Raw genomic sequence first — 71529 nt, 5'->3', positions numbered from 1 at the left:
TGTCATTAGTGCACGATATGTCACATCTGTTCCTGACATCTTCTCAAAATTCAGGTGGTATGAAGGCAAGGTCGTATTTTGGCTCTTGTGGGCTTATATTTCATTTTCTTCAGCTTCAACTTGAACTTACGGAGAAGCAATTGATGGTCTATTCTGCAGTCATCCCCTCGCCTGGTGTTAGCTGTGGATATGCCACTGCTCCATCATCTCTTCCCACAGATGTAGTCCCTTTGATGTCTCTACATTCCATGTGGAGAAGCCTTTTGTGTTGTTGGAAAAAAGGCGTCTGCTATGAACAAGTTATTTGTCTTGAAAAGTTCTATTATGTCGTCTCCAACTTCATGTCTATCACCAAGACCATATTCTCCAACGACTGTCCCTTCCTCTTGCATTCCAATCACCAGTAATTATCGATGCAAGATTGCATGTTTGGTCAATGCTCGCCTGAAGTCGCTGGTAGAATCCTTCCATTTCTTCCTCACTAGCTGCTGCGGTTGGACACAGCAGATAGAGTTAGCCGAGACGTAGCATCGTACCATTTGTTTATGTTACGTTGTATGACCTTCTGCTCTTTGGGGTTGAGGTTTCACTGTGTTGTGCTCTGTTGTCATTCCTGGGCCTGGGGGTACGATTGTGGGGACGACTGCACAACTCTCTTAACTATAGGGGATTTAACAGCTGGTTGTTTTTAATTATTGATGTCCAGGTCTTTCTTCCCAGGCACCAGGTGAGCATTTCTTCTGTGGGGCAGTTTGATGTGGTTACCCATGAGGTCACCGGGAGCAGAAACTGGCTCTGGGCTGATTTCCTTCCATCGGTGTGCCTGGACACTAAGCAGACTGACCACCTTCCCTCCAGCCCTCGAGCTGTCCTGTCACAGCCCCGTGGTCCCTCTTCCTGCAGCTCGCCCCGCACATAGGGTGATTGCTTTGTCCCTCGTTCTGTAAGAAGCTACCAAGCTGGAGATAGTAAGTGCTCAAAATCTGGGGTACCCAAGGCCAGCCTCCTCCTAGTCAGAGGCCCCTAAAGAAATCCTAGACTTGGCAGGCATTATCACAACCTTATGATTATCATGCTGCTGTATAATTTCCTCTTTTTCCAATTTGGCTTTTTTTAATTTTAAGAGTTTTACTGACATATAATTCACCTATCTCACCATTCAATAGTGTCAGCAGATTAAAAGGGGTTGTGCAGTCATCGACACGGTCGATGTTCCTCCTTTTTTGGACTCCTTACTACCAGCTCCCCATTTCTCCCCCAACCTCCCCTCCCACACTCCCAAGAAACTATTAATCCACATCCTGTCTCTATAGACTTCCCTGTGCTGGACTTCATATAAAGAAAAACATACAAAAGGGGCAAAAAACAACACAACAACAACAAACTAAAGCAGAGGAAAATCTCAGTTGAGAAGATAACAGAAAATAATAAAAACTATAATTTTTATTTTATTGGGGGCTCTTATCACAATGCACATCCATTGTGTCAGACATCTGTACATATGTTGTCATCATCTTTTTCAAAACAGTTTCTTTCTACTTGAACCCTTGGTATCAGCTTTTTTCTCTCCCTCCCTCACCGTCCCTCCCCCATGTCCCCTTGACAATTTATCTTTTTTTTTTTCATGTCTTACACCAACCGCTGTGTCCTTTCACCCACTTTTCTGCTGTCTGTCTCCCTGGGAGGGGGGCCATGTGTCGATTATTGTGATCGGTTCCCCCTTACTCCCCTTACCCCCGCCTTCCCTCCTAGTATCACTGCTCCCCTTATTGGTCCTGAGGGATTTAAAAAACCAGAACACATTTAACTGCCACTTCCGATTTGTAAACAGTTGGGGTCTGGAGAACCCACTGGGAGTTGCTGACTCAGCGTGGACTCGGTGTGCGAGTTTGCTTCTGGTTTGGTCTTCGTGGCCGGCGGCCTTGCATGGGGCTGTCACCCCAGTTCCAGCCTCAGAAACCCACAGGGACAGCTCTCCCCTGCGCTGTGGGGTCACCAAGAACCAGCATCAACTCGAGGGCAGTGAAGTTAGTGGGCTTTGTTTTTATAATTTGATCTGAGAGCAGGCGGCGCTTGGACTATTTGCAAAGAGAAAGCTCGGGTCGGAATAGCTTTGGGGGCGCCAGTCGGTTTGCATCGTCTTGCTTTAAGCCTACCTTTTCTTTCTTCAATTCTTGGGAGAAAAGTTGTGCAAAGTCACTGTGGACACAGACCGCCTCATTGTTCCCCCAAGGAGCTGCTTGTGGGTTTGAACCTCCGATGTTGAAAGAAGAAAACCACCACTGGTCTTGCGCAGCTCGTCTCCTACGGTGGTGGTTCCTGTCTGAAGTTCCCAGATGCATGTCAGTTACTGTCCACCCGATCCCTGCTGAGCGCTGTCAGATCAAATCCAACTAGGAGCTACCCACAGGACAGAGTAGGCCCGACCCACCGGGTTTTCTCAGCTGTCATCCTGAGGGGCGCGGATCACCGCGTCCTTCTGCACGGAATGGCCTGGTCATTCCTCGCGGCCAATGCAGGGTTCACTTGTTTGTTCTCTGTTCTAATTCGTGACGTTGGCCCTGCTTTTCAAATTCTTTTAAAAATCATTTTATAGGGGGTTCATACAACTCATCACAATCCATACATCCATCCATCGTCAAGCACATTTGAAAATGTATTGCCATCATTCTCAAAATATTTGCTTTCTACTTGAGCCCGTGGTATCAGTTCCTCATTTTTCCCCTCCCTCCCTGCTCCCCTTCCCTCTTGAACCCTTGATAATTTATAAATTATTTTGTCATGTCTTATACTGTCTGACATCTCCCTTCACCCACTTTTCTGTTGTTCATCCCCCAGGGAGGAGGTTATATGTAGATCCTTATAGTCGGTTCCCCTTGTCCACCCCACCCTCCCTCAACCCTCCCGGTATCGCCACTCTCACCACTGGTCCTGAAGGGATCTGTCCTGGATTCCCTGTGTTTCCAGTTCCTATCTGTACCAGTATACATCCTCTGGTCTAGCCAGATTTGTAAGGTAGAATTGGGATCATGATAGTGGGGGAGGGGGAAGAATTTAGGAGCTAGAGAAAAGTTGTATGTTTCATCGTTGCTACACTGCACCCTGACTGGCTCATCTCCTTCCCAGACCCTCTGTAAGGGGATGCCCACTTGCCTACAGATGGGCTTTGTGTCCCCACTCCACACTGCCCCTCATTCACTATGATTTGATTTTTTTTTCCTTTTATGCCTGATACCTGATCCCTTCAACACCTCATGATCACACAGGCTGGTGTGCTTCTTCCATGTGGGCTTTGTTGCTTCTGAGCTAGATGGCAGCTTGTTTACCTCAAGCCTTTAAGACACCAGATGCTGTATCTTTTGATAGCCCGGCACCATCAGCTTTCTTCACCACATTTGCTTATGCACCCATTTGTCTTCAACAATTGTATCGGGGCTTTTCAAATTCTTAATGAGGGAACTGACCTCATCGGCTTCAGTTATGGACTCCCCCCACAGTTGAAGTGGAACCTGACCTGTAATTATAGGGAACCTCAGAAAATGGGGGGGCGGGTAGAGTACCCCCAATTCCACTCACCTTCAAATTCCTTCCAAATTTTAATACAGCAAGTAACACTGCTGTGGTCTGAGGTTTGCGTATAGCTTACGTAGGGATGTGACTGTGTCCTCGGCTTGGGGACATCCATGTATTTAGAGGCACACAGGGTGGGGTCACATTGCTGCTCTTGTGGTAGAATTGGAGCATGGTTTTGCCATTTTTAATGGCCACACACGTTCAGAAGGAGCTTTGGTGGTGCATTGGGTTAGGTGTGGTTGGTTGCAGTGCTAACTCCAAGATCAGAGGTTCAAACCCACAAGCGGCTCTTTGAGAGAAGAATGCGGCTGTCTGGGTCCATAAAGGTTCACAATCTCATAAACCTTATATGGAATCTCTATGAGTCAATCGACTCAATAGCAGTGGGTTGGGTTGGGTCAGGTTGGTTGAGTTGGGTTTGGGACACAGGTGTTTATAGTTCCATTTTTACATGAAAAAAATTTTCTCTTGTATCTTTTATTTGGGAGTCCCTGTGGGGTGCAAAGGAGCCCTGTAGCCTCAGGGGTATGCAATCTAGTGGACAAACTCAGTGGCTCCAATGCTCCCCAACCACCTAATGGCACTGATCACAATACTGAGAGCTGAGGGAGCCCCTGGGAGCCCGGGCCAGTGGTTCTGGCCCTGGTCTTAAGTTTGCCTTTCTCTATCAAGGCTTCATTGGGGGCCCTCACCCACCCACACACACACACACCCTCCCCCGGGAGAGCAATAGAAAATGGACAGCAATAGTTTTAAAGCATGTCTACTGCTGTCACGTGGTTTAGTGGGTCGTTGTGGGCTACTAACCACAAAATCAGCAGTTCAAAACCATTAGCTGCTCTGCAGGAGACAGGCTTTTTTTTTATAAGTTACAGACTCGTGTTGAAACCATTGAATTGGGTTTTTCGGTGAATAGTGTATCAGTAAAATTGTTAAAAATAATTTTTTAAATAAAATATAAACTAACACATGCAACAACAACAAAAAATTCCAGTCTTGGAAATCCACAAGGGCAGTTCTGCCCTGTCCTACAGGGTCACTGAGAGTCGGAATTGGCTCAATGACCATTTGACTGCTGTGATGTAAATTATAGGAAGCAGAGGTCCACACAGTATTCCAACCACAGGAGTCTTATACAGGAGAGAGAGAGGGAGGAAGAGCCCTGTAGGGGCCTCGGGTTAAAAGGACCTAAAGACGAGGTGGAGAACCAAGGGTTGGATGCCCGAGGTCTTGCTCCTGCACTGCTGGTTCCTGTCAGTCCTGTGATGAGTGGGGGCAGAGGCTTCGGCTGGACCAATAGGAGCTGGGGCAGGTCCTAGACCTGCGCGTGCAAGTATCACTCTCTTCCCCTCTGATAATCTCTCCTGGCGACTGATGGCAGCCAGGCACCAGGCCAGTGTGAAGCAGCAAACACCAAGCAGAGGATGAGGCCTGATGCTGTGACTAGATGGAGTCTCAAGGGATGGGACCTTGCCCGGAGGGCTGACTTCAGCTGGCGTGGCTGGGCATGCTCTGGGCTGCCAGCTGGGCCATGGCCAGGGCTCACTCAGGCTCACATCTCCAACTAAGACATTGGAATTCATGAAGTGCTGCCACGCCTGGGGCCTGAATTTATCCCTTTCCACACCCGCAGTCTCATGACAGGGATGCTTAGAGCTCTTTCACATGCACACACATCCCCCAGGGATCTGGTCCAAAGGCCGAGCCTGGCTCAGAAGATCTGGGAGGAAGACTTGAGAACATTAACAGGAGTGGATGAAATTAACTCTTCACCGCTTCTTCATGAGTGAGGATGGTAGGATCCACCAGACATCCCTCACTCAGCAAACCTTCATGCAGTCCAAGAACTAGGGTCATGATAGCCACCGTTGGCAGAAAGACATCAGGGGTGGCTGCTGTCAGGCCTTTGACTACTATCACCGTTCACGCCAATCCCGATCACAACTGTTCCATTGGGTTTCCAAGGCTGTGGACTTTAGGAAGCTGGTCCCCCCTGCTTTATTCCAAAGCACCTCTGGGTGGGTTTTGAATTGCCAACCTTTCAACCTTAGGCCAAGGATGTAACTATTTACACCTCCTAGGGACTCTGAGGTGGGAGCTGTTTGGGAGTACAACGATAAAAATAATAAAAGTTACTACAAGGACCAGGATCTGGCTAAATCTTTCCATTCGGCAAGGTTGGCTTTATTAATCCCCATTAATTTCACAATGGAGTTAAGACTCAGAGAGATGACATGATTTTCCCTGAGGCGGTAGAGCTGTCTGGAATTGGAAACTATGCTGTCAGACTTCAAAGCACAATCGATCTCATGATGCTGTAAAGAGGCGGGTCAGAAAGTGTTGGTACTGGAGCTCCCGTCCACACCTGCTTGCATTTGTTCTAAGTAAAATGGGTGTGATCCCGGCTCTGTGGTCAGTGAGTGGTTGTGGACAAAGTCTCTCCGAGATATGCTTCCTTGTAGCCTGTTAGGTTTCGTTAAGAGAGGGCCAATCAATCCCAATGACCCCTCTGTAGATTGTTGTTAGTTTTGTTTGCGTGTCTTTTCATGTTTTTTGTATATGAAATCAGAATATGCACATCTATATAGACAGTAACTGGACGAATGAGCCCTTGGGGTACGACAGGGGAGGTTGGGAGGTACTGGGGAGCCAATAACGATGAGAAAAAGAAAATGTTCTAAAACTGATAGTGATGATGGTTTAATTCTTCTTGCTATGATTGATCTACTGAGTTGCTTGACATGCGAATTATATGTCAATGAAACTGTTGGGGGAGGACAGAAGGACCAAGCAAGAGTGTCTTGGGAGGCCATCTGTTGGTCCAGTTAAATTCCTGGCAGGGAGTTCAGTTCAGAAGGGTGGGGGGACTGGTTTGGAAGGGAATTCCAAATGCACCATCTGGATTAGGTGTCTCAAGGACAAAGAATGGTCCCAGAAGCTTATTAGGAAAAAGTTTAAAGAAAATTGAAACTTGGTGGGGAAAAAACCAAAGGCCTAACAAGTTGTACTGAAGCCCCTCCCCCAAACCCCCCACTCCCCCCCAGTCACAACAATGGCCCTGCTCATTCTTTGAGGGTAGCATGAGCTGTCCCAGGAGAATTAGAAGGGGAAACCTTACCCCATCCACCCTTCAGCCATGATGTTGCCCCTTAAGATTTCTTTTTGTTCCTAAAACTCAAACATTAATAAGGAACGGATTCTGAATCCCCTAAGGATGCTGAGACTGCCGTTTGGACCCGGTGGAAACCAGCTAGCACAGAATTATTTGGAGGAAGAATTAGAGACATGGAAACACTCCAGACTTCAATGGAGGCATCCATGGAGAAGCCATCACTTCACGTTGTTGTGTTTCTGCTTGGCAAATGTTGCTCTGGAGTTTGGTAGCAGAACCTTTTGACTTAGCCTCCTGCTTCCTTGCTCCATCGTACATCAAGCTCTCTGGGGGAGGCTCTGTCTTCTTATGTTAGTGTTACTGTCACACCAAGGAGCTTTGGTGGCGTAGCAGTGACGCATTGAATTGCCAGCTGCTATGTGAGAGGAAAACGGGGTTGCCTACTCCCTGCAGAGTCATGGAAACCCACTGAGACAGTGACATCCTGTCCCCTGAGGTCACTGTGAGTCGGCACTGACCCAATGGCAGTGAGTGAGCTTGAGCTGTAGCGCCAGGACCATAAGCAGGCATTTCTTTATGGAAGAGCAGGTATTTAATTTTCTCGCCGTGTGGGAGGTCTTTGGTTTCAAAGCACTGCCCCTAGAACGGTGGTTCTCCACCTTCCTCATGTTGCGGTGACCCCTCAACCATGAAATCATTTGCATTGATACTTCATCACTGTCATTTTGCTCCTGTTATGAATCGGGCGAGCCCTGTGAAAGGGTCGTCGGACCCCCAAAGGGGTCACGACCCACAGGTTGAGAACCGTTGCTCCAGAGGAATGCTTCTTCTCAACATTGACTTTGGGGAAGATCCTTCTCTTTGCAGCTTCTTTCCCTGGTGGTTTGGCCATCTTCACGGCATGTGGCCATTTTCTTGCTCCACTCTCCTTGCTGACCCGCCTGCTCTGCCCTCTGCCTATGGTCACAGTAGCTGCCTTAAGCACACCCTACCCTGAGCCTGCCTCATAAGCATGAGACAGCAAACCCTATCCCCAAATGGAATTACATCCAAGCATGAAGTTGAATGCATCAGGGAAGGGGGCCCACTATGGACATGTTTTAAGCTCCTTGGGAAATTCCGAGGTACCCTGGTGGAGAAGGGGGTCACCTGCAGGGCTGTCCACAGCAAGGGCAGCAGCGTGAGCCCGCCAGCCAGTCCGAGGGAGAAAGAGGAGGCTCTCTACTCCTGTAAAAAGTTACGGTCTCAGAAACCCACAGGGGCAGTTTTATCCGCCTGACAGAGTCATAGAAGTCAGGATCCACCGGGTGACTCGGAGTTTTGAGTTTGGTTTTAAAGTGATTCCAACATATTGACAAGCCAGAATCACAGCCTTAGCCACTGGGCCATGAAACCATTGAGAAGTTACCTTCAGCAGCATCAATATATCCCAACCACCATAGGTCACGTGATAAAACTCAGTATTAGCCCACTATTCAAAAGGAGCCCTGATGCGGCAGTGGTTACACACTGGGTTGCGGTCCTCAAGGTCTGCAGTTCAGAACTGCCACAGTGCTCCATGGGGGAAAGATGGGGCTTTCTATTCTTGCAAACAGTTAAAGTCTCAGAAACTCATAGGGCAGTTCTACCCTGTAAGTAGCACATTGACTCGATGGCAGTGGGATTGGGTTTGGGGATTCAAATAGGCGAAGAGGCCTGGTGGTGAAGTAGTTACACGTTGGGCCGGCTTCCTCAGCGGCAGTGAGTTTGGGGTTTAGGGTTTATTCATCAAGGTGTTGGGGGGAAAAGACCTGGACTGAGTAAGAAAAGGGATATATTTCTCTCTACAAAGAGAAATAGAGAGGGCGGGGGAAAAAAGATAAATATGCATATATTTCTCTCATCAGAGAAAGTAGATAAAACAATGGGAAACCTTTTAATTCGCTTCCTAATTAATGAAAAGTTCCTGCTTCTAAATAACATATGTCACTGCTCAGCCCCGCCGTGTTCCCGCGTCAGCGAAAGGCCCACATGAGGGGCACTGTCCAGGAGGGTCACTACAAGTCGGAATGGACTTGAATGCAGTGAGTTTGCTGTGGGGTGTGGTGTTTGGTTACAGTGAGCACTGCTGCCAAGGTTCTGATACAAATCGGCGGTCAGCAGCACCCGCTCTGATGCCTCCCTTGACCAGCTCAAGAAGTTGAGCGTGCACTATGGTCCTGCTTTAACCTGGGGTGGGGGGGTTGATGGCTGAATAGTTGGATGCCAAAGCCTGTCTGGTTTGGGCGCCAACCCCAACCTTGGCAGATGCCAACAGTAAGGGGAAAAAGAGGCAATTGGGAGAAGGGGTGAGCGTGAGGAGACTTTTAATTCCTCCCTAGTTCTTGGCTGCCAACTGCTGTCAGGCAGGGGGTGGCAGGAGGGAGCCTTTGTCAACCATGAACAAGCAAGCAGGCAAACTAAATTCAATGTCAATAAGCCCATTCCCACTCACAGAGACCCCATAGGACAGAGGAAAACTACCCCACAGGGTTCTCCAGGCTGTAAATCCTTATCGGGACAGACCACCATGTTTTTCTCCAGGAGGAAGGCTGCTGGGTTAGAACTATGACCTTTCAGTTAGTCGCTAAGCACTTCGATCACCGTGCCCCCAGTGATTCTGTTGACCGCAAACCCAAACCAGACTCACTGCCTTCAAGTCCTCTCCAATTCAGAGTGACCCATTATAAGATTTCTGAGACTGTACATCTTCATCGGAGTGGCTGGTGGGTTTGAACCGTCAGCTTGGTAGTTTGCAGGTCAACACTTACCCAACAGTACCACCAGAGCTCTGAGGCCATTCATGCATTCCTTCATTATGAATTTTTTATTGTGAGTTTAGTGGGGGGAGGGGACCTACATTTCAGACCATCAACTCTGCATACAGCAGTTCAAACCACTCAGCACCAGCCACTTCCAGGGTGCTTTTAAGCAGGCAGAGTGACAAAACGGTGCAGCCAGAAGATAGTGAGCCCCTGGGTGGGACAGCGCTGAGGGCCCTGGGCTAAGAGTCACCTCCCCGGGCTCCTGAGAGAAGCCTCACTTAGCTGCCTCCCAGCTCTGGCAGCTTCCTGGTCATATTACATGGGCTCTTTAGTCAGCGCTCCCAGGTGAGTAGCCCCAAGCCCAGACAGCTAGCTAGAGAGGGCCTCATCCCATCGCACTCAACACCTGGTGACTGAGGTCTTTGCTAGGAGCCCAGGAGCTCAGAGAGCCCCATTCACAATGGCCATGCCAGGCCAGCCCACCTGCTCTCCCCAGCCTACTTAGGAGTTTGAGCTCCGCTTCTGAAGCTTGAGGCCAATATCATGAGGTCCTCAGCCAGGAGGGAACAATCCAATGGGGTAGCCCTCCGGGGAAGACAGTCTCCAGCCCTATTCCCTGCTCCACCCCCACCCCGCCCCACTCTTCATGTCCTGCCTCAGCCTCACCTAGATACTGGGCAGAATCTCCTCCTCCCCCTCTCCCTATTCCTCATGTGGAATGGATTTTTTTCCTTTTACAGTAGCACCCAGACCTCGATGCTGATCTGTTCTATAAGGAGTGTGGGGATGCAATGCGGTTGAGTTCCGAATCCATTTGTCACATAAGAAATCACTGAAATTGGATTCATCCATTCTCAACCACCACGTTTTTACCCTAACCTTGCCTTTTAATACAAAACATTACACAGGAATTTCAAAGCACATAAGTTCAGAGTTAAATAACATAATTTAAATATGATACACAACATTAAAAAGTTTTTAACAACTACAGTATGGCCCATACCTTGAGATTGATGAGGATCTGGATCTGTGGGCACAGGTATGGAGAGGAGGGGTGGAGAGAGAGCCGTTGTTTGGAAGGGGAATCTCCTTCCATAAAATCAACTGGTAGCTGCTTTTCAATTTTTTTTCCTTCTTTGTTTTTTCACTAGGACCTGGCTGGTTTTCTTTCTTTTTTTTTTTTTAATCTGTCTAACGTAGTCTGCTGTTGGTGTTTCCTTAACTGTTTTCTACAAGGGTTTCCTAAATTATCATCAACAATATTGATAACACAATCAGTTCCTTACTGTATTAGTCTGGGTACTTTAGAGAAACAGATCTACAGAAACATGTATAAGAGAGAGTTTTATGTAAAGGTTAAGTGCGCATCAAGAAAACATCCCAATCCAGTGCTGCCCAGGCCCATAAGTCCAACATTAACCCATTACCTCATACGTCCAACACCAATCCGCAAAGTCCTCCTCCATCTCACAAAACAGACACAATGATGCCGATTGCAGGAGGAAAGCCGAGTCAGTGAATGTGTAAGCATCTCAGCGCTGGCAGGGGTCTCCACACGGCTGCTCCAGCACCCAGGGCTGCATCAGGGTAGGTCCATGTGGCTTCTCATTGGGGATGTCTTGCAGGAAGTCAGCCTTGCCAGCTGAAGCAGGGAACTGCTAAAGCAGCTGCACCCTAGTGCGACTATCACAAAGCAAGAGACCCGAGAACTAGAAAGGCAAGGCTCAAAAAGCCATTTATCCCTCTGCCCTTCAATTAACCCCACTTGTGTTTATCAGCCAGGTTGGCACAATAAACTAACTCAATCCACCCCCTTGCCAACCTGGCACCTGTACATAATTAGCTTCACAATTTCAATTAACACCTACACCTTAGTCCTATAATCCTGTGACTATGTTCCCCCACCTATGAAAGTTTGTAAACCAACCACTTCATGACTTTATCTCCCCAATTTTGGGTATGCAATTTATATACTGCCCACTTACATCAACCCAGTTCTCTGAGAAGACAATCATATTTTTGGACATGAAGAGTCTTCATTCCAGTTGGAACTTTGTGAAGTCTGCATCCATAAGCAAAGTCAAATACGGACAGGCCATCCATGAAGTCAGCAACAATATGCACCAGTTCACAGGCTCAAAAATCTCCACCTGCTCGGGTTCTGGTCAACTCAATGTGGGCTGCCTCACTAAGCCTCCACAGGGTGCCCATTGGTCGCCTTGCCTTTAGACCATGGGCTCTCACCAGTACTCCACAAGCCTAGCCCTCTCGTGCTAGGTCGTGAACCTTAGACCAGTCAACCCGCTCTCGTCTTCTCCTCATTTTCCTGTAAACCAAGTCTACAGGTGTCAGTGGCCAAACTCAACCCGTCTCTTTATTGCTGCATCTCTCCCACTTCCACTCCACAAGCAGATCCAGGTGGTCACCTAGCAAGCATTTCAGCCTGCTCTCAGGCTCCCTTTAACAGTCAGTCCCAGAGTTTTCTTCATGGTTCCAGATTTTATCCAGCTTCTGACAAAGATTACTGCTTCCTGAGTACTACAAAGCACTGGGTGGGGTATATATTTCAAACTTTTCTTTGCAGGCATGTCCTAAACCCATCTAAAGATCAAATTTTAATGTCTGAAGCAAGTGGGCTTACAAACTTTCTATTTTCCTACTTCCCATATTTTCCCAGAAAACAACAGAGTAAACGGTGTGGCTTTATCTGACCTCTGGCTAGACAAAGAAATAGAGCAACCATGAGGGGGAGGTCAGACATCTACTTTCTACCTTATGATTTGTTTCTCCAGTAGCCCACTCCCAAGCTACCATAATGTGTTAGTCTGGGTACTTTAGAGAAACAAATCCACAGAAACTCATGTAGAAGAGTTTTGTGTAAAGGTTAAGTGCACATCTAGAAAACATCCCAACCCAGTGCTGCCCAAGCCCACAAGTCCAACATTAACCCATATGCCCTACACCAATCTGTAAAGTTTCCTCCATCTCACAAAACAGACACAATGATGCCAACTGCAGGAGGAAAGCCGAGTCAGTGAATGTGTCAGCATCTCAGCGCTGGCAGGGGTCTCCACACGGCTGCTCCAGCACCCAGGGCTGCATCGGGGTAGGTCCATGTGGCTTCTCCTTGGGGATGTCTTGCAGGAAGTCAGCCTTGCCAGCTGAAGCAGGGGACTGCTAAAGCAGCTGCACCCTAGTGCGACCCTCACAAAGCAAGAGACCCGAGAACTAGAACGATGAGGCTCACTGAGCCATTTGTCCCTCTGCCCTTCAATTAGCCCCACTTGTGTTTATCAGCCAGGTTGGCACAATAAACTATCTCACTTATCATGATGACTCTTTAAAAAAAAGCCCTCTTTCTTAGGACCCATGTTTATTAACTAACAACAGTACAAAAGGCCACAAAAACTAAGAAAATTACAGCAAACGCTTGGAACACAGTCACAAAAGGTTTAAACAACGCACACTAAGAATACCAACTAACGCCAAGTGACCGACACTCGAACTGCTTCTGGTTACAAAAATCAAGTGTGTCGGGCTGGATTCTGATGTGGTGTTTGAGCTCCGATGCAAGATTCTCTCGACATTTTGAGTAGAAATCTGCTTATGCCGAGCACCGATGCGGTCGGGTATGGAGTTCCACAGTAGTCCTAAGGAAGCAAAAGCAGCGACTGGGGGAATTCGAGTCACCCGGATCCTTTCTGCCAAGCATTCCCCTGCCCCTTCCCGCGGACAAAGTCGTGCAGGGCATCAACAGGAAGGTCCTTCCAGGAGAGCAGCAGTTCGCAACCTGTGGGTGGCAACCCCTTTGGTGGTCAAACGACCCTTTCATAGGGGTCACCCAATTCATAACGGTAGCAAAATGACACTTATGAAGTAGCAACGAAAATAATTGTATGGTTGGGGGTCACCACCACATGAGGAACTGTATGAACGGTGGTCGTGGCATAAGGAAGGTTGAGAACCACTGGTCTAGTGTGTCAGAACGCCTCCTTAAACGGGGTGCATTTGCAGAGGGCACTGCCCAGTTCCCCACCCTCACCCTCACCCCCACCCCCTACCCCCAGGGGTGGCTCTGGGCACCAGAGATCTACATCAAGAATTTTACACTGACTTGAGTTTGCTTTGACACAGTGATTCCAAAAACTAGTAAAACTGTGGTTGCCACCCTTGGGGGTGGGGGCCGGGGGTGGGGTTGATGGCTGGGACAATAGAGGGCACTGAAAAAGCAGATACTGACACTTAATCCTGGATTATAGACTATGGTACAAAGTCTTTCATTGCCTGGGGCGGGAGGTGGGGGTGGGGCTGAGTGATTTCATTTATTTATTTATTTATTTGTTTATTTCTGTAAAGGGAGAGGTAGGGAAATACGTTTAGGAGCTTGTCTGTACAAGGTGGAGGTAAAGGGACCACTGAAGGAAGTCGTCGTAGGCCACGCTGGGGATGTGCTCCTGTTCTCAGCTCCCCAATGTGTGCAGGAGGATGCCTTTGGAGGCTCCCAGTGGTTCCTCCTTGGTCACATCTTAACCCGAGCTGATTCATTGCATGACTCCATTTGAGGGCTGAAAACATAGGCGCCTCTGTGCCTCCTGCCATTACCCAGCCCGCTCTCCCCTGGCAAGGAGTTGAGCAAGCTCGCCCAAGAGCCTGCTTCCTCTTAATTTCACACCCAGGCGATGCCAAAAGGTAACCCCGAGTGGTGTTCTGGGTCAGTGGGAATCTTGGCTCTCATCTGGGGCCTTTTTTTTTTTTTTAATTGTTTACAAGCCAAACCGTCGTAGCCCAAAACATACGGAGGAACGTTCTGTCCCAGGCTTGCAAGCTTCGCTTCTCTCTTTGTGGGAGTCTGGGGGTAGAAAGAGAAGAAGGAGGAGGTTTTTCATGAGAGTTCGCCTTTTGCCCTGAAGTAAGACCTCCCCGGGATGCAGAGGTGCCTCAGAATACCCTTGTCCCATTTACTTCCTGAGCAGGGACCCTGCTCAGCCCCGTGTGTGCAGGCGGCTATGGGCACAGTGAGACTAGCTGGAGAGAGACCAAGAGCCCGCAGTAAGCCACTTCAAAGGATGCTGCAGATGTTTCTGAGTCGGGCACCATGTGTTTAGAAATATCGACAGACACAAGACACTGTCAAATGTATATGTGTATGTGTATGTATGTATATGTATGTATGTATGTAAAGTCATGTCAATAGACACAGTTCTGTTTTCCCTTCCTCATGTCTTCCTCTAGTCCTATCTGCTCTTGCACATGATCAATGCCCCCAAATCAATCTGCAAAGAAAGAGGTGTGTTATAAATAAATAGTATCTCCCAGTCCAGGTGGGACTGTGCAGCCTAAAGTATTCCTTAAAGTACAGGACAATCAGGCTGCCTGCTCCCATCATGAGTCATAGTCTCAGAAATGCTAAGGACAATTCTACGCAGTCTGACAGGGTTGCTCACTCACTCACTCACTTGCCATCGAGCTGATGTCAGCTCATGGCGACCCTGCACGACAGGGTAGAATTACCTCCCTTTGAGTCTCCAAAACTGTAGCTCTTCATAGGAGTAGAAAGCCCATCTTTCTCCTGAGGGAATGCCTGGTGGTTTTGACTGCCAACCTTTGGGATCTCAGTCCAACATGTAACCACTATCCATCGGAATTGACCTGATGGCAGTGGGTTAACAAATCAATATAGATCTTCCCACTCCGTCTAGCGTAGACAGCATGATATAATCTATGTCGTGACACATAATCTATTTTGTTGTGGCATCATAGTAATAAAACAATTTTCATTATACAGTATTAGGACCATTTTCATTATTAAGAAAGCAACTCAAAAGTCGGTGGTGGGCGGGGCTGGGATGGGGTGCATGATCAGGAGCATGGACGTGAGTGGCGTTGTGTTCAGAAGAGGACACCGTGGACAGGACACAGCCAAGAAATCCCAGTGCCCCTCCAGGAGGCATGGCCGTTTGGGCAAAATGGGGGTGAGGACAGAGTGGGGGCTTTTGGTGGACATAAGTCAAAATCTAAGGAAAGCTCTGTGTATGTTCAATTGGAATAAACAGTCAGAGGGAGGGATGGTCAGTTCATGGGGCACAGGGCGAGGGGACAGGGGCACAAAGAGGGAGGGGCGGGGTTGGGCAGGAGGTGCTCTGGGAAAGACACAAGGCACAAAGCAATTGTCACGTTAAGTCTAACTCCCGGTGATCCGTGTGTATCAGAGTGGATCTGGGCTCTCCACAGGGTTTCCATTCTTTGGGGACTAGATGACCAAAGCCTTCTTTGGAGATGCCTCTAGGAAGACTCCACCCCCTACCTTTTGGTCAGTGGCCGAACACTTAAGCAATTTGCAGCTGCTTCCACAAGGTCAGCAGTTCTAACCCACCAGCCGCTCCACTAGAGGCAGATGAGGCTTTCTGCTCCCATAAAGAGTTACAGCCTCAGAAATCCACAGGGGCAGCACGGTTCTGTCCTCTAAGAACACTGAGTTCAAATCAACTCAAGGCGGTGAGTTTGGTTTGGCGTTTGGAGGAAAACAAGCTTGGGGCTTAAACCCTCAGTCAGTGATGCACCGCAACCAATGAAGTGCTGGGGAAAGGACCGAGAAAAGCCGCCAGATTGCCCAGGGTCTTTGCATGGTTGCCGGCCGGCTCATGGCAGCCCTGTGGACAAGTGCAACAGAATGGAGCACTGCCTGGTCCTGCGCTAGCTTCACAGGCATCCCGTGTTTGAGCCCATCCCTGCAACCGCTGCATCAGCTCAGCTCACTGTGCAATTACTGTTTCACGCTCAGAACTATACCCTTTCGGATGTTGGAGCCAAGAAGAAATGTTCCCTGCCTTGCTTACTGGATACCCATTGTCAGTCTTCAAGTGGATTCAGACTCACTGCGACCCTACAGAACAGAGGAGAAGGGTCCCCATAGGGGTTCCACAGCTGTCATCTTTGCCGAAGCAGGCAGCCACTCTCTCCCACCGCACAGCTGTTGGGTCTGAGCAGCCTCTCTTTTGGTTCCTCTGAGACTCAGCCCCTGGCCGGAACCAAGGAGGATGGCTGCACAGGGGGGCTGAGAGGTGCAGGACTTAACCAATAAGGACATGGTGTCATATACCTTGATTGATTAATTAAAGCAAACAGTGGGGAGACCTTGGTAATAGACTTTAGACTTTGGTTAAAACACTCATGTCATTGAATCAATTCCAACTCATAGCAATCTGTAGGACAGGTTAGAACTGGCCCCGTGGGTCTCAAAGACTATAACTCTTTACAGGGGGCAGAAAGCCCAGTAGTTCTTTCCAGGGGAGCCTGGTGGTTTTGAACCGCTGACCTTGTGGTCAGCAGCCCAGCAACACTACCAGGGCTCTCAAATAAACAAACAAAACTCACTACTCAGACCATGACAGGGTCGCACTGCCCCTGTGAGAATAGGATAATGGGCAGGGAGACCACCTTTCCACCAAACAATAGCCCAGCCGATAAAGCAAACAATAACAGCCCTGGCTGAGCTTGTTCCTCAGAACAATCAATTGCAGGAGATCAAAAGGACAGTCTTTGCTCAAAAGCGAAGATGAAAAGGCAGGAAGGGGTAGGAAACTCCACGGAAGTGGGGAAGCTGAGGCGGAAATGGGGAGAGTCCTTGGTGGGGAAGGCAGCCCCCCCTGAGCGTGCACTGCGCGTCCAAACTAGCAAATGCGTGCTCGAAACTTTTGCCTTGATAACAATTTTAAACGTTTCCTGGGGGGGGGTGGGGGGGTGCTAGTATTTTCCGCAATATTTCTGTGAGGCTTAAATAAACGATGCAAACTGCTCTGTCCAGCCCTACCCACAGTGCTGCTCTTCGCCCTGTATGACAATTACAGGGCTCTCTCCTTAGATTGCTGGGATGAATCGCCGCCGCCCGCTGGCGTTAGGAGTTGGTGAAAGGAGCGTGATTCACTGCATTCTGCTCCCAAGCCGTCGGGCGGACTGCCCTCACGCAGGATCTTCTGAGAACTCTGAGTTTTGTTTGCTCTTGGGTGATCGAATAAAAAAAAAAAAGATACATATAAATAAATTGGCCAAAGCCCTCCACTCCTAACCTTGAGCCCGAGCCGCAGGGGCCACCTGGAGGGCAGGCTTCCCCCAAACCCAGAGCAGTCCCGCCCTGGAGGACGGGGAGCCCTGGGGCCTGGCAGGTGTCCAGAGGGCGGAGCCCGAGAGTCCCCCGGCGCCCGGCCCAGACAGACAAGGACTATCTGCGCATCCAGGCGGCGCGGGATGCGCCTTTGCCCGCGATTTTTTAAAAATAATTTTTGCCATCACAGGACAAGCCACGAAACTGAAATGTAAGCGGAATGGGGGCAGGAAGGGACTAATTCATGCAAGTGTTCCGTCTTCTCCAGCTGTGGGAAGGCCTCGCACACGTTTCAAAGGAGCCCTTTGATGTCTCCCCAGACCAGAGAGAGGGTCTTGTTCCCCATAAAAACGCCGGCAGTTTGGCGCCCTCCGCACCGAGGGAAAAGGCCTGGTTGGCGTCCAGAAAGCCAGTTATGTCCCCCTGCCTGAGCCCCACTACCGCCGCCACCACGCAGCCTGGGGGAATCTTCCGGGACCTTGAAAACTTGCCCGGCAAGTCCTTCTCCGGCTTCGGAGCAAATGGCTTGGCCCCCGGGGTCCACTGGACAGTCCCCCGCCTCCCTGTCTTTCCAGTTTCCGTGCCCCCCTCCCCGCACCTCCCCCCCCCTCCCCCCACACACACACCGAGATCCCTGGCCAGTTGTAAATCTTCCCAAAACGATTTGAGGGTGAGGGTAGGGGCGAGAGGAGAGAGTAAAAAGATGGACTTGGGACCGGCTCCAGGAGGATTATCACTGGGCAGAGAGCCCGGGGACTCGGAGACAGGGTGGCAAAGAGGTTGGCACCGCGTTAGGAAGCGAGCGAGCCACCAGGTGCAGGAGTCTGAGGACCAGTCCGCCGCACGGCTTTGGCTGGGATGCCTGAAGTGGGAGGGGACTGGCGTCCCCGATGGGCAGAGCTGGCTCCTGCATAAAGCCGCCAGCGCGGCGCGGCACTCTCTCCTGGGAGCGCGCTCTCGCCTTTTCTCCGCGTGCCTCCCGCTTCCCGCCGCAGGTGAGTACGCGCCGTGCGGCTGTTACCCCGGCCCGGCTCAGTCCCCGCGTGGCTGGGGACTGGCCTGATGAATCCTCTCGCATTTTTGCGCCTTTCCCGTTTTTTTTGTTTGTTGTTGTCGTTAGGTGCGGTCCCGTTCGCTTTGGACTCCTAGCAACCTCCTGTGGCGGAGCAGAACTGCCCCTGAGGATTTTCTAGGCTTGGGTCTTCCTCGTCTGGAAGTTCTGCGCTGCCCCACTATGAGTCTGACCGACTGGTGGGGCGGGCACACAGTGGCCAGGCCTTTCTTTCGTGAAACCATTCTGTGGGTTTGGGCTCCCAGCCTTCAGCTGGCAGCTGACTAGTTAACCGCTGCACGCCCAGGGCCCCTTTTGTTTCTGTTTTTGATGGAGAATACCATCGCCAGGGTTGCAACTGAATAAAAGAAGCCAGAAAGCACTTTCCCCCAGCCAGAGGCATCTTCCCAAGCCTAGTGAAAACGCAGTGTCTTTCTGTGGAATTTGGGGAGCAGGGGGAGGGGGAGAAGCTGCCCTTTAGCCTCCGGTGGAAGGAGGTTTGCAGCAGAAAGGTGAGCGCCTGACAAGCAGCCGGCTGTGAGTTATCAGCCCAGTGCAGGCATTTCAGGCTGTTCTTAGGATCATGACCTAAAGTTGGCAACGCGAGTCTTTAGGACTTGAAGAAAGTGGGGGTGGGGTATGGCTATTTCCAGAGATTCGCTCTGTGGGCTCTTCCTGTGTCCTCATGCAGAAGGACGGCTGCAGAGAAGACCCATTGGGAGAATGATTCATGTTTGGGTTGTTTTGTGCCCCAAACTCATGGCAACCCCGGGTAGCCCAGAGTGGAACTGCACCTTTGGGTTTTCTTGGCTGTAAGCTTTGTGCAAGCAATGGGAGCCCTGGTGGTGCTGTGAGTTAGCCTTCGGATTGCTAACCGCTAACCGGTGGTCGGTGGTTCAAGTCTACCAGCCGCTCCTATCAGCTTCCAAAAAGATTTACAGGCTTGAAAAACTGAAATCACTATGACTTTGGACTCTAATCGATCGTGGTGGGTTTGGCTTGGGTTTCTTCGATGGTGCCTCTGAGCTTCAAAACACCAACTTTCCAGTTAACACTCGAGCCTACACCCACACCAATTGATTGCTTGCTCTCTCTCTCTCTCTCTCTCACACACACACACACACACACACACACACACACACACACACACACACACACACACACCCCACCCTAGCAGCTGCACCTTCTGGCAGCTGGAATTCAGACCTGAAAGCTCCTGTATCTCCATGCTCCGGAGAAGGAAATGTTTTCATCAGGAGCCAGACGTGCCTGACAGTATCTTCTGTTTTTACGATTTACAGCCTTCAAGAACACGGCGCATCTCCCACTACTTAAAAATCAAACACGACTCGAAATAAAGAGTATTGTAAGTATGGAATCAGAGTCAACGATGCAATCCTCTTGATGACTGAGTGTGACGTGGTTGAATATTCACGCTTCTAGGTCTACCCAGCTCACACTCTTCTCCCTTTTCATTGTTTACGTGACAGGTGAGCCACAGTAAATGGAAGCCTTCCCGTTTGTACACAGTGCTCGTAGGTGCTGAGACCAGGAGGTGTTTTCTTTTGTGTGATAGAGTAGAGAGTGTGGAATTGAAAGCTTAGAATCATCTTGTACTAAAGGGATGAGCACTATTCTTGATCCCTGTTGGGAATAAAGTGCTCTCACCCTGCTGCTGGAAACGTCACCAGCCGGAGCTTCCGGATTATGTAAGGGGGCAGGGTCAGACCAGGGATGGGCAGAGTTCGGTTCTTTTTCGTTGTTCTACCCGAAGAACAGAGATGGTGCCCCCCATCCCCCCCCACACACACTGCTGAGTCCAAGCCCCTCTGCAGACCTTGGCACATGCAGCTATTGTCTCACTGATTGCTAATTTGAATGGACTCCTGGGCAGTATTAATGGGCCTGGCCCCACACTGAAAGATCAGGGACACCAGGACTGCCCACCCGCAAGGCTGGCTCTGTCGGCCACTAGCCTCACCTGGCACCTCCACTGCCTCTTCTGTACAGTGAATACCTGAGCTTTGCAATCTTCAAAAAATCCCGTCTCACTCTCACATATTTCCAGTTTTTGCTACTCTGGCCTCTAAGAAAATGTTGCTGCTGAGTTCAAGGGTGAGGTTCTCCAAGAGCCATAGGAGGGGGATGGGGGGGAGACCACCCACACAGAACGAACAGACCATCCCTCTCCTCTTGTCTCTTTCCATTTTCCTCTTTGATTTTTCTTTCTCTCTTTAAAACATCCTGTATAAAATGACAATCCCACCATTAGTTTGCTTAGGATTGTTCTTCACCCGGTAAAAATACACATTCCAACCCACAGGCACAGCGTCCTGGTACCTAAGCAGAAAGATAGTTTCCCTGGATGAAGACACGCACATTTCCCCCTAAGGCCTGTCAGAAACATCTTCCATAAGTGTGGGTTATCCTGAATCACTCTAATGGAGTGTGTGTTTTTAAGATCAAACCAGAAGAGAAAATAAATACAATTAAAAGGAGTGTAGAAATACCACACCAAGTTTCTCTGGAATTTCTGCAGGAAGCAAATTAGCATTCATTCAGGATTGATAACGATCTTTAGAATTATCTTTAGATGTGATGGAAATTAGGGTGGTGGAGGTTTACAAAAAGCTACCAGATTTGTTGAGTTCAACAAAGAATCATTTAGAATCAATATGATAATTTCTAATATTTAAGACAGTTTCCTTCATATAGATGAAGCAATGCCACTTAGCAGTCTTGGGCTGGGTTTTTGCTGTGCATAAAGTGTGGCTGGTGTCCTTTGCTGAGCCCCGGTGAGCTGTCTGGTTAACGTTGAGCTGTTGACCAGAAGGTGGATGGTTCAAACCCACCTGCCGCTCGACGGGATTGAAAGGTGCGGTCATCCGCTCTCTAAAGATTGACGAGGCCTTGGGAACCCTACAGTGGGTTGTGATGTGTCAGAAGCCACTTCATAGCAGTGAGTTTGGTTTGATCTGGTTTGATTTGGGGATTGGGAATTGGATGATGTTTCACCGAGCAGGAAATCGGGGCCATGCTAGCGCTTCCGGTCTCACCTCTCATGAAGAACAAGCCTGGGAAAGCGTGGGTGGGTGTCGGTCCCCTACTTGAAGCCATAATGGTTTGCCTTAAGAGTTTTAGGGGGCAAACCTTCCGACCTGCCAGTTGCAAAACGCAGCGGAGCAAAACCCACCGACTCTCCTCACCTTGGACAGAGCTTTGCTGATGGAGAGGCCGCACTGGCCCTAGCGGTCTGCACCGGGGCTACAGCTCATCGGCGACCGGGTGGGCGCACGCCTGCCTCCCCCATCATGCACCTCACGCCCTGCTGATTCACATATTTTTGCCCTTTGTCCTGTGTGGCGAGAAAGGAAGGATGAATGGACGGTCTTTGATTGGCGGCGCTGGTGACGCCTCTCATAGTCCTCTTTGGACCGACCCCTTTGGAAATAATGGCAATGAGGCAGCGCGCAAAGGCTTCTGCAGGCTAAGCTTAGCCCTTGCCCACGGGCCGGACCAACAGGTATGGTATGGTACCTTTGGGTAGCTTCTAGACTGGGAACCCTGCCTCTGTGCTCCTACCTCGTGTGCCTTTTCTGAACGGGCCTGGGTATCGGGGATCAGCAAGCTCTGCTAAGCGGTGCACCTGTGGTTGGGCCAGATGCTTGGGCTTAGATGGTGAATGGTGGAAGTGTGGATTTTGACAGCCATTTAACAAAAAGCTAGGTGCGTCCTGGTGGTGCCATGGATGAAGCTTTGGCCTTAACCAAAAGCCCACCAGCCACGCCATGGGAAAAAGGTGAGGCAGTCTGCTTCAAGGATCTCCAACTCCAAATGGAACTCCCTGCTGTGGAGTCAATGCTGACTCATAGCAACCCCCTAGGGCAGAGGTTCTCAACCTGTGGGTCGCGACCCCCTTGGAGGTCAAATGACCCTTTCACAGGGGTCACCTAAGACCATCAGAAAACACATAAACATTTCACAATCTATAATTTCATGTTGTTTTATGATTAATCACGATGCTTTGTAACACTGAAAATACATCCTGCCTATCAGAGATTTACATGACGATTCATCACAGTAGCAAAATGACAGTTATGAAGTAGCAATGAAAATAATGTTATGGTTGGGGGTCACCACCACATGAGGACCTGTATTATTAAAGGGTCTTGGCATCAGGAAGGTTGAGAACCATGCCCTAGGGGGGTCCCGGGCACGGGACTAGAAAGCCCAGTCTTTCTACTGGTGGTTTCACACTGCAGATCGCAGCCCAAGGTGTCAATAGGACATCACTGCCACCTGGGCTCCTCCCATAAAGACTTACAGCCTCAGACACCCTAGGGAGCAGTTTTGCTTTGTCCTCCCAAGGCACTGTGAGTCAGAATGGACTTGATAGTGGTGGTTGTTTTTCTACTTCATTCGTTTCTTCCCTTTACTTCACTAAATAGAGCCAGGACTTCCTGTTCTCACGTTTCATAAAGAACACTCTACTTTCTTTGTTGAGACTGAGTCCTCCGATTGGTTGGGATTGAAGCCTTTCCATCCGGGGAAGGTCCCAGCTCGCCAAGGACTGCCTTCCCAGAGGCTGTGTGGCTTTAAAGTTCCCTGAAGGAATGGAGCTAGTCCCACCCACAGCCACTGAGTCCATCCTGACTAATATCCTAGGGTAAACTACCATGGAAAGGCACTTATATCTCATATCCAAGTTCCATAACTGCCCCCCAAAGGCTCCAGGGCTTCAGCAGGCCAGATCAACAGGCCCTGGGAGGTGCAGATAACTACCCGTTGGCTACTAACCAAGAGGTCCCTCTGAGGCAAGAAGCTGCAGGCATAGTTTCAAAAGGTCACAGCGGTGGAAAAACCAGGGGAGAGCAAGTCTACTCTAGCACAGGGGAGTCAGAGTGGACTCAGCAGCGGGCAGGGGGGGCGGGGGGCTCTGTGACAAAGCCAACTGTGTTGAGTCCTGAGGCGAACCCGCTCATGGGGAGACTCTGATCTCTAGGGCATCAGAGCCTACAACCTATCCCAAGACATGGATTCCGGGGGGACTTATTGCCACAAGCCTTCTCAACGTCAGGCGGTGAATTTGTACAAAAGTAGTCTGACATTTATTTAACGTTGGCTGGTTCGGCAGGAAACTCAGGCCATTCAGGTCCCCAGTCATGTCTGGCCAGTTCTGTTGTTGGTTTCATGTCTGTATCTCCCAAATCTCTGGAGTGGTGGAGCATTTAAATATGTGCTTGAAATTTAGAGAGCATGAGTCTGTTTATTCTAGAAGAGTCCGTGGAAAAAGCCACTGTGATGTTTTCATGTCATGCGACCTCTGCAGGACTTGTTCTAGCTGCCTCTAGAGCTGACAGGTGGTCGGTTCAACCTGTGAGCTTCTGGTGACCATCTGGACTGATGTCAAATGCTTCTCATAACTTGGCGTGGTTTGAAAATAAGTCCCAGTAGCTGAGGAAGGGGCTCATGGGTACTTTTTTCAGTGGTGAGGTTTAAAGAGGGATATGGCAGGAGATAAATGATAGCCACCATTGAGGGGATTATGGAATAAAAGGCCAATTCATCGCTTCATTATTCAACCTGTGTTTCCTGGCATCCCTATGGGACCAGCTAAACTCCATGGGGCTTAGGTTGTGCTCCTGACTTCCAGCAGCTTTCAATTTATGAATTTCTTAATGTAAAGCTTCATTGAAAGACTTGGAAATGCTGAGCTCTAACGACTGGCAAAGAGAAAATGAGCTTGGTCTGAGATGCGTTGTAAAAATAGCTCATGCTTGGTATGATGATTAATGGTCTGCTATTGTTTAAGAGAACCGGATGGTTAATTGGGCAGTGAAGTTCTAGAATTGAAGGGAAATTGTTCATCAGTTAAAAATTGCTACTCACATTTGATTTCCATCCTGGGATTTACAGGAGCTAAAACTAGTGCCAGGACTTAGGCAAACACATACAAAAAAAACCCAACAAAATTGCACGATTCTGTTAGTTGCTCTATTTGTTGGCTACAGTGAAAGGAACCGTGTAGGGGCCAAAAACTTAAAAACAGCCATGAGGAGGACCCCTTGCTCACCGCTGACCACAGTGGAGAAGAAGACCAGCAGGTATACCTGCATGCACTTTGGGAACTGCCTTGGCCATGTCTTGCGTGGCTGCCCCCTCAGCATCCCGCCATTGTGCCTTCAGCGTCTGAGGGATTGGTATTTCCCTACTTCGTGCTGACCTGGCCACACTTACCTGGTGCTCTTGGCTTTTCTTGCACATTTGGGATGGCTTACCTCTCGGCCTTTGCCTACCTCTGGGATTGCATCTTTGGTGTCCTTTGCGAACCATTCGTTCTTTTGTCTACAGGGTACCAGATTCCGGTGATGTTGGTTTGTTCCTGTTCCAGATTTATCCTGGGAAGGGAATAACCTCGTAGTGCACACCTGTCATGGTTAGGTCATCAGTATTTTCCCCAGCACATCCTCATTACAACGAGGCTCTCTGCACGCATGATTGTGTAGTCCGGATGTGGCGAGTCCTTGATTTTCAACAACTATACCTACTTTCCCCTGCCCCAGTTCCTCTGCCTGCTTCTGTGGCACCTCGGTCTTGGTTATTTCAACACATTTAAGGAACAAATTCCAAAAGTCACAGATTTGTGAGACCGTGGCCTGGTTAAAAGGCAAACTCAAGTACTCCTTCAGCTGGAGAGAGTTTCCTGAGTCTGTTCTTCCACACACACAGTGCTCTTCAAATACATATGTATACATATATGTGTATAAATTAACATTGTCACCAGTCAGACTGTTTTTCTTGAAAATAGTCTGCGTGAATGAGCAACCTTGCCTTGGCTCCTCTCGCCGAGAGCTTGGAAGCAAGCACTGGATCCTAGCTATTTCTATGTGGTTTCTGGACTCGTTATGTTGTAAGGAGGTCCTCGAGTGCAGGAAGTAGGTGCTTAAGAAAGGCCTTTTGCACGAGAGGCGGCGCTTTATGAAGTACAAGGCCACAACTACCAGACAGTCCCATGGAAAACACTGATGACAGGCCAGGGGGTGGGGGTTGGGTTTCAGTAATCCTGTCTTTGACAGTCCGAGGGGGCAACGCTGCCATCATCATCCCAGGAGACATCACGGTCTTGGTGAAGGGCCTCGAAACGCATCCTCTGTAGCTGCTGTGATCATGCCGAAAGCTGACCTCTGAGGTGTTTGTGATTTCTGCTCTTTCCTCAAGGACTCAGAGGAAGAAGCGGCCATGGCTGACGGCCCCAGTGTTGTGAAACAGGAGCAGGGTGACAGGAAGTGCTCTCCATGCAGAGGGAGAGTCCCCAAGGCTCTTGGCTACATCACTGGTGACATGAAAGAATTTGCTGATTGGCTAAAAGGTATTGTTCTTCCATCCTTGGGGAGATGGGAGACGTCTTTTTTGGGGAGAGTGGTTTGTTCCGTCTTTTTGCTTTCAACTTTCGTTACACCTCCTGGCCTCGCATCTCTCTCTCTCTCCTCTGCATTTGTCTGCTCTCCACCTCCTTCGCTCCTACAAGCCTCGTCAGTGATTTGAATAAGGGGGCGGTCAGAGATCTTCTCATCTTCTGGAAAGATATCCGGCTCGACACTAATTTCCGTACTTAATGACGGAAATTGTACTGTGAGTGACTCATTCCTTTATGTTAAGAATCTCACTTCTGAACCCGGTACCTAAGCGCTTTCTGGAATTTCTGTTCCAGCAGGGCGGTGTGAGTCGGGCAAACAGAAATTGAATCTGGGTTCCCTTGAGGGAGAAAAAGCTTAGAGGAACATCCCAAATGGGTTTCCTCTGGTGACCATGACCTGGAGGCCTATGCTGGCCTTCTCAGGCCTCACCAGGGAGAACAGACCAGGCGTAGGCGAAGGTGAGCAAGATCTCTGCTCACCATCTCGCTTCCCCTCTTCTGACACCAACCAGTCCTCCCACGGCACCCCGCTTTTCTGCTGGATTGGCTCCTTCATCGCAATGGCCACACGGAACTCACAGGCAACACTCACAATGATGGGGTTGATGAGAGAAGCTACAGGATCGCCACGAGCCAGGATCGGGAAACAGTGCGGATGCAGACATGGTTCCACAGCGACTTCCCTCCTCAGCCAGCAGCAGTCAGGGATCTGTCTTTCTCAGTCCTCAGCCACTGTGATCCCTTGGCCTCTGCCGCAGTCTCAGCTCGGTCTCCTGCTCTGGGCCATGGCATGGCCTCTGCTGCCTCCGCTCCTTCTGGCAGGAACTGCAAATGTGCTCCGCTGGTGATTCTTCCTCCTTGCTGCTCTTCCAGAAACCCTCTCCTCCTGCTTCTGCGATGGCTCATGCCTACAGCTACCCATGCCCTCTCTATGTGCTTCACACACCCTGTTTGTGTGGTTCCGCCTTGTCACTCGGTGGAAATTACAAAGGCGTGGCTAGACGAGCCATTCCAAGTAATTTCACCTCCTCTCGCACCTTGGTGGCAGGTAGTTGTGATGGTTTTGCTCGGAGCAGGTTCCGGTATTGGGAAGCCGTGTCCCTGGCCTAGGCTGCTTCCTCAAGTCTGCCTGTCTCGTGTCTTCCAGACAGGTCTGTGGCGCTTCAGTTCATCGACTGGGTTCTTCGGGGGATATCCCAAGTGGTGTTTGTCAGCAACCCCATCAGTGGGATCCTGATTCTGGTGGGACTTCTGGTCCAGAACCCCTGGTGGGCGCTCAATGGCTGCTTGGGAACCATGGTCTCCACCCTGACAGCCCTGCTGCTCAGTCAAGACAGGTAGGTGGCCAGCCTGGGACGCTGAGCCGACTGATAATGCCACGCCCCTCTCAAGAGAAGCAACCTTTACTCCACAGAACCCTTGCTATTTGCCTTTCTTTAGTCAGAATCAGGGAATCACTGCTAGCCTTTGACTCCCTCGTGGTGCCCCAGTAAGCAGCCAGTCGGAGTGATAGCAGAAGCTCATGGCAGCGCAGGTAACAAGAAGTAAGTTGCAAGGTAAATTCCAGAGGAGTTTTTTAAGGATCTCTTTTACTGGTTGATAAAGCTCTTAGTCATCAGCACGCTGTTTGTTTGGGGCAAAAGGGCTTAGGAGTTTATGGGAAGTTTTCAGGCCTCATTCATCCTCATTATGTGTCCGTAGTTAGTTCAGCAAACTCAGTTTCCATAGACAATTGCAAAGGTTCGGTTTACCTCCTAGAGAGATGATTAGCTGTAAATTCCAAATTGCGAGTTCTGACTTAGGATGCTTGAGTGTGTGTCTTCCGAACTACATGTTAGGCTCGTGAGGGAGGGGGGAGCAGGGAGGAAGGGGTAAAAAGAGGACCTGATGCAAAGGGCTTAAGTGGAGAGCAAATGCTTTGAAAATGATGCGGGCAAAGAATGTAAAGATGTGCTTTATAGAATTGATGTATGTATGGATTATGATAAGAGTTGTATGAGTCCCTAATAAAATGTTTTTTAAAAATAGCATCTGCTTCATACATTGATCATAAGTAATGAGCTGACTCCACCAGGGGAGAGATGGCCCCAACTACTAAGTCCTGCAGCCGCCTAGGAGCAGTGTGTAATCACCAGTCGATGGCCTTCTGCAGCTATGCTCTTGCAACCCTTGCTGTAAATTACCTGCGGACGCTTCAAGGAGAGCCAGCAAATGTGAGGGCCGAGGAGGAGGAGGATCTTGTCTCCTAAATTAAGTCTGATTCCAGTGTGCATCAATGGACAGTCTTCCAGTTTGAGGCTGTGGGAGAATTAGACCTTATTGAATAGGCCTTCATTGTGATGTGCCACTGAAAGTTAACTGCGTTTTTGCTCACCAGGCATTATTCATAAAAACACGCCCACTCACCTGTGTTCATTTTCAAATCTCCTTCTACTTGGCCTGGCCCTGAAGGGCCGCGTTAACGTGGGAGTCTTCTGTTTGAAGTGAATGCACATCCTCTCAGGTCTCTAACCGGGGCCTCTCACAAGCTGTAGCGAGTGACATTCTTCTGCATCAAACCACATTGCAGTGACAAGTCCTGGCCTCTCTCTCCACTTGAGTCGTGTGCAATCCCAATTGCTGACGCGCATCATCATTTCCTGTAGATCCCAGCTTACGGCCAGGCCAGGGGTACAGAGCAGAAGTGCTCCGTAGAGTTTCCTTCTGGAAGCAGATCATGAGGCCTGTCTTCCGAGACATCTTCGGGTGGGTTCGAGCCGCCAACCTTCTGGTTAGTGGCCAGCTCTTACCCATGTGTGCCCCTCAAGACAAAACGGAAACCCGCTGCCATTGATCCACAGCAAGCCCACAGGACACAGTAGCACTGCGCCCTGGGGGGTCTCATTCTGCAGATGTCAATGGGAGCAGGCGGCCTCTTCTTTCTCTTGAAAAGTGACTGATGGCTTGCATTTTTTTTATTATTTTATTAGGGGCTCATACAACTCTTATCACAATCCATACATCCATCCATTGTGTCAAGCACATTTGTACATTTGTTGCCCTCATCATTCTCAAATCATTTGCTTTCTAGTTGACCCCTTGCTATCAGCTCCTCATTTTTCCTCCCAACTCCCCCTCCTACCCTCATGACCGCTTGATAAATTATAAATTATTATTATTATTTCATATCTTACTGTGACCTCTGTCTCCCTTCACCCATGTTTCTGTTGTTCACCGCCCTGGAGGGGTGTAGCTAAGTGTTGATCATTGTGATTGGTTCCCCCTTCCTCCCCTCCTCTCCCCACCTCCTCCTACCTTCCTGCTACCGCTCCTCCCATTTCTGTTCCTGAGAGGTTTATCCGACCTGGATTCCAAGTGTCCTGAGCTCTTATCTGTACCTGTGAACATCCTCTGGTATAGCTAGGACTGAAAAGCAGGGCTGGGGTCATGATAGTGCGGGGTGAGGAAACCTCAAGGAACCAGAGGAACATTGTGTGTTTCATCAGTGCTATACAGCGCCCTGGTTGACCCATCTCTTCCTCGGACCCTTCTGTAAGGGGAGGTCCTATTGTCTACAGATGGGTTTGGGGTCTCTGCTCTGAACCCCCTCATTCTCAACAATATACTTTTGCTTGTTTGGGGGGGAGCTGATGGGTTTGAACAACCTACCTAATGCTTAACCACTATAACCAACTCTCCATTTGTGACCCCAAGGACTCCTCTGTCGATTGTGTTGGCTAAACCAGGGGTCGGCAAACGAGATGGAAGAGCCAGTTCTGCCACTCGCAACAATTTAAAAATTATTCCAGAGCCAAAAATACATTTTTTACCACCATGAAATCACAATGATCTGAATAATAGGCATTTTCCTTTTCAATTTTACTCCAAAGCCACATGTACATACCACACGGGCTGCATACGGCTCGAGAGCCAGTTTGCTGACCCGAAGAATTCGTTAAGGGAGGCAAGGCTCTTTTGAACAGAGATTCCCACCTGGACTCCTCTAGTCCAGACGAATCCCTCAATGTATCTTGCCTGCTGCCTCCTGCCCTGGTTAGCAAATAGCCAAGAGGCTCATATGCCTTCAACTCTGTGACGTCCTGGCTGCCATCACCTCTCCTTGGGGTCAGACATTCAACCTCACCACACACGTTAACACCTTCACATGCACATCCCACCGCCCACCCCAGCCACCTTCCTCCTGTTAACACACACACACACACACACACACACACACACACACACACTTTACTGAGTGCTTAGATTCTTAGAAAGTCGACCCATGCCTTTCATGGTCCCAGATATGGCTTGTGTGGTGCATGCCTAGGCTTGTCAGCCTTTCTTATTCTACAGAAATCATACCCAGGAACAATTGAGGAACAATTCTGAGCAGGAGTAAAAACCTAGGCATGGGAACATCTTTGACAGTGAGCAGAATGAATGAGATGTCACTTTGTCAAGTCAGATGTTCCTTTGTGAGAACTTGGAGCTGTATCTCTGGGGAAAGCCAAATGGAAGCCCAGGAAGATGGAAATGCTCAGACAGAAGATCGGTGTTTATAGGGGTCAAAGACACGGTGAACATGAATCTACATCTCAGGAGGCTTAGCCTTCTTGCTGAGAAATCACACATCGGGAGCAACTTTTCACGTAAAAGCTCTATTCAAGGCAGAAGCCCTGAATGAGCTAAAGAAATAAACACTTCCTGAGTGGGTGAAGGGAGACGTCGGACAGTAGAAGACAAAGTAATTTATACATTATCAAAGGCCAGGGAGGGAGGGGGGAATGAGGAGCTGATACTAAGGGCTCAAGTAGAAAGAAAATGTTTTGAGAATGATGCTGGCAACAAATGTGCTTGACACATGGATGGATGCATGGATTGTGATAAGAGCCTCCCAATAAAATGATTTTTAAGAGAAAATAATAATAATAAATTAATGGATAAGAAAAAAAGAATGAACGAAACACTTTTTGAAGAAAAGACGGAAAGGAAGCAGAACACTGTGGTCCTGTTCATCTCTCTTTCCTCCCCCAGTAGACAATGCGTTCTAGCTGTGGTCATGACTCATGTGTGTGTGTGTGTGTGTGTCTGTGTCTGTGTGTCTGTGTGTTGGAGTGGGAGTGGGGCTTAACTGTGCATTTTGAAAAAACGTATGTGTATTTTACTTTGTCTCGTGTTGACTCATATTTGCACGATGCCTACAGTCTTTGAGATAAATTTCCAAATATAATCTCACTTTCTAATCTGAGAAGGAACTAGCAGTTATGAGTATGGCTTTTGGGCCAGCCAGCCGAAGTGCCCCAGACGTGTCCATGCACCGCCTCTCGCCCCCAGGTCCGCCATAGCCGCGGGGCTCCAGGGCTACAATGCCACGCTGGTGGGGATCCTCATCGCTGTCTTTTCAGACCAGGGCGACTATTACTGGTGGCTGTTATTCCCCGTGATCCTTATGTCCATGACGTGGTAAGTGGGACCTGCTTTTCAAAATGCCTGCATTTAAATGTTGTTACTTTCTGGCTTTAGTGTACAAAGGAGAGCCCAGATTTCAAGTATAATTGATTTCAAGAGAACATCGATTAAGTTTTCAACAGGACAAAGACACATCATCCAGATGGAGGAGACTATTAGCATGAGGTCATAGTGGCACCCAGGGGGCTCCTGAGATTCGCAAACTTAAAAAGGGCATGGGGGTGGGGGGTGTGGCAAAGGAAATTGCCACCAAAGCATGACTGGCAGCAGATCAGGACATCACAGGTACAGGTGGGACCACAGAAGCAGAAACATGACCATGATTCGGATACGGACAGAAGAGCTCACAAGATTGGTCCAGGACCTTCCTTTAGACCAAAGAAATGAGGGCATGATTCAAGACTACGCAACCACTCGTCCATAATCTTCATCAAAGACACACCCAGGCTAGCCTGGGAGGGAAACGCCCCTCCCTGGATGGGGCGGGGCCTGTGGATGGAGGAGGGGAAGAGCAGGGAAGCAGTCCACTTTCCCAAGCACTCTGCCAGAAAGCAAAACTGCTCACATTCTCGGTCAGCGGTCAGAAGGAATTCAACAAAGGCTTAGCCCTGTGAGGACTCTGCAATGGGATTGGGGGCTTTCCTTGTTATCCTAGCCTTCTGACAAGCAGGTGGTCAGAATTTAAGCTTTAACACAGGTCATGCCTATATTCTGGCACAGAACCAACCATTGCCAAAGATGGAAGCATCCCCACCAGCACTTATATGGCCTGAGGTCTGACCCCTCTACCATGTCTTCCAATAGCTTCCCCTTAACTCCCTGAGCCAGTTGTCCGTGAGCCAGTTTTGCCCCTGGCCATCCATCCCCAGGTGTGTCGGAGTAGAACCGTGCTCCGTGGGACTCTCAGTGCTGATTCCGCAGAAGTAGATCTCAAGGTGCCCTGGTGAACTCCAACCTTTTGATTAGCAGCTAAATGCATTAACTCTTTATAACAGGGGTTCTCAGCCTTCCCAATGCCGCGACCCTTTCATACAGTTCCTCATGTGGTGGTGACCCCCCAACCACAAAATTATTTTCGTTGCTACTTCATCCCTGTCATTTTGCAACTGTTCTGGATTGGGCGACCCCTGTGAAAGGGTCGTCCATCCCCCAAAGGGGTCGCGACCCACAGGTTGGGAACCGCTGCTTTGTAAGGACTCCTCCCCTTAACCTAAGGGTCTCAAATATCCCTACTTTCACCTCCCTTTGCAATGTAACATCTGCATCTTAACTTTTCTGAGGAGGATTAAAGCAGGCCTGGTGGCATACATAGTAGTTTTTTAGTTGGGCTGCGAACCATAAGGTTGACAGTTCGAAAACACCAGCCAGTTCGCAGTCCCCATGAGTCAGCATTGACTCGATGGCACTGTTTGTTTTTCAAAGTCTTTACAGGAAGTTGCACCTTTCTCCTGAGGAGTGGCTGGTGGGTTTGAACAGCGGATGTTGAGGTTAGCAGCCCATCACCTACTCCACAGAGCCACCAGGGCTGCTCCGAAGTCTCCTAGGGCTGCCTTCATGAAGGCCCACACAGCGGGGGACTTACAACAGCGGAAATGTGCTCCCTCACAGTTGTGAAGCCCAGCAGTCCACAGCCAGGGGTCCACAGAGCCGGCCTCCCTCGGAGGGCTTTAGAGAGAAAACTCCCTTCCCTCTCTCAAGCTCTGTGGCTCCAACAATCAATCACTGGGGAGCCTGAGTTTGTTGTGGCTTCATGCCAGCCTCTGCCTTTCTGGGCACACCGTGTTCTCCCTGTGGGTCTCTGTGTCCAACCTACTTCTTCTCATAGTGATACCAGTCACCCACCACGGTCCAGTCTGCGCTCATGCTAACTTGATTGCATCTGCAAGACCCTCTTTCCAAATAAGGTCACGTTCTCAGGTACCCAGAGCCTGTCACTTTGGAAGACAGAATCCAGCCCATATCACCACCAAATCCAGTCCCCCCGCATCCCAATAAGGTAGCTACGAGGAGGGACCTGGCCCCAGGTCCCACAGCTTCTCCACAGCACAAGGATGTAACCTCTGTCCTCCTGAAGTTCAATATCTTTGGCCTCCAACCCAGGCTGCCTGTGCCCTCCCTGGGACAATGATGTCTGCTGTTCAAGGTTAGATGTGCGAATGGCACGTGGAAGGAAGGTACCAAGTTCAAGATCCAGTACAGGGTCAGAGGGCACTTAATCACTATTGGCAGGGAGGGACTGTGAAAGCCAGGGGGCTTTCAGAGGGGCCCTTGAGTGTGGGGAAAATACTTCATTCCGTGTGTCTTAAATATCTCCCTGTTATTGTTAAAGCTCTGCTACAACCCTCCCTCAACTTTCCAGAGGCAAAATGAGCTGCCAGCTTATTTACTGTGTGGGAGAATAGCCGCTTCGTGACAGGCTCTGCCCCCGGTTTTCTCTCTGTGGCAAGTATCCCGACACTGTAGCGTCGCAGTGATGGCTGGCCTTGAGTTTGGTCTTCTGAAGGTCATTATTTGCAAAGGATAGGAAGCCCCTCCATAGGATCCAGGTTTGATTGTGTGTTTTTCCCGCTTGTGTTTTTCAGCCCGATCTTCTCAAGCGCACTGAACTCTGTGTTCTGCAAATGGGACCTCCCCGTGTTCACGCTGCCTTTCAATATGGCCTTGTCTCTCTACCTGGCCGCCACGGGACACTACAGTCCTTTCTTTCCAATCAAACTGTTCAAACCGGAAACCTCCGTGCCCATCGTCCACTGGGAAGACCTCAATGCCCTGAAGGTAAGGCTCAACCTTCTCCTCCCAGGACCCGGAAGACACTCCCAGCCCCCTTGGTTCTTCCAGTGGGGAGGTCCGTTAGCGTCTAAGATACTCAGCTCAGGGTGGCCTTTCTTTTGATCTGAAGATAAATTGTGGGTTCGAGTCTAGTGAGTTAATGAGTGCTTGGTCAAAGCCACCCCCACGCCCCCCATCTTTTCCCAGAAATCTGCAGCACTGTCCGCAGAAGGTAGTTCTCTTGGAAAGCGGGCCCTGTGTGGACCCAGCGCCAGTGCTCGCAGGCAAGTCCGTCGACGGGGGAGGAGTCAGGGAAGGCATGTGTGTGTTCACTGCACACCCATCCCTGGTGCCCTCAATTAGTACTGCCGATGTTGAAAGACGAGTCTACTATATTGGAAAGTAAACTTCCGGAGTCGGAGAGGTGCCAGTCAAGGGCTTTTGTGGCTGCGTCTTCTTCCTTTGTTAGAAAAATACGTAGCTAGGGATTTACTTCACAGAGTAATTGCTCATGCAATGGTGGGGGGGTGGGAAGTCCCAGGTGCTGTGGGTCAGGCTGAAGATTCCTGCAGGCTCATAAGGTTGCAAGCCTGTCGAACTACAAATCTTCAGACCAGCTGGCAGGCAGGCGGCTTCTGCTGGCTTGGACGATTGTCAGGGTTGGCGAATCCAAAGGCTGCGGTCAGACAGCAGGCTGAGAAATTCTGCAGCCTCCCTTCCAAAGACTGAGCTGCCAGACAACCAGAAGAGGCAAGGATGAGGGAGAGCCTTCCTGGGACATCCTTTGATCCGCCAGACAGCAGGCCACGCCCCCGAGGAAGCTCCTCTTCCAACTGGTTGGCTGATCACATCGAGAAGATGATTACATAGCGTGGATTTGTGGCAGAGTATTCAGCCAATGTCTGAGTGGCCTCATTTTCTCAAATTGCTTTTGCAGGTATTAAAAGCTCTGCCGGTGGGTGTGGGTCAGATATACGGCTGTGACAACCCGTGGACCGGGGGCATCTTCCTGTGTGCCATTCTGCTGTGCTCCCCGCTCCTCTGCCTACATGCCGCAATCGGATCCCTGCTGGGCATAGCAGCAGGTAAGCAGAAGACTCAGCATTGGACATGTCCTCTGTCCCATGTATGGTCCAGGACTCCTCAGGAGGCTCCCCTGCCCTGCTCCAGCCCCTTCCAGAACACCCTGCCATTGAGCGTTCCTTCAGCCCTGAGCTTTCCTGTCTCACTGCATAGGGTTCAGCCTTTCGGCATCATTCGAGAACATCTACAGTGGCCTCTGGGGGTTCAACAGCTCTCTGGCCTGCATTGCGATAGGAGGAATGTTCCTGGCGCTCACTTGGCAAACCCACCTCCTGGCTCTGGCCTGCGGTGAGTAGTAGCGAGTAGCGCAGGCCGCTTGTTGGGGAGCTTGGGGGGAAGGGTGTGCTCATGACAACAGGATCTGATTCTAAAGCAGATAATGCAGAGGGGCTGTCTGCTTCTGTAAAGATGTGCAGCCTTGGACAAACAAAGGGACTGTTCCCCTCTGTCCTGCGGCGATACTAGGAGTCAGAATTAACATGAGGACAGTGAGATGGGCTTGGGTTGGGGACAGATGAGGAAATGGAGGTTTAAACCCAGACCAAACCCATTACTGTGGAGTGGATTGGGGTTCAGAGAGAGCCGATAGGACAGAGCAGCATTGCCCTGTGGGGTTCCCAAGGCTGAAGCCTTCCTCCTAGCAGATGGCCACTTCCCCACGGCAGTGTCAGGGCTCTGCTGGAGGTTTTACCTGCTGTCGCCAGCTGGATTCAGACTCTGGAGACCTACACAGGGCTTCTGAGACCGTAAAGCTTTACCGGAGCAGACAGCCTCGCCTATTTGTCTCTGAGAAGCTGGTGGGCCGGACCACTGGTCTTGTAGTTAGCAGTGCAACACCTAGCCCCACACAATGAAGGTTCCAAAACCACAGCAGCAACCTCACTGCCCCTGAGTTGACGCAAACTCACAATGACCCTACAGGACAGAAAAGAACTTTCCCTTTGGATTTTTGAGACATGAAATATTTACAGTAGACAACCCAGTCTTTCTCCCGGGAAGCAGTTGGTGGCTTAGAACAGCTGGCTTAGTGGTTAGCCGCTGACCGTGTGACCCACACCACCACCAGAGCTCCTTACAGTGGAGGTGTAGGCGTGAAGTACCTGCAGGAGTCCATTGGGCTCCTCGGTGGTACAGTCTGATTTGAACCCGGGGCTGCTGACTCTAAGCTCATACTTACAACCACGATGCCTGGCTCGTTGGGAAAGGGCAGAAGCATACATGCCAGGTGATTGCTATTGGAAGGCGATCTTTGCTGCATGAGATGCACATGCACCACTCTTTGTTCTTCCCCTTGGTTTGCAGCCCTGTTCACGGCCTACCTGGGAAGCAGCATGACACGTGCAATGGCTGTGGTGAGTGTGCCTTTCTCTCTCTGTCCTCCCTCTTGATCGTCTGCGTGATTGTTGGAGAGCTCCCGGCTGCAGGACAGCCTCCTGACTTCCCCCGGGGAGAGTCCATGATGAGATCCATGGCTTCTGGCCATCAGTGTTTTCCCTTCTCTTGAAGCCATCTGTTCTCGCTTATCTTCCAGTATCACCAGTCAACTGCTTGCCTTAATGTTTATGGTCTAACTCGTATTTGTTCCTTAAACTGAAAGTCAGAACTATGTATTGCAGAAATCAGGAAAGGGGGAATCAACTACAACCCAGGTGTTTGTGTGTGTTCATTAGTCAAAGATTTTCTAGTGTGGTTATGTTGGACTGCTCACCTGGAAGCTCAGCACTTTGAACCCACCAGCTGCTCCACAGCAGAAAGACAAAGCTTTCTACTCCTGTAAAAAGTTACAGTCTCTGAGAGGAACTACTAAGAGGCAGAAGAAGGGCAAACATGATGGTGGGGCAGGAGGAAGGTAAAAGGAAACAGAGGAAAGATCTAGGAAGCAAAGCTATGGATAGAGGTATAAACATAGGTATGTACATATGCATTCATTCATAAAAACGGGTATTGGCATATGTACATATATTTATATGGTAATACACTAGGGTAGTGAATGGAATTCAGTCCTCTCCTCATGTCCTCCCTCAATGCAAGAACACTTTGTTCTAACAATCTGGCATTTTGTGATGCTCACCCTCCCGGCACAATCGCTGAAGACAAAATGGGTGTACAAGTAAATGTGGTGAAGAAAGCTGATGGTGTCTGGCTATCAAAAGATATCGCTTCTAGGGTCTTAAAGGCTTGAAGTTAAACAAGTGGCCATCTAGCAGAGAAACAACCAACCCTCATGGAAGAAGCACACCAGCCTATGTGATCATGAGGTGTCAATGGGATCGGGTAACAGGCATCAGAAGATCCCAAACAAACAAGCAAACAAAACAAAATATTGTTCGAATGGGGTGAGGGATCAGAGCAGAGACCCAAACCCATCAGTAGAAAATGGGACATCCCCTCACAGAAGGGTCACAAGGAAGGGATGAGTCAACCAGGGCACAACATAGCACCAATGAAACACAATATCCCTCTGGCGCCTTGAGACTTCCTCACCCCCCACTATCATGACCCCAGTCCTGCCTTTCACTGCAGGCTAGACCAGAGCATATACACAGGTACAGATAAGAGCTCATGACACATGGAATCCAGGTCAGATAAACCCCTCAGGAACAGAAATGGGAGTAGCGATACCGGGAGGGTAGGGGGAAGATACAGAGCAGAGGGGAGGAAAGGGGAACCGATCACAATGATCAATCCATAACCATACACACACACACACACACACACATACATCCAGGGGGATAAACAACAGAAACCATGGGGGAAGGGAGACCACGGTCGGTAGAAAAATATGAAAATAATAGTAATTCATAATTTACCAAAGGGTCACAAGGGGGGAGGGAGGGAAAAGGGAGTTGCTGATACCAAGGGCTCAAAGAGAAAGAAAATGTCTAGAAAATGGTGATGACAAAATATGTACAAATATGCTTGATACAATCGATGTTTCAAACTGCTGACCTTGCAGGTAGCAGTCCAACCTCTGTATTGTTAGAACTACACCCCATCGTGCCCCAAGGGTTCCAAGCAGGAGACTATTCCGGGCCAGCGTAGGCTCAGAAGCACACATCTTCTGAAAGCCTGAGTGTGTGTGAGAGAGAGGGAAAGGCCCAGAGGCTACAGGTGTAACTGGTCACCCTGAAGAAAGGATGGAAGCGTTTCGGCTGCCATCGGCTCTGAGATCCGAGATCTTAGATTCTGTCTCCGTGGCGTAAGCCAAGGCCTCCTCCTCTGTGCTAGGGACAGCATGCAGTTGGGAAACGCTTTGCAGGCATTAGGTTTCCATCCAGTGTGAGCTCGACAGAATGTGCAGCTTCTGTCTTCCCCAGGTTGGACTGCCAGCTTGTACCTGGCCCTTCTGTTTGGCCACACTGGTGTTCCTTTTGATGACCACGAAAAACCCCAACATCTACAGGATGCCCCTCGGCAAAGTAACCTACCCTGAAAAAAACCGCTCCTTCTACCTGGAGGCCAAGAAGAAGATGGCTGAGAACCCTCTACAAGAGGGACACGCCTCCGGAGTCTTGGTGATGAGCTAGAGCAGTCTCTGACTGCCCGTCTCGTGGAATTACTTCACACTGACTAACCCACTGTGCGCCTGGTGTTTGTTTGTTTGTTTGCTTGTTTTTAATGTTAGACTCCAGGGGGACACCCCCAAGCACATGACAGACATGCAGTGATATCCTTTGGCTATGGACTTTGAACCCCAAGTGGGGTGGGGTAGAGTTGGAGCTGACAAAGACTGTCACATATTTATAAGGTCAAAATGCTCCACAGAGAGCAAGCAAGGGAGACCGGAGCTAATGATTGATATTTATTGATCGTCAGGGTGTTTGGGCAGCTGGGTGGTGTTAACAGTATTAAAAATTAAGCTCTACAAACCAACTTAGCCTTAAGTGAGTGGAATCCAGTCAACACAGAACTTTCCACTCAGCAGTTCGGGCTGTTTTCAATCAATTACAGATGTGACCCTCAGCTCAAGGGCCTGGGGCTGAAGGCTCCCTCCTCAAGGCTGTCCGTTGGATGCCAGTCATTCTTGTACTCAGATACAGTGTGTGTAGAGGGGGTGGGGAGGTGGGAGGGCGGTATTAGGCTGACAGCGCTGGGGGCAAAAGAAGGAAGTGTAGTCACCCCAAACAATTCAGTTGGGCCATTTTTCTTAGAGGTTGCAAAGATTTTTTTTACCTGGAGGTTTTTGGTTTTGCTTTTTTCTTATAGGATTGGTTTTGAGCTAGAAAAGCCAAGTGGCTTCTCTAAAAAACACTCAGACTCACCACAAACACGGCACACCGAGTCATCGAAATCCGCTGTCCCCTTTTCTGTGTTCATGTTTGGTTTCGTGTTTTATTGCGGTGAAAGATGTGACCACGCATTTGCCATTTCAACTACTGTAACATGCACAATTCAAGGTGTAGCCATTGGGCCCTTCTCAGTTTATTGGGGAATGTCTTAGAGATGTGATTCAGACCGAAGGTTAAGGTCACACCACGAATGGGTGTTGTCAGAAGTTGAATTTCTTTCCAAAATCAAACATAAAATGAGCACGGTCTTTGACACACTCACAGTATCCTCTCTGAGACACCTCTGACATCGGAACCACCAAAATCTATAGGTAGGATTTTCATTATTGTTATTATTATGAAAGAATCCGCTCTAGAAGCCTTGGTGGTGCCGTCAGCTGCTGGCCCATCAGACACACCATGTTTAAAGCAGCGGCAATCTGATTCTGGAAAGATCTATAGCCTCAGAAACCCTGCATGGTCATCCTACGCATTCCTGTAGGGCCAATATGCATAGGAATCAACTGGCCAGCAAAGGGTGTGGCTGGGTTTTGTCCATCCCAGAGAATTCTATTTCCAAACATGCTGAAGGTGGAGGCAGACTGTCAGGCTAATGACCTTCCCCTTGGGTTTCTCTCCAGATAGAGAGCGGAACTGTTGGACTCTTCTTGAAAGTGTTTTCCTCTTCAGTGCCAGGTGTATGGACGGGGCTTCAAAAAGCTGGTGGGGAAAGGAAACTAAAAAGGTCATCAACTTTTGCCCACCAATATTTTGAAGCCTCGCCCGCCCCGCACCCCCACCTTGTACAGATTGCTGAGTGATCAACAGAAGTCATGGAGTGCACCTAGAAATATCTGAGAGAGGAGGTCAGGGTCTCCCATTCACAGGAAAATAAACAGCGTTCCAATTTACAAGCCCTGCAAACAAAGGTCTCAGGAAACTATGGATTTTGCATTTAATGGATTTTCTTGTGTGTGGCGGGGCGAAGACATGTGTCGGTGTTTGAATGGAAATATCCCTTGTTGTGGAATGTGTGATGTGAGAGTTGCGGAAACAGAAAAGCAAGCTCAGTCAAAGACAACAGGAGAGAGGAGTAGTGGGAGGAGCCCCTGCAGTGGGAGGAGCCTCAGCAGTGGGAGGAGTCCCTGCTATAGTGGGAGGAGCCAGAGTGGCTGGAAGTTCATTCTCAGAAGTCCTAGCACCTTCTCATGGTGTGCTCAGGTCAATGTGTAAATAGGAACATTTTTAAAGCCTTGTATATTCTGTAATGTAAATGGCACAGATTTTTCTCAGCTATTAATCTTGTTTTTGTTATTGATCTTGGTATTAATCATGTCCTAATTCAAGTACTCTGTTCATTTTCTTAGAGAACACTTGTGTTTTTCCTGTGGCCTGTTTGACAAGCTTCTATGTACATAGACTAATAAATGATACTCTCAGGACCGTGTCCTATAAGTGTTGTTTGAAAGTCGCAGGTGCCTCTTTGCACTATCCCTGGCCACCACATGCATAAACATGGGCCATGTACTCTCGTTTAATACTTAGAACCAGACGAACCCGTGAGCAAAAACCAGTTGCAGCTGCCATCGGGTGGATGGCAGAGTAGAACTGGCTCCGTCAGGTTTTCTTTTTCTTTAAATACTTTTATTGGAGGCTCTTACATCTATCACAATCCAACAATCACCCATTGTGTCAATCACATTGGTACACATGCTGCCATCACTTTCAACGCATTTTCTTTCTACTTGATCCCCTGGTATCAGCTCATTTCCCCCCTCCCCTTCTAGTACTTCAATAAAGCCGTGAAACTCAAATCAAACCGGGATGGTTACTTGATTGCCACTGTGCTCATTTAACAAAGAATTTACAAATTAGTGAGAGCAGGCGTCACTTTTTGCAACAAGCTATCCTTTGTGTACATTTTATTACATAATTATTGAGGGTTAAGTCTACCTTCTGGAGGCTTTTCAAATTATGCTAGGTAATAATCTCAATTACCTCTTTCCTTCCTCTACTAATTCACAACTGTTAAGTGTTTTGAAATCGCCAAGTCTGGGTCCTTAAAGCAGTACAGCACAGTCCACGCTATCGATCAAAGGAGCGGCTCTCAAAGTGCCTTTAGACTTTGGAGGGAAGCCTTCGGGTGAGAAATCCCTTGGGGCTGGTGTACTTGGTGGCGGCCTTGGTGCCCTCGGACACGGCGTGCTTGGCCAGCTCCCCGGGCAGCAGCAGGTGCACGGCTGTCTGGATCTGCCGCGACGTGATGGTGGAGCGCTTGTTGTACCGCGCCAGGCGGGACGCCTCGCCCGCGACGTGCTCGAAGACGTCATTGACAAACGAGTTCATGATGCCCATGGCCTTGGACAAGATGCCATTGTCCGGGATGGACCTGCTTGAGCGCCTTGTACACGTAGACGGAGTGGCTCTCCTTGCGACTGCGCTTACACTTCTTACAATCGTTCTTCTGCGCCTTGCTCACGGTCTTCTTGGAGAGTTTCTTTTCGGGCCGGTGCAGACTTGACTCTAACATCGTGAAAGCAGCTTTTAGCGACAGGAAGTGAAAGCACTTCCATGGGGTTTTTCAATGGCTGATTTGTCTTCAGCAGCAGCCTGCCACATCGGTCTTCTGAAGAGACTCTGGCTGGATCCGAACCTCTGCCCTTGTCGTTGGTCGCCAAGTGTGTTGATCATACTTGAGCAAACCCTGTTACATTGCATATGTATGGGTCCATCCCCTTGCTGTATGGGGTATCCTTGGATATTGGTGTCCTCAGTCTGCTCTTGAGCATCCTACCCACTGTCCCCTGGACTCAGTGGAGTGGAGTCTATTACAGATGGAGTGGGGTCAATTACAGATACTCAGAGCCTGTTTCTATCCTTGGATGTCAATATCCTGGGATCCAGCTCCCAATACCCATTCCGAGGCAGGACCTGGGCATCCCCATAGGGACCGTGGACATGCCTTAGGGGACAGGTCTCAAGGACAAACCACCACTGAGAATACCATACTGCACTTGTCTCTGCCACCTCTGCCCATGTTAATACATTTGAACTTGATAAGGTGATAAGATGAAACTGGTAAGAAAATTATAAGATGACAAGAAATCGATAAGAAAATGACACTGATAAGAAAATGATAAGAACAGAAATTTACTTCTAGTTTCAAGAGTGGGGTCTAAAACAGGCCATGAAAGGAGACCACAGTGGAGATCCTCCCTCACCCCCCTTCCACGGGGTGCCCTCTCTCAAAACAAAACCTGTCTACTTATTGTTGTCAGAAAATCAACTTACCAGAGTCCGTGGGTACTTACAAATCCCCCCTTGGTCTGAGGGGGAAGAGACAAAGCACACTGAGAGAGACCAAGCTTCTGATGCCAAAGACTTCAGGCGCTGGACCGGTAGGAGTTCCACGGGCCGCTTGGCACGTTCTCATCACAGCCGAGTGGCATGGAATGTGTCAAGGAGGAAGGCTGCATTCTACGGGAGTTGAGGAATTTCCAGGAGGCTGCTTGCATTCCCTCCTGTAAGAATGGCATCAAGATAGTTAAAAACGCTTACACAGGTTTCCTGCCTTCCCCCACCTAACGAGTTTCTTTGAGGAGGTTTTAATCGTTAGAGTCTGAACCCCTTCTTGAGCCTGCGTTGACAGGCTCCAGGCCACAAAAAGGGTGTGTGGCGTGGGGACTACAGACGAGTTCCCCCTGCTAAGATGACCAGCAGCAGAGATTCTGAAGGACTCTAAGCCCCAATAAAAAAATGAAGTAAACTGACTTTTAACGAAGGAAATGCCAAGTCCTGCTTTTGCAAACTCTTAAACTATAAGACGCACACAGTAGATCCTGTGAAAAAGATGGTCCACTAAGTCCGCACGGAAGAAGCACACCAGCATGCGTGACCCAAAGACGACAAAACAAAATCCAAATATGATGAAGGGAAATGAGTCACAGCTAAAATTGTGAACACCCAATTTGTTGACGGCCCATCTGCAGAGTGTCTGCTCGGATTGGGCCTCTGGCAGATCCCCTGTAGTCACAGGAAAGGGACTTACACAGCTGTACTAGCAGACAGAGATTCTTGTAAACTTGATTACGTTGACTCGAACCATGGTCTAATACAATACTGGGTCAGTTGACCTCTCTCTTGACCCAACCTACAGTTGTTCTATGTTCAAACATTTCTTGATTGTTCCAAGAAAGAAATTTCTTCTCTGGCTTTTTAAATATTGTTGGTGGGATTTTTTCTTTCTTACTCTTTATTTTTATCTTTACATTATTGTTGTTTTCTTCTTTCTGTTTTGTTTTTGTTTTTTATTGTTTCTGTTAGATCTCCCTGTCTAGAAAACACAAGCAGTGGAAACACAGAGATAATAAATGATGCAATGATTGATCAGGAAGGGGGAAGGGGGGGTTTGGGAAGCAAGCAGTGGATACTGGAGGGGGGAGGGAGCATTAGAGCTGATTGTGATGATGTATATACAGCTCTTTTTTAGAAGCAGTTCAACTATGGAAGTGTATGACATATGAATATTACATCAAGAAAACAAAAAAGAAAGAAACCAAACTTCACTTATGGTCACCTGTCAGGGGAGCCAGCCCTAACAAATCATCACAGACCCTGTAGGTGCAATTGTAAGACGATAATAAGTGAAGATCGTAGTAGAGTCATAGAGAATATGAGATACAGGAGAGAGAGTAAAATGAAGGAGCCAGACACATTTCATGGTACATGCTCACCTCAGCTCCTCTTGGTGGTCCAGGGCAGGAGAGAGAGCAGGGGAGCATGGGGAGGTGAAGGAGATCAAGGGGAGAGGGGACAGGGGAGCGAGGACTGGGAAGAGAGGATGTGAGAGAGAGCTCTTTATTTCTAACCAAGGCTTATATATCTTTGGGGGTGTGCAAGTCCCCTAATTACAGGTAAAGACATACGTCACAGGAAGGTGTTGTACTATAGGTTGTACAGTAATGAGAGCAGGATGATCTAGGGGTATGCATGCAATAGGAAGGGGAGGGATTGGCGGTACACATGTGACAAGATGGGTGGATCCTAGATACAGATGGCAGCCTAATTTTGGATGTCACTGAGCAGGTTTGACCTGTTCTCTGGGTCTCCATGGAAACAATTACTATCCTTATCAGTAGGGTGTAAGCCCCACGTAGAGTGGACCAGACTGATGACTGAATGCCTTCAGAGAGAATTTCTCTAAGCATCTGACCTCCCACCAGGTACTGGCAAACAGCCTCTAATGTTTGGCATGTCTTTGTGGGAGGCAAAGCTGGGGAACACTTTTGTATCACAGTTATCATGGGTGAAGAAAGAGGAGTTTTTGCTTAGGGGGTGAGGTAGTTTGTTGTGCCAGCCTGGCCGATAAGCACAAGTGGGATTAATTGAAGGGCGGAGAGATAAGTGGCTCCGTGAGTCTCGCCTTTCTTGTCTCTCGCTCTTTAATCATCGGACCAGTGTGCAGCTGCCTTGCTTGTTCTGTGCCTCAGTTTAAAGGGGTACACTACCTGTGGGATGCCTAGCCTGTGGACTGTGTCGCTGTAAGTTGAGGTCCCTTTAAGACCACATGGATGAAATTTACATCTCTGGAGTTGGGGACTGACAGTTGGTGACCTGGCTGACAGTTGGTGACCTGCCTTCCTGTTTGCTGCCTGTGCTGGGAATAGCCTAGCTCTCTCTCTCTACAGAGGACTACCTGACGGCCCTCATGACTTGAAGGACTGCCAGTGTCTCACAGCTATCTCACGGGAGTGAGTAACACTGAGCCATTTGTACTGCTTTATAATTTAACTGTTCATTTCTTGTGTTACATATCTATCTATCTATCTATCTATCTATCTATCTATCTATATATATATATATATATATATCTATATATATAATTATCAGCAATCTGGTTTTCTCTCTCTAGAGAACCCTGTCTAGCACAGGAGGCATTGAGTTCATTTTAATGGTGGTGGAACAATTTGGAGAGGGTTAACAATAATGGTTGTTGTTCAGCACAGAGTCTAATCAATGCAGCAAATTACACATGTAGAAGTTGTTGGATTGGTCGGTGCTTGGTTGTGCATATTCTTGTCAAAATTGAAAAAGATGACATGAATAATAATGAGTACGGGGTGAAAGCGAACATGTTCTAAAATTGATGTGGTTGAACTTTTAAATTGTAATGATAGGTGGCTGAAGTGCTAATAAACCTGTTTTAAAAAAGAAGAGATGCAAAGTCTCCCTCGAGAGATTCTATCCAAGCCTGACATTAACCTTGTCATTAACCTACGAGCTGCTGACCGGCCTACAGCAAGCTTATGTCCATCTGATGCTCAGGAGATGAGACAAACCTAGGCAGGAGGCCTTCAGTACAGCGGGGATGACCTGATACCAGATGTCAAGAAAGATTCTTGTGGTAGAGCAGGTTCACCTGGCTCCCACTTAAAAGCAAAAAAAACCAAACAACTCATTACGATCAAGTTGATTCCCACTGAGAACCCTATAGGACAGAGTAGAACTGCCCCCCCTCGTGTGTACATCTTCACAGGAGCAGAAAGCCTCATGACTGTCCCACAGGGGTGGGGAGGCTCCAATGGCCAGTCTGGGGGTCAGCATCCTGGTCCATAACCCACTGCACCAGGCTGCTGCTACTGTGAGGTGCGGCTTCTGACTCTGAGTGGCCCTGAGGATAACAGTGAAACACTGCCTGGCCCTGCCCCGTCCTCACCAAGGGGCCCATGTCGGAGCCAGTTGTCGCAGCCAACTGGCTGAGGGCCTTCCTCTTTGTCGCTGCCCCTCTCCTTTACCCAGCATGACGTCCTTCTCCAGGGACCGGTCTCTCTGGACGTGTCCAAAGTGCGTGAGATGGAGTCTCAGCATCGTTGTCTCTAAGGAGCATTCTGGCTGTACTTCTTCCGAGACAGTTTGTGTGTTCTTTTTCAGCTCATGGTGCTTTCGATATTCTTGGCCAGCAGCATAATTCAAAGGCATGAACTCTTCTAGGGTCTTCCTTATTCGATGTCCTACTGTTACAGCTACCATAGTGTCTTTTTTCTGAGCCTGTACTCGCAAGCTGTTTGGTTTCTTACGTAGACTTGTCTTCTCAGATAAACAGGTGTTGACCCCCACACCTGGGTTTCTGATACTTGATGCGAACATTTCTCATTTGAGTTAATGTGTGAGTCCGGGTAGACTAGAGAAAAATAATTCACAGACACTCATATGTATATAAGAAAGAGGTTTATATACAAAAGCAATGGACTATCGAGAAAACATCCCAGCCTAGTCCAGATCAAGTCCATAAGTCCGATATTAGCCCATATGTCCGATACCAATCTGAAGCCCTCTTCAGCCTCATGAAATACGTGCAATGACGTTGAACGCAGGACGATCACACGCCAGTGGGTAGAAAGTCTTTGGATCCAGTGGTGTCCATTGTAAGCATCTCGGTGCTGGCAGGGGTCTCCTGTGGCTCCTCCAGTTCCCAGGACTGCATCAGGATAACTCCATGAAGCTTCTTCTCAGGGATGTCTTGCAGGAAGTGAGCAGAGATTGAAAAAGTGCCTCCCACCTCCAAGGAGGAAAATCAGGAATTCCCAGAATCCTCAGGAGAAGGCTATGCCCACACAGAGGTCTCATTGACTATAACCCGATTGACAGACTAGACTCCACCCCATTCACTCTTAATCCTCTCAAGTCCCAAATTGACACCAGATTATGTAACTACCACAGTTTTCATATATCTGTCTTTTGTATGTTTCATTTGTCTAAATCCGAAACACCAGGTCATGGTGCTTCAACAGAGTCCAGTTTCGGAGGCTTCCAAAGTGGACGGAGTGGGAGCTAGCCCGGAAAGGCTCCTCTGGGGAGTTGATGAGGGGGCCTGACGCACAGGCAGCAGGTGGGCCGGGGAAGAAAGGTGCAGAGCAGAGGGAGCATTTCTTGGTGGAGGGAACCTCGTGGGCCAACGCAAGAACACTGATACTGCCAGGGAAAGCAAAGAAGAAGCCTGGCAGGAATGTGGGGGTGAGGGGACTCCAGCGGTTGCAGTGGGGATGGAGAGAAGTCGATGGGTGCGAGAGACAGAAGCCAAAGCATCAGAAATTCTCATGGGTGGAATGTGAGGGGTGGGGCAGGGGCAGCTGTCCAGGATGACCTCCTGATTTCTAGCCTGGGCAGCATGATAGCTTGTGGTGGCACACAAGGAGATGGGAACGCCAGAAGGTCGCTCCTAAAGGGTTTCCAGTGGCCTGCCTCTCGGATGAGTTCCAAGACACTGCCTCAAACAAGTCATCTTCAACTACTCTGCTCCTCCCAAGCTGACTCAGTGGGGGTGAAGCACCCCTTTCTAGCCAACCTCCAAACCCCCCAACAGTCTTATCCTTGGTTTTGTTCTCTCAACAGCCAGGTTTTTTGTTGTTGTTGTTCCTTCATTTTATTGGGGGCTCTTGTAGCTCCTATAACATCCCATACATCAATTACATGGAGCATATTTGTACATATGTTGCCATCATCATTTCTAAGACATTTTCTGCTTGAGCCCTTGGTATAAGCTCCTCTTTTCTCCCCTCCCCCTCCCTGTACCCTTGATCAATTATATATTATTATTGTTATTTTGTATCTTACATTATCCTTTGTCTCCCTTCACCCACATTTCCATTATTCATCCCCTTCAAGGAGTGGGAGGACTACCCATCCAATTTTGTGGTGGGTTCCCCCTTTCTCACCCTTCCCCCTCCCTGACCACCCCCCTACCTGCATGATATTGCTACTCCGATTACTGTTCCTGGGGGGTTTATCTTTCTTGAATTCCTTGTGCTGAGAGCTCTTATCTGTACCAGTGTATGTTCTCCGGTCTAGCCAGATTTGTAAGGTAGAACTGGGTCATGGTAGTGGGGTGGTGGGGAAGTATTCAAAAACTAGAGGAATGATGTGTGATTCGTCGGTGCTATACTACACCTTGGTTGGATCATCCCTCCCTTATACCACTTCTGTAGAGGGATATCCAATTATCTACAGATGGACTTTGGGTCTCCCCTCCAACCCCCCTCTCATGATTCAATGTAGTTGTTTGTTTCGAATCTTTTGATACCTTCACCAGTCAAATTTTGAGGATGTTTCCCTCCTTGCGAGTCCCCACTCATCATTAGTTGGCATATCTTTACGGGATGACCCTAAAGAACAGGAACTTGGGCCACACTAGCAAACTAGACAGTCCTGGTCCTTGCCCTCACCAGACCCGTGTGAGGTGCGCTGACAAGTGAATGAGTAGGTGCAGTGGTGTGGGGAGGGGGCGGAGTCAGAGGTCATGGGCAGCAAGATTGGAAGAAGGCTCTTCTAGTGGCCTCTCCTCTCTAAGAAGTAGAAGAGAAGACTGTGTCAGTCGATAATAAGCATCTACACTACGCAGGGCGCTTCCGGCTGCAAGTAACAGAAGACCTGACTAAAAGTGGTGTCAACAACAAGAGTTTTATTCCTAACAACAAGGAGGGTCTAGGCCTGGCACAGCTGCTCAGCAGCGCCACCCACGATGCTCTCTTTCCACTCGTCTCAGCATCCTCAGCATCCAGAGGGGGCTCTGCTTTCAACCGCAGGTTGGTTGTCTTAGGGGCTCAAACTACTTAACCAGGGTTTCAGGAGAAGCATTCTCTCATCTCATGTCTCTCTCTTTTCATTGAGGAGGAAAGCCTTTCCCAGAAGCACCCTCATCACACTCATGTCTCTTTGGCAAAACTAGGTCCAACACATCTGCCACCGGGGTATATCAGACTCTGTCCTCAGGACACACTGGAGAGAGCCACGCGGTGGCAAGGAATACTATCGATTGTGGAGGTCACAACAGGGGTTGGGACAGAAGCCTAAGCTAAGGCCTGGACACAGAGACACTTCGTGGAATACTTTCTGGAATACTCTGAAGAGTTCTTCAGGATGTAGTTGTCAGCCTTGCTTCGTACAGTGTTGCGTAGCCTCTGAGATTCTAAGCAAAGCACAGGATAGCCAGGGCCAGCGATTCAAGCTAGAAAAGCTTAGGGTCAGTTTATGCTTGAATCAGTCCTCCCGATTAGTGGCCGAAACCTCTAACTCAGCGGTTCTCAACCTGGGGGTCGCAACCCCATTGGGGGGGGTCAAGCCACCCTTTCACAGGGGTCGCCTAAGATCATATTTCCGATGGTCTTAGGAACAGAGACACCGCTCCTCTATCTGTCTCCAGGAAGGTCAGCCCGCATGCAGACACGTCCACATCTGGGGTCACCTCAGCGTGAGGAAGTGTATGAAAGGGTCACGGCATTAGGAAGGTTGAGACCCACTGCTCTAACTGATTCCACATTGGAAGACCCTATTGGAAACAGTCAAGGTTCAATTTCAGGTCAGTTCAATGAAACACTGAAAACAAGAGCCTGATGTTTTGTGGTTCGTGATTCCAAATAAACCGTGAGAAAGCCGGTTTCCGGTGTGGGTTGGGACCGTTGGATTCTTGGCCACTGCTGCTCTGAATTATGCTTCAATGACACGCAAGGTTGAGACAGGGGAGAAATGAAGCACACGGGAAAGTTGGCGCAGCACCAGGCCACCTGCCTTAAGAAAAATGAAGTCTTTCAGAGAACAGGACATGATGGCAGTTTATGTCTGTGGCCCAAGTGCATGGTGTCTTGGGACAAAAGGAGCACACCAGGCGGCTCAGGGGACTGGTCAACCAAGGAGGAGATTTCCTTTCTCCTGAGATCCCCAAGAGGGCCTCTCAACAAGAGAGCAGACCAGCACCATCAAACACAATGCTTCTCCACCTGCCTCACGCCGCCCCCCTTTCATACAGTTCCTCATGTGGTAACCCCCAACCATCACATTATTTTCATTGCTACTTCATCACTGTAATTTTGCTACTCTTATGACTCGGGCGACCCCTGTGAAAGGGTCGTTCGACCTCCCAAAGGGGTCGCGACCCACAGGTGGAGAACCACTGAGACAATAGCAGTCACATGACACACTCGGACTGAAGCTACACCCATCTGAGATGCCCTGTACATGTAAACTACATACCGGATTCCAAACACTTGGCACCAAAAAGGAAAAAAAAGAGTAAAGTATCTCACTGATTTTGTAAATAGTGATTATGTGTTGTGATGACAATGTTTGGGATATCTTGGGTTAAGTGACACATATCAAAATTAACGTAACCGTTTGTCCCTATTCTTCGTGTGGACAGTAGAGAACATTTTGTTTTACTTCTTGCTGTCTTGCTGCTTGGTCAGTTCCCAGGAACAAGGAAATAAACATCCTCAAACCTACTTCTGTGTTTGAACCCATCGTGCCAGCCGCCGTATTAATCCCTCTCCTTAAGCCTCTTCCCCTTTTGTCAGTGGTCCTCTACGTTACAAGCATGATGTTCTCCTCGGGGCCTGGTCCTCCCTGGTAACGTGTCTCCAGTGTGTGAGAGGAGGCCTCACCATTCTCCCGTCTAAGAACACAATCTGACTGTCCGTCTTCCAAATCGGATTTACTCATTCTTCTGGAAGGCCAGAAGTTTGGAAAGCAGAGGACACCAGGAAAAAAATTGTACTTGTGTGTTCTTGACTATGCCAAGGCATTGGCTGTGTGTGCCCTAAGGGAGTGGGGACAGCACGGAGAAGGATGGGGATCCCAGAACAGTCTGTTGTACAAGGGGTACCCCCACACACAAAAAGGGATTTTTCCCCAAAACTATGCATTTAATTTTTTTTATAAAACAACCTTATCACCTTCAAAGTACTCTCCATTGCACTTAATACATTTGCCAAATCTGCAATTCCATTCTTGGAAACATTTTTCAAACTCATCTGTTTGAATGGCTAACAGTACCTCCCTCATTTTTTTCTCCACCTCCTCTACGTTGTCAAATCCATGGTCCTTTCATGTCCCTCTTCATTCACAGAAACAAAAAGAAGTTGCAGGGAGCAAGGACAAAGAGGCATGCTCTTTTTGCCAAAAACTGGCACACTGAGTGTGAGCAGGGACATTGTCGTGGTGGCAAAACCAATCCCCTATCTGCCACAAATCAGGCCTTTTTTGTCACACACCAGTATGCAATCTTTTCAGAACTTCTAAATAGAAAGCATGATTAACAGTCTGATCTGGCGGAACAAACTCCAGTTGACATTTTCATCCGTTCAGAAAGTTAACAGATGTCCAGAATGAAGTTTGTAGTCAATCAATATTTCACCTTTTTAAAATGAGCAAACCACTCATACACTTGAGTGTTTCCCATAGCGCTGGTCCTTGTCAGCTGTGTTCAACATCACAAGTTTCTGCAGCATTTTTCCCAAGCAGGAAACAAAATTTCTCAGCCACATTCAGTGCTCTTAAATCGGCCATCACAAAAAACAAGGTTCGAGGGAAATTACTTTCATGAAAAAAATTCGCTTGACCACAGAGAACCTCCCCAGGTGATGCTTACCTGGGTGCACTAACTCAGAGTGAGTTGCTCAGTGTTCTCCTAGTGGAAAACTGCAAATTACAAAAGCTCCACCGAGTAGAGCTTATTTTTATTTGCAGGGGGCACCCCCTCATACTCTTAGGGAGCCTGTTCACGGACCCAGAAGCGGTTGTTTGAACAGAACAAGGGATAGTGCACCTGTTAAAACTAGGAAGTCTGTGTTCCAGGGTCATCTTCTCCTGCCATACTTATCCACTCTGTACGCTGAGCAAATGAGCTGACCAAATGGGCGATGTGAAGATAATTTGTCACCAGTGTTGGAGAATGACTTACCAACGACCTTCGATAGGCAGACAACCCGACCTTGCTTGCTGAAAGCGTGGGGTACGGGGAGGGGGCTTGAAGCAGCTGTTGAGGAAAACCAAGGACTGCAGTATGGATTACAACTCAATGTAAAGAAAACCAAAATCCTCACCACAGGTCACGTCATGATAAATGGAGAAAAGATTGAAGTTGTCAAGGATTTATCTTGCTTGGATCCACCATCAGTGCTCAGGAAGCAGCAATCAAGAAATCATAGGGTGACTCTGTTGAACGAGACCTCTTTAAAAGAATTGAAGAACAAGGAGGCTACTTTGAGGACTAAGGTACACCTGAGCCAAGCCATGGTATTTCCAATCACCTCATATGCATGTGAAAGTTACACGTTAAACGAGGAAGACCAAAGAAGAAATGATACATTTGAGCTATGCTACTTACAAAGAATGCTGACAGTGCCATGGACTGCCAAAAGAACAAACAGATGTGTCTTGGAAGAAGTCCATGCAGCGTGCTCCTTAGAAACGAGAATGGGGAGACTGTCTTACGTATTATGAACATATGGTCAGGAGAGGCCGATCCTGGAGAAGGACATGGTCCTGGGTAAAGTGGAAGGGCAGCAAAAAAAAAAAAACAAACCAAAAAAACGGAAGGCCCTCAACCAGATGGACTGACACAGTGGCTGCAACCATGGCTCAAACGTAACATTTGTGAGGACGGCACAGGACCGGGCAGTGTTTCGTTCCTATGTGTCGGAACTGACCTGACAGCGCCTTACAGCATCAAAGGTTCTCAGGGAGGCGCTGCACACAGGTGGCTGGAGCAGCAGGAGGAGGCTGGGGTTGAGAAACATTTCATTTAAGTGCCCAAAGGCGGCAAAGGTCAAGTCAGCTCATAATAGCCATCATGTCCCCCTCATTCCCAACCTGTCCCATAGCCAAAGGACGCGACACAGAGGTCATCTTAGCCACCCTTAGTGTCTGCTCTCTGATCTCCCCTATTCGCCTGTAAGAATGGCCGAGGAATATCTAACAAGACTTTACATGGGTTCAGCAACTAGCCAGAGAAGAGAGCCGACCTTGCGATTCTCCAGGTCCTACCCCAATGCTTCCCTGCCATATGGGGGGCCTCAAAGAGCTCATGAGAAAGTGTCATTGTCTTTGCATTCTGTGATTTCATGAACTGCCCGAAGACCCTTTTATGAGGAAGTCTTGTGCGTCTGTCCGGAGCCACGAGGCCCGGCCATAGCCTTGATCTTCGGTGCCCGAGCCTTGTAAATTTCTATTTTGCCATTTACTAGTGCTGCCTGTTTCCTTTTAGAGAAGGGGCTGACAGTTTGTTTTTGCCAAAAGAGATAGGGACCTTCCACTCACAGGAAGCAACTCGCTTGGCTGTTTCTCACTTGCAAACACTTTGTTACTGTCTCTTGCTCAAGCACCTATATCCTGCTTCCCCTTGATTGGGTAAAAGATTGTCTTTTCCGTATTTACATATCTAGCACCTGCACTTGATTTGCATAACATGATGTCACTCCGCGTACCTGGTTGAAGACTGTAAGCCGTTACTGACATCACGGGCAGGGCGCACGCCCCCAAACTCCTTGATTGGTCTATCACCAAAGTGGCCTAATTTACATGTGCGACGGGTGTTTCCCTTTCCCTGGCCCATATAAGCTGTAGCCTTTTACTCAATAAAAGAGACTTGATCAGGCTACTGTCTTGTCTCCATTTCTCGTGTCTCTTGTCTCCTCTATTCCCACTCCCTCCTCCAGCGTCCACATTGAAGTTCCCGCAGGTCGGGACATGCATCCCTCCTTCTTCTGAGGCCGTCCCCACCTCTTACATCTGCCCCATTTGTCCAACCTCAGGAACAGAACCTTGTTGACTGAAGTCCTGTCCACCCCCATCATGTCCAATCAAACCACAATCCCCACAGTAGCCTGAGCACCCCAGATCTACATCCACTGTTCCCCCTGACCACCCCAAGACTGACGTGCAGTTGATTCACACCAGTATGACCACTCCGTGTATTGCCATCAAAGCAATTATGACTCACAGCAACTCTATAGAATAGAGCTGCTCCTTACGGTTTCTGAGACTGTAAATCTTTAACAAAAGCAGACAGCCTCATCTTTCTCCCAGAAGAGCAGTTGGTGGGCTTGAACCACCAACCTTGCTACTAGCAGCCCAGTTGTTAACCCACTACACCGTCAGGGCTCCTTGGAGTCCTCACATACTATTTGGTAAGTATCCCCCACCCTGAACTCTGTCACCCTGGACCTTCTCCAAGACCTCCAGGAAGTTTCCCTACAATCCAACACCTAAAAGTTCTGCTTGGTCAAGACCTTCACCAACAAACAAGCAAAAACAAATTAAGCTGTCACCCTCTTAGTATATAGCCATTTGTCCTACCCAGGGGCCACACTCGTCATAGGAGCTGTTAAAGGTTGTTGACAGTTACCGTGGCATATATTGATCAGAAGACACAACACAAATAGATTTCACACAGGTAAAACTGGCTGGGCCTCCCCCCCCCCAAAGTCTCATGGGCATATAATTCACACATCATACAGTAGCTCAAGCACATCAAGAAGAGCCACTCAAGCATCACCACTAACAATTTTGGAACGTTTTCTAAACATGTATTCACAACCTAAGCTTTCATACCATTGCTTTCATTAGATTTGGATTATATTATTTACAAACCTTGTCACACACACTGGTGGGTTTCTTCCATACGGACTTGTTTATGCCTCACGTAGATGGTTGCTTGTTTGAGAGCAAGCCTTTAGGACCACAGACACCGTTCTTTCTGACAGCCAGGCACCATCTAGATTCTTCACCACACTTTGCTATCGCCCCATATCTTCAGTGATCGCTTCATGAGGGGAGCATCAAGCAGGTCTGTGACACAAGAGCTATTTATTCTTAGATTGGGGCTAGAATTAAGTGCAAACCCCAAATCCATTCATGCATCTATGGCTTATATGTGCCTCTGGTTCACCTTAGAGACATCACTGTCATTTTATGGTAGAGAACATTATCCCCCTGGGGCATCGCCTCACTGCCATCAAGTCGATGCTAGCTAATAGCAACCCTCTAGGGCAGGGGAGAACTGCACCTGTGAGCCCCTGAGTTTGCAAATCTTCAAGGGAATAGAAAGCCTTGTCATTCCCCTGCAGAACTGACTGGTGGTTTCAAACTGCTAACCTTGCAGTTAGCCCAGTGTGTGATCACTACACATTGGCAGTGTCATCAGCTTAGCTAATAGTCTAGAATTTTAAATACTGTCGAGGGAAAAGAAATTACACAAGTATAGGCCAGTCATGAGCCACATTACGTAAATGGCTGACTCGTCCAGACTAAACTCACTAGTGACTGGACACTATTTACGCAAACAACGGGGGTTGGTGATGAGACACATCTTCCAACAATGTTCATTCGCAACAGCAGAGCCATGCATATCAGATTAAAACCTGTCATAATGAAGCCAGGAGGACGTGAAAATAAAACTGGCTGGCACTATGCAAACCATGTCTTCCTTTCTAAGCCTGAGCGTGAGGGCCAGGCTTCAGGGTGCAGGACGCAGCATTAGGTCTATGAGAGGGGCATGCACACTGGCATCAGCCAGTGCCGTGCCCCATGGAGCTGAGCTGACAGAAGCTGCATGATACCATCTGAGAAGGACCAGCAATGGTCCCTAAGGTGCCTTCACTAGCAGCCCACCCTGGACTCAAACACCCTTCCACAGTCTCTCTTCCAATAAAAGAGCATTCCTCAGGGAGGGCAGTAGTACAATCTGCTCTTCTCAGATATGAAAACCCTAATCAGGTTCTCTTAGCATCCCTAGGTGGTGCAGTGAACATGCTCACTGCTGACCAAAAGGCTGGAGTTCGAGTCCACCCAGAACCCCTTCATAACCGAGTGCCTGGTGATCTACTTCCAACAAACCAAGCCTTGAATGCCTTAAACTATTCCCAGAGCTTTCCAAACATCTCTCTCGATACTTCAGTATCGCTTGGAACCAAGAACCAAAACTGGGTCAGAATATTTCAAGCAGCACACCTAAAACATGAACTAGGCAGAGTGGGGAGTCCCTGCATGGTGTGAACCGTTAAGCTCTTGGCTACTAACCAACAGTACCAACCACAAGGTTAGCAGTTTAAGTCTGCCCAGAGGCACCTTAGAAGAAAGCCCAGTGCCTTGAGTCAATTCCATCTGGCAGTGGCCCCGTAGATCAGAGTAGAGCTGCTCCGTCAGGCTCCCAAGGCTGTAAGTCTTTATGCAAGCAGACTGACCGCCCCATCACCACCTTGGTTAACAGCCCAAGGCTTAACCCATTGTCTCACCAGCCCTCTCAACCTCAGAAGAAAGGGCTGGCAACCTACTTCCAAAACAACAGTTCCTGATAACCCTCAGGAGCGCATCTTGGCTCGGACACACATCCATGAGGTTCTCTGAGTTGGAATTGACCCCGTGACACATAGGTAGAGTCAATAGGAGGTGAGTGGAGGGGGCCCCTTTCTACTTCTTTGTCCCCAGCTAGTTTGTTTTTTTTTCCCCCACAGTCCTTGCAAAAGGGTTGAACTAGTATCTGATGTGTCTTGTGGCCCAACTGCTGTGTCCCTGTGGCTGATGCTCTAGAGGAGACTGGGCAGGAAGACGCCCGGCTAATGGGCTCCCTGACTTTAGCCAGCCCCCTGGGGGTGGGTCAAGGATTGTGCTCCCTGATTACGTGGGCTCTTTAACTGTTGTCTCCTAGCTCCAAACACCCCTGCTTGTGCCTGGGGCTCCGCTGGCCACTATAGGGGAGCTACAGGAAGGATGGAGAAGGGAAGTTGTCAATTTCACCAACTACACCCCTCAGAGTTGGGCACCAGCTGAAGTGTCCCTTCCTCTGCTGAATTCTATCCCCAAACTAAAATGAGTGTCCTGAAGAGGAACCAGCAATCCAAGAGGATGGAGAGAAATGGGGAACTCTGATCCCCCAAGGTCATCCTGATCATACCTTTGCTTAAATGGCTTATCATTCCTGACCATGATTAAGTGCCACCTGGAGACCAGATAATGCTGGTCTTAGACCTGGGTAACAAGGTCCTGTCCTTGTGGGGGAAGGGAGATAACAGTTGGTATAAGATATGAAAAAAAATAATAACTTACCAAGAGTCACGAGGATGGGATGCCGGGAGGGAGGGTAAAAAGAGCAGCTGATACCAAGAGCTCAAATAGAATGTACATGTTTAGAAAATAATGATGGCAACATATGGACAAATATGCTTGATACAATTGATGTATGGATTGTTATAAGAACTTTAAGAACCCACAATAATATGATCTTTAAAAAAAAAAAAGGCCCTGTCCTGACCCCTCACAATTAGAATTCCCCACTCGAACCTTCCCCAAGGGAGCCCTGGTAATGCCATGGTCAAAGTGCTCAGCTGTTAACTGAATGGCTGGTGGTTCAAACCCACCAACTGATCCATGTCCGAAAGAGGGGCAGTCTGCTTTGCTAAAGAGTTACAGCCTTGGAAACCCTATGGGCCAGCTCTACTCTGCCCCATACTGTGTCTATCCACCTGCGGGCATGGGTTTGGTTTGGGGTTTGCGTCTGACTTTCCTCTGGATGCATCCTTCTCCGTGCGAAAGCCCAAGGATGTGAAATTCTACTCTGCAACCCGTGGGGTCCCCACGCCGTGCAGAACTGACAGCGTGACAACTCGTTTGGGGTTATACACAGTCATCTAAGGAACGGGGTTGAACGGGGTGTCCAATTCAATGTGTGCCCCCCAAAATTCATTTGACTAAAATATTATCCCCCCAAAAGTAAACATGAAGCTGACCAAGTATGAGCATCAGTCTGCATGGATGTTGCCGGATGTGCACGAGGGTGAAGCTCTGATGTGGAAAACGCACTGGTACCGAAGACCGGGGTGACGGTTTTAACCTCCCAGGAAGAGCTTGCCACCACTGTGGGACTGTCAACCGGACAGTGAATGAGGACGCACCAAGGAGGCCCTGACAAGGAGCCTGCCTGGCTCATTGCAGAAATGCAGACAACCTGGACCCCCCTGCGCCAGTCTGTCCGGGGAAGCTCTCGGGAAAAGTTTGTTGGTAAGAGTCTGGGTCATTTTTATCTGCCTCATTTCCCTCCCTTTGCCAATTTATCTTTTGAAATAAAGTACCATATCCAATCGGCTTTTGCCTGGTGCTATTCCGTTACACCGTACCGCCAGGGTCCTCTGCTCAGAGCAGGGAAACCTCTTCCTCCGGCCCTGACTGCTGGCGGTGGACAGAGCTGGGCTTCCCAGGCTAAAGTGTCCACGTGCACAAATGAGGTCCCATGATGCAGGACAGAGCCAAGTGGGAGGGGCGGGCGAGGTGGATCAGTAGCTTCCCTTTGGCCTCCAGCCCCAGGCCCCACAAATGCCAAGAGAGCAAATTATGTCTGCTCCCTGGATCTATGTATGACAAAGGCCAAAGCAAAGCCACTAAACTGCGGTCTCGGAGGAGGAGCTATGGCACTGAATGGCAAGGTTGATCGAGGTTCAAATATCCTGCCCTACCAACCAAGAGAAAGTGGGGGGGGGGAAGCTGTGAGTCGCTTCTGACTCACAGTGACCCCGTGTGTGACAGAGTTGAGCAGTCCCATAGGGTTTTCCATTCAACACCTCACACACGTTTCGTTTCATGCTATTGCGTGCCGTCTCCACGGTGTACCAGCACTCTTCACCAACCTTCCTGTGCTTCTATTCTTGGTCACCTTTCTTTCTGTCCATCTTGGCCTCCTGAACTTCATCCCTTGGCAAAGGCTGCCTATCTGATGATTGATGCTTAATTGTGCCTGGACTACCATTTGGTTGAAAATTGAGTCATTGGGGGGTGGTGCGTTCCAGGTCTGAAGAGTGGCTATGGGTCACATCCCAGGAATTCCATCAGTCACTTTCAAACCAGTACACTTGGTCTAATTTTTCATTTTTCTTCCATATTTGGCCCCTCCCCCCACTCCACCCAAGACCCTCTATTGCGACACCTTTCAGAGTGGTCATTAGTGATAGCCGATACCATCTAGTTCTGGTCTCTGGGTGGTGGAGAATAGGGATTTTGTGGCCCATTAGTCTTTTGGACTAATTCTTTCCATGCATCTTTTTCCCTACTCTTCTTTGCTCTGGACAAACCTCAAAAAAAAAAAAAAAACAACAAAAAACCCTGCAGAGACCACTACTTGCACCTTAGATAGCTGTTTTTAAGATCCCATAAGCTACTCACCAAAGTGGACATGAACATTGTTTTTAGGGACTGGATGAAGCCAGTGACCTTGTTCTGCTTTGGTCCTCTGCCTCCATGCCCATGAGCCATTCCTTCCACGAGTGTGGGTCTCACTAGGAAGTTTACATTCCTTTGCCCTCTGTTTGCTCAATTATATACATGGTATATTGACAGCCCAATCAAAAGCACATGGAGAAACACCATCTACCAAAAACTACATATGGTTGTGAGTGCAGCCCCTTTGCCTATTCATACCTGTTCCTCTTGCCTGTCTGCCTATGCACCCGCTTGTAGATTATTGTTTGTTATTGCTGGTCATGCAGGACTGTGTATGAAAGAGCATTCACCTTTGCTGTCTGTAACCTCCTCAGTGCCTCTGAGAGTCTCCCTTTGCTTCCGTGGCTTTGTGATAATCAGCCTCTTAGTGAATACTATCGTTCCCGTCACCCAAATTAATCACATGCTTATGGTGAGTTTCCTCCCGTCTCCTCCTAGAAAACATCAAGTAATTTTTTTCTGTGTGTAAGCCTTTCCTTGACTTTGTATCATTTTTCCTAGCGTGAATGATTTATTTCAGCGTAATAGCTTGCAGGTGTATCCATGCATTGAGGTGTTTCACAAATTCTTCATTATCCATTAAGACTGCATGGTATTCTATTGAGTGTGTGTGCCAGCTTGTTTACCAACTCATCCCATGGTGGACCCTTAAGTTGCTTCCATCTCTTTGTTATTGCAAATGATGCTAAAGTGAACATGGATCTATATATACATATACATATTGCAGTTACATAATCTCCTGCTAACTTTCAAAGGGGTGGGGTCTAGCCTGTCAATCAAGTCATAGTCAATGGGGCCTCTGTGTGGGTATGGCCTTCTCCTGGGGATTCTGGGAACTCCTGTCTTCCTCCCTGGGGGTGGGAGAAACACTCTCTGCGACACATTCCTGTTGACAAGCCACATGGAGCTAGGCTGATGAAGCTAGCCACATGGAGCTAGAGCCCTGGAGCTGGAGGAGCCACATGGAGACCCCTGCCAGCACTGAGATGCTTCCACACTGTTGGATCCACAAGACCTTCCACCCACTGCCTGTGATATTCCTACATTCGGTGTCACTGCATGTGTTGAGTGAGTCTGAAGAGGAATTTATAGATTGGTATCAGACATCTGGGTTAATGTCAGACTTATGGGCTTCATCTGGGCTGGGATGTTTTCTTAATACACAATTAATCTTCTTATAAAGCTCTTTCTTTTTTTTAATCTTTTTATTGGGGCTCATAAGGCTCTTATCACAATCCGTACATACATCAATTGAACAAAGCACCCTTATACATTCGTTGCACTCGTCATTCTCATAATTCACCTTCCACTTGGGTTCCTGGAATCAGCTCAGTTTCCCTTTTTTTCCCGTCCCCTTCCCTCCCCGATCCCACCCCTGGTCCCTTGATAGCTTATAAATAATTATTATATCTTATCTTACACTCCCTGTTGTCTCCCCTCACCCACCTCCCCCTTGACAATCTACCAGAGAGGAGGTTACACATAGATCTCCGAGATCGGTTCTCCCTTTCTACATCCCCTTCCCTCCTGGTGTTGCCACTCCCACCGCTGGTGTTGAGGGGTTCGTCTGTCCTAGATTCCCTGTGCCTCCAGATCCCCACTGCACTGCTGTACATCCTCTGGTACAACCAGGTCCGCAAGGCAAGGTAGAATTGGGGTCATGATGATTGGGAGAGGAGGAAGCGTTCAGGAACTAGAGGAAGGTTTTGAGTTTCATTGTTGCTACACTGAACCCTGAGTGGCCCATCTCCTCCACTAAAGCTCTGTCTTAAATACTCTTATGAAGACACTCTTATACAGGTACCAATTGAAGTATTGAAAGGACCATGGACTGCCAAAAGAACAAACATCTGTCTTGGGACAAGTTCAACTAGAGTGTTACTTAGAGGCAAGGACGGTGAGACTTTGTCTCCCATACTTTGGACATGTCATCAAGAGAGATTAGGCCCTGGAAAAGAACATCATGCTTGGTAAAGGGAGGAAGGCCCTTGACAAGATGGACTGACGCAGTGGCTATAACAACGGACTTCAACATAAGAACACTTGTGAGCTCCTTCTTCAGCAACTAGGCTCTCCTGACAATATGTCCAAAGCATGTAAGATGAAGTCTTGGCATCCTTGCCTCTAAGGAGCACTCTGGCTGTACTTCTTCCAAGACAGATCAGTCTGTCCCTTTAGCCGTCCATGGCACTTTGACTATTCTTTGCCAGCACCATAATTCAAACATATCAATTCTTCCTCAGCCTTTCTTATGCAATGTCCAACTTTCACATGCACAGGAGGCGATGGAAAACACCATGGTTTCAGTCAGGTACACCTTAGTCCTCCAAGTAACATCCTTGCTTTTCAGTTCTCTAAAGAGGTCTTGTGCAGCAGACTTACCTAATGCAACATGTCTTTTGATCCCTTAACTGTTGCTTCCATGAGCACTGATTGTGGTCTAAGCAAGACAAAATTGTCAACAACTTCCACCTCTTATCCATTTGTATGATATTACCTATGTGTCCAGTTGTGACCGCTTTGTTCTTCTTTACATTGAGTTGTAATCCACACTGAAGGTTTTAATCCTTGATCTTCAGCAACAAGTGCTTCGAGTCCTCCTCACTTTCAGCAAGTAAGGTTGTATCATCTCCATATCGCAGATTGTTAATAAGCTTCCTCCAGTGTTAATGCCACTCTCTTCTTCATATAATCCAGCTCCTCTGATGACTTGCTCAGCACACTGATTGAGTAAATATAGTGAGAGGATGCGACCCAGGTGCACACCTTTATTTATCTTAAATGATCCAGTATGCCCTCGGTCTCTTCACACAACTGCCTCTTAGTCCCTGTACACGTTTGACCTGAGGACAATGTAGGGCTCTGGAATTCCTAAGCTTCTCAAGGTTACATAGAGTAACATGAGCTCACTATACATAACATTGGGTCACTATAATCAGAACTGACTCAATGGTACCTAACAATAAAAACAATAACAAGGGATTTCCCCCATTATAATGGATTCAGGCCCTTTTAAAAAAATCAACTGTCCTTAGGGAGATAGATTTACTTCAAGGTTCTGAATTCTTTCTTAAACACATGAGTGTCTATGAATTTGTTACTCTAGCTCTTTCTTAAACATTTAAGAGTATCTATGAATTTGTTTCTCTAGTCAACTCAGAATATATATATATATATATATATATATATATATATATATATATATATATATATATATATAAACATCTGAGCTCTTTAAGTTATATACCTAGTAGTAGAACTTCTGGGTCAGATGGTATTTCTATTTCCAACTTTTTAAGAAAGCTCGGTATCATTTTCCACCATTGCACGCACTGGCAGTGTTCTTTTGGCAGTCCATGGTACCTTCAATACTTCAATTGGTACTTGCAAAACTTCAATATTGGTACCTTCAGTACTCCAATACTTCAATATTGAAGCTACCTTGGACTGCCAAAAGAACAAACATCTGTCTTGGAAGAAGTTCAACCATAATATTACTGCCTAGGATTAAGACTGTCACTAACCAGAGATACAAAAGATTTACACAAAGGAAACAACAAAACCCTACTACAAGAAAATCAATGGAATTTCTATAAATGAAAGAACACACTATCCTCATGGATAGGAAGACTTAACATTGTGAGAATATCAGTACTACCCGGAATGTTGACTGGAGAAACAAATGCATAGACACTCTGACTGGGATCCTGTAGCCACGCATAGTGTGAGCTTGAGATCCCATCAGGGCCTGCTCCGCTAAGCTCCCATGCTACTGACTGGTGCGGACCCACCCTACTGTCTGCTGCCTGTGGGCAGACTCTGCTTGTCCTGCCTTAAGCAAGACTCCACTGTCTGCTTCCTTAACATTGGCTGTCGAACCCGTGTGAGTTGAAGGACTTCCAGTATATTAACTGTTACATGAAAGTGAGCTGAACTGAGCCCCCCTGAACTGCTGTGTGGACTAATTAGCTGTGATAGTCCTTTATATATATATATATATATATATATATATATATATATATATATATATATATATATATATATATATATATATATATATATATATATATATATATATATATATATATATAATATATATCTATATATATTCGTAAGTGCCCTGGTTTTTTCTCTCTAGAGAACCCTGCCTAGCACACCAGGGATCCTTCAGCGACCCTCTATGTGAAACCAGTGCGGGCTCTGTGAAGCTGTGTTGCCAGGGAAAATCCCGACTTAGCAAGCAGGAACGTATGACTGTGTGAGCCCCGGACTGACCCAGGCCCTAGAGCTCCCAGAACTCTTGCCCCAAAGGCTTGGACAACCAAGCCAGGGAAGTTCTGACAGTCAGACCCTCCCCTAGAAAGTCCTGGGTTGGAGGTCCCCTGCCAGGAGACCCAGGTGAGCAAGCCTTGTGGGGCAGTCATGTCGCACACAGCCCGCACAGTGCAGTCAGCACACAACATGCCTGATCCTTGCTCACCGCATCTGACCAGCAGGACTCAAATCCAGAGAACCAGCGGCTGTCAGGTCTTGTTCCCTTTCCGCTTTCTCTCCCTGTTGATCCATTTTCCATTTGCAAGTCAGATCCACTTGCAAGGCCGTGAGGACCCGGCCAGGCCTGCTGGGGTAGGACAGCTGATACGCAGTGGACTCTGGAGCACCTTCTGGGCTCAGGACGCCTGAACAATCGGACACTTCCTTAGGCTGATGTTAGGTGCTGGCCACTGAGTCAATTCTGACTCATAGTGACTTTCCTGGGCAGGGTCATTTTTGAAATTGTGTGTGTACAGAGACTTGGAGGTATCTGTGGCAATAGAGAGAGATTCCCCAGGAAAAGGCAGGTGAGGGGAGGGAAGGGCAGTTCAGGCCACCATCACCCGTAGTACTAACAATGGACCCACACCGATTCCCGTGACTTTGGGCAGTGGCCACCCCCTGGCTCCTTTGCACGGCAGAGGCTGGCTGCAGCCAAGGCTTTCTAGGCCAGCACAGGGCAGACTATATGAATCACCTAAAAAGTGGGTTTAAAATGCAGATTCCTGGACCAGCCCCGAGTCTCTGGCGTGGGAAGCCTGGAGTGGGAGGTTAGAATTTGTTTGTGTTCTTGGTTGGATTTTGTTTGTTTATTTGTGTTTATGTGCATGTGTTTCATGCCCAACAAGCATGAGAGGGAAAGGGTAAACATGGAGCCCTAGAGAACATTAGCCTCTTGACGCTGCAGCAGGAGGGAAAGGGTGGGAGAGAGGGTGAGGAAGAGAGGCCAGAGAGGGGAGAGGAAAACGGGAAGAGGTTCTGGGGTTGGGAGAACCCAGGGAAGAGCAGACCTGGTGCTGACGGCTCCCCGGGGTTCCACAGCAGGGAGTGATGAGCTCAGGTTGGGGAGCTCTGCGTGGTGGGAGCAGGTGCCTGAGAGCTTTGGATTTAGACCATGGGAGGTGGCAGGAGGAACCCTGGTAGCACACTGGTTGAAGCACCTGGCTGCTGACCAAAAGATCAGTGGTTTGAACCTACCAGTCAGTTTCTGAGAGACAGGAAGATGGGGCAGCCAGCTTCCGCGAAGAGTTGCCGCCTTGGGAAGCACATGGAGCGGTTCTACAAGGTCGCGACAGACGAGTAGCATATCCTCCCCTATGGATCTCAAAGTAACCCCGAGAGGAGCCATTCCCATGCTGCAGATGTGCAAAGTGACCCAGAGAGAGGCTGAGCGTCTCAGCGACCCGGGAGTCTTCAGGAGCCCCAGCCACAAAGTGCTTAAATGCTCAGCCGCAAGCCAACAGGTCAGGGGTTCAAAACCGCCCACTGCTCGGAGGAAGAAACATATGCAGTCGTCTCACATAAAAGGATTCCAGCCTTGGAGCAGGTCTACTCGGTCCTAGAAGGTCATTTTCAGTCGGAATCAAGTTGAGGGGCGTGGGTGGGGTGGTGCAAATGGCTAAGCTGTTCATCAACCGTCTGTGGTTCGAATGATGCATCCATAAAGACGATGAGAACTCTCCGAAACACGGCCAGAGGGGAACAAAACCAGAGAACATTATGCTGGGCAAACCCGGCCCGTCTTCCAGCGATAGAGGCTGGCTAATGCCTGCACTACAAGGAAAAGCAAAGACAAAGAAAGGGGGCTGCTACACCATGCAGTAAGATTCTGATGACTGCCACTAGGAGGCCAGGGATGGGGTGGGAACAGGGGGGGGAGGGATCGGCCACTGAGGAGGGAGGGGGAGGATGATGGTGGGAGGAGAAACAGAACTCCAAGTGGTGGCAGGCAGGTGGAACCATGGTGGGGTTGGGAAGGGCTCTTCCCGGCATGCCGGCTGCCTCTGCTGCCCCTGCTGCCCCTCCCTCTCAGTGGAGGCAGGGAGGGTGGAGAAGGAAGAGAGGAGAGGTTGTAAAGAAAAGTCTCTACTAGGTGTGCGAACTGCTAGGCCCTTTGTGTACATGATCACTTTTCACGGACGCCCCCCCTCACCCTCCAAGGCAAGCATCATTGTACATTCACAGGGTACTGATACGGCCCAACGATTCCAAAGGCCACACCTTTGCTAGGCCACGCAGCCTGCAAGCGATCAGCCTGGACTTGAACTCGGTTCTGGAGACAGCGAGGTGTCTGTTCTCATCATGTGCCATGAGCCCCGGATTACACACACACACACACACACACGTCAGCAGCCATGGGAGGCAGAAGATCTGACACAGAGGCCCCCGTGGACTCAGTGGTCAGTCATTCCAAAGATCGTGTGGACACTGCTAGGAAGCAGGGGGATGTTACCGAACAAGGCGCAAGATAAGGCGGATTCCTGAGACAGAGCATGAGGTTTCCAGGCTAAAGGTCTTCCTTGCGGCTTGCTGCTTCGGCAGAAGGTTTCCGTTATCAAAGTATGAAAAGCAAACTGGCCGGCAGGATAAAGGGCTTAAAGTGGAATTTCATCATTTCCTCAGTGTGTCCCACCCACCTTCCAAGCTCGGCCAGCCGGGCTACCCACAAGAGCCTTTCCCTTCCCCGCGCCTTCATCTCCTCTGCTGCCCTGCAAGGTCCCTGAGGCTCATCTCCCCTCCAGCAAGCTCCCCTGTACTGTTCTCCTGGGGAGGGCGGTAGGCGGGGGGGGGGGGGGCTGTCATTGGAAGGCTCCGTCTCCCTCCGCTGCTCCTGCTGCACCGCTGTGTCCAGACACATGGAGCAAGAGAAACCAAAACAGAACTTCTGCCTCACGCTAAACCGTGGAACATCCTTTTGACCTTCATAACAACCCCAAGAGAAAACCTTTCCCATTCTCCCACTGCTGAACGGACACATACAGAGGGCCCGTGACGGGCCAGACCACCCAGCTAGGGACAGACAAGGCCATTCTAATCCAAGAGCGCGTGTGTTCTCCGGCACCCAGTAAATGTTTGGTCGTTCGCTTTTTCTTCTCTTCTTCCTCTTCCTTTATTTTCTCTCTGGATTCCTCCAACCCCCTCTCCCCTCTGTCTCTGTTTCTCATCAACTTCTCCTTCTCCGTTGGCTACCAGAGTCCCATGGAGTGACCTTCATAGGTGCAAGAATCACCCCGCAGACCCCCATCCTAGATTGTGACTTAGAGATGTGTTAGACAGGACGCAGTGCGGTTTCTTGACTCGAGCCATTGTGCTTTGGGATTCGTTGGTTAAGCTGGCACACGCTCATTGGGTCCGATCAGCCTCCTGCTCATGGTTGGCAATGAACACCTTTTGATTTTCTCACAGATTGCATTGTAGGCAAAGTTTGAGTGTGGTGCCTTCTCTAGTGTTTGCCCATGCCCTTGCCCAAACCCAGTGCTCCTCAAGGCCCTCTACCCCACTCAGGGGTCTTCTCTGCAGAGCCCGTCCCACAGAAGAGCCCATCTCCTAAAGCTCCCAAACCTCAAAGCCCTCATGCCTTCCCTTCTCATCTCCCTCACTCTCCTTCCCTCCCCTCATGGAAGACTGTGCTGCAGGAGGGTTTGCCCCACGTAATCTCCAAGAAGAAGACTCCAAATCCAAACAAAACCCACTCCCCTCAAGTCCACTCTGACTCACAGTGACCCTAGAGGGCAGAGGAGAACTGCCCATGTGGGCTTCTTTTAAATAGCTACACGCAAAAGACCTCATCTTTCTCGTGGGAGGAGGCTGGTGGTTTCCAACTGCTGACCTTGTAGTTAGTAGCTCAATTCCTAACCCAGGAGACCACCAGGGCTCCTAAATAAAAGACTTAACGCCAAACTCCTGTTGCCTCATCTGGACCCTGTAGGAGGAGACACCGTGTGTGTGTGTGTGTGTGCGTGTGTGTGTGTGTGTGTGTGTTTGTGTGTGGTCAGAGAAGAGGCCGGAACACTCGGTACCCTCCCCAGTGGTTCTTCTCCACCTGTGCTCTTAGCTCCCTGCAGGAGCCAGAAGACCCTCGGTTTGACACCAGATGTGGGAAGATGCCTAATCTGACCCACCAGCACGCCGGGCCTCAGTAATGCCTGCTACCTTCTAAATCTACAAGTGCCTCCACACTTTTTTTTTTATGGAAGTGATGGTATTTTGGGTTTCATGATCTTTTCTGGGAGAAAAACTGTTAAGATATGAATCTCAGTGTACATAAGAATGTTTCAGAGCTTCACACGGATGCCAGTCCTCCCCTGGGGATGCCTCTCTGCTCTGTTCACCACCTTCCATCTCCTTCCAGCCCTGCTCTGCTGACAGAGAATTCGTTGGAATTGAGATTTCCTTTAGTCATACATAACTAGGGTTTGAGTGAGCCATTAACCGTGTCATAGGAGACCTTGCTAATCAGAAAGATTGCCCTGGGAGACAAATGTCACTTTCCCATCATGTGGCTGCCCATAGAAATCCCAGCCAGCTTCCTGTTCGGTTACTGTTTCTCCAACCGCCCTCTCCCTGCACCCGCCCCCCGCCCCCACTCTGGGAGAGGCAGATAAGCCACAGCCCATGGGATGGAGTCAGTCAGCCTTTGCCCTAGATCTCAGGTAAGACCTTCCAGGAGGGATAGCATCACATCCTGGGGCCTTATCAAGGCAGCTGATCACCAGAAAAAGAAAAGTAAGAGGACATCTGCTGGGGAAGGGGTGTGCCGCCCGTGCCTCCCCTCCATGGTGGTGCCTCCGCCCTTACTCCCCGGCCATGTGGAAAGTCCCTCTCCTTCTAAGGACCCAGCTAATGTCCACCTGGTACTTGCACAGTCACTTCACACTGCACTCCTCTCGTCGATGACCAATTGAGTGACCTTCCTTATCATTGCCACACCTGCAGACACCTCCAGCGGGATGGGCCAAGAGCGTTTGTGGACTCTGCCTGTGGCCGTTATCTTCTCAGCGTTACCAGGAAAAGTGCGCTGCTTGTGTTTGGCTATCCCACAATACCCAGCGAAGACCACGTAGAGGGTAAATCCATGATTAATACTCTGCGTAAATTAGTGCAATAGCCTGCCACTCTTCCGCGGCCTGTTCATAAGGATACCTGATGGTAATTGATGGCTGCTGTTCAGCCTGGGCTCTGCAGTCCTTGGCAGGGAACAAAACAGACCCAGGGCTGGGGCTCTCCATGATACAACACTGGGGGGGGGGGCGCTGCTGAATTTAAGGAATCCCTCTTGTGAAGAACACCAAAGGAGGGGCTTCAAGAGGAGCGTGAGTGGTGGGGAGTTGTTTTTTTGTTGTTGGGTTGTTGTTTTTCATTTCCCCAAAAGTTTCTTAAGTACCCCCATAATTGTTTGGCAAGTGAACCCACCTCCACTGCCCAGCAGGGTGGAACTGCCAGCACAGGGTTTGTGGGGCTCTTCCAGGTGCGGGAGGAAGTGGGGGAAGAGGAGGGCGAAGCGTGGTGCAGATGGACAGAAGCCGGAATCTCTCATCCCCGTGCAGCCACCACCCCATGTTCCGGAAGGAGACAGGCTGGGACCCCACAGTGTCCGGGCGGGGCGGCTCCTGGAAGCCCAGCCTCCCGCCCGGGACCCCCAAACCTGCCCCACCCTCAAACCCGCCCCGCCCCGCGCCGGCTGCCCACTGGGAGGCGGAGCTGACCCAGCCGCACTGGTACTGGACCGGCAGGTGCAGAGCGCCCCGCGGAGAAAGCCCAAGAGCCGGAGCCGCTCACGTTGGTCCCTCGCAGAGATGAGTGGGTTTGGTCTGGGCCGTTACAGGTGGCAGAAGTCGGGGAGTATGGGCGTGTGACCTTGGCTAATGCATGTCCCCACTACTAGATCGCAGTCCGTTCACCTTTAATTAAAAAAAAAAACAACAGCGCTGGACCAGACCAGCAGCGCTCAAAGTGTGCGCTCCCCCACCGCGCCCCAGACCAGAGCATAAGCAAGCTTGGGAACCTGTCGCAATACAGATGAGCGAGCCCACCTTAACTGCTATTGGGTCCATTCTGACTCTTAGCGGGTCCCTTAGACCTTCCCGGTTGGGTTTCTGAGACTGTAACTCTTTGCAGGAGTAGCAAGCCCTGTCTTTCTCCAGCGGAGCTGCTAGTGTATTTGAACTACTGACCATGTGTTTAGCAGCCCAAAGTAATCACCACTGTGCCTCCAGGGCTCCTCTGGACCCACGGGAGACCTCCAAAATCTGAAATTCAGCCGGGAGCCCAGCATTGTATTCTTAACCAGTCCTCTAGGAGATTCTGATTCATGGTCAGGCCCCAGAATTGCTGTGCCCAGTGAGTCCAAGCCAGGCTGCCTGCCACGTGATGGTTTATTCACCCTGACACCCAAGGGGCTCTCCGGTGGAGCCCATTTCAAAAAGTTGACCAGGGTCTCCGCCTTTACCAAGCAGTGAGCTCCAACTCCCATACTGCTGTTGCCATTGTTGATAGCCACAGCCGACTCATAACGACCCGGTGTCCAACAGAAGGAAGGGCTGCCTGGTCCCCCATCATCCTCAGAAGTGGTCCCGTGTCTGCACCCATTGCAGCCACTGTGCCAATCCATCTCCCCAAGCGTCTTCTTCACAAACCTCTACCAAGCATGATGGCCTTTTCCAGGGACTGGTGTCTCCTGATCACATGACCCAAGGACATGAAAGTCTCTCCAACCTTGCCTCTAAAGAGCTTTCTGGCTGTACTTCTTCAAGATAGATTTGTTTGTTCTTTTGTCTGTATCCCTACCTGCTTAGTAATGTTCAACTGTATGGCTCATTTATCAGCCTGGAACAGCCAATAACCCAGAGGCAGAAGTAGCCCAAAGCACCAGGTTCCCATCATCCAGCTTTTGGCTGGCTAAATTCTTCACAATCGTATTGGCTGTTAGCTATTTTAGGAAAATGTGTGTGGGTGTGTGTAATTATATATATAAGAACCCTGGTGGCATAGTGGTTACACATCAGGCTGCTTATCACAAGGTCAGCAGTTTGAAACCACCAGCAACTCCAAGGGAGAAAGACAGGCTTACCACTCCCATAAAGAATCAGTCTCAGAAACTCACAAGGGCAGTTCCACCCTGTCCTATAAATTTGGTACAATTCGGCATTGATTTGATAGCAGTGAGTTTGGTTTTGTGTATATACCTTCTCTGTCTCTTTCAGTTATTTATAGAGGAACATTTGGTCCAAATGGCCTAGTCTGCTTCTACTGGAAACAGCAGTCTGACCTGGGCTCTGGGTAGAGATCAGGACCAGACTCTGCGCAATGGAGGGATTCTGGGAGAAGGATTCAGGAAGTAGTACATAAGACTGGTGGACAAAGGCCTATTGCAGAGGACAGCAGAGAGGTTCCCTGCCCTTGCTCCAATTAGCATAAAAGATGAGAGAGTTGATTGGGTTAATGCTCAAATTGGTTCCTCTAATCCATCTGTTCGCAATCTGTGGGTTGAGACCCCTTTGGGGGTCAAACAACCCTTTCACACGGGTCGCCGGATTCATAACAGTAGCAAGATTACAGTTATGAAGAGCAATGA

The 71529-nt window shown here is 48.9% G+C and overlaps 1 protein-coding gene and 1 pseudogene across 1 annotated transcript; one reads left to right on the top strand and one right to left on the bottom strand.

The window, feature by feature from the left end:
• Positions 1-21996: 21996 nt before the first annotated feature.
• SLC14A1 (solute carrier family 14 member 1 (Kidd blood group)) lies at positions 21997-38864 on the top strand. The gene is made up of 9 exons (XM_075533235.1): positions 21997-22143; positions 25839-25989; positions 27185-27374; positions 31351-31479; positions 34068-34260; positions 35192-35339; positions 35491-35625; positions 36640-36689; positions 38655-38864. Exons 1-9 carry the CDS (start codon positions 21997-21999, stop codon positions 38862-38864), a joined length of 1353 nt encoding a protein of 450 aa, XP_075389350.1.
• A 2859-nt stretch (positions 38865-41723) lies between these two features.
• On the bottom strand, positions 41724-42135 carry LOC142428110 (histone H2B type 1-K-like; annotated as a pseudogene).
• Between the last annotated feature and the right edge of the window lie 29394 nt (positions 42136-71529).

The sequence above is a fragment of the Tenrec ecaudatus genome, chromosome 15 (assembly GCF_050624435.1).
Source record: "Tenrec ecaudatus isolate mTenEca1 chromosome 15, mTenEca1.hap1, whole genome shotgun sequence".
Classification (NCBI taxonomy): Eukaryota; Metazoa; Chordata; class Mammalia; order Afrosoricida; family Tenrecidae; genus Tenrec; species Tenrec ecaudatus.
The sequence above is the reverse complement of the archived record's forward strand: the minus strand, read 5'-3'. Positions and strand labels throughout refer to the sequence as shown.

Excerpts from the sequence above, each read along its gene's own strand:
- SLC14A1 (XM_075533235.1), top strand. The coding sequence starts at position 21,997 with ATGAATGGACGGTCTTTGATTGGCGGCGCTGGTGACGCCTCTCATAGT. Across the intron at positions 34,261-35,191 it reads AAGACCTCAATGCCCTGAAG|GTATTAAAAGCTCTGCCGGT; the intron begins GTAAGGCTCAAC and ends TTGCTTTTGCAG. Across the intron at positions 36,690-38,654 it reads TGACACGTGCAATGGCTGTG|GTTGGACTGCCAGCTTGTAC; the intron begins GTGAGTGTGCCT and ends TGTCTTCCCCAG.